Raw genomic sequence first — 72,089 nt, forward strand, 5'->3', positions numbered from 1 at the left:
CAGTAGCACAGAAATAAAAAGAGCAACAATGAATAAATGGGACCTCTTGTAACGGACAAGCTTCTGTAAAGTAAAGGACACTGTCATTAAGACAGAAAGGCAACCTACTGAATGGGAGAAGATCTTCACCAACCCCGCATCAGACAAAGGTCTGATCTCCAAAATATATAAAGAACTCAAGAAACTAGACATTAAAATTCTGAATAACCCAATTAAAAATAGTGTAATGAACTGAACAGAGAATCCTCAATAGAAGACGTTCAAATGGGCAAAAGATACTTAAGGTCATGTTCAACTTCCTTAGCAATAAGGGAAATGCAAGTCAAAACAACTTTTAGATACCATCTTACACCTGTAAGAATGGCTAAAATCAAAAACATCAATGATAATCTATGCTGGAGAGGATGTGAATTAAGGGGAACACTCATCCATTGCTGTTGGGAATGCAAACTTGTGCAACCACTTTGAAAATCAGTGTGGCAGATTCTCAGGAGAGTTGGAGTCAACTTACCTCGGGATCCAGCAATTCCACTATTGCAAATATACCCAAGAGATGCCCAATCATACTACAAAAGCATTTGTTCAACTGTGTTCATAGTAGCACTATTTATAATAGCCAGAACCTGGAAACAACCTAGGTGCCCCTCAATAGAAGAATGGATAAAGAAGGTGTGGCACATATACACATTAGAGTTCTACTCAGCTGTAATAAACAATGACATCTTGAAGTATGCTTGCAAATGGATGGAAATAGAAAACACTTTACTGAGTGAGATAACCGAGACCCAAAAAGATAAATATGGTATGTACTCACTCATAAGTTGATTCTAGCCATAAACCAAAGACATTGAGCCCATAATTTGTGATCCTATAGAAGCTAAATAAGAAGATGAACCCAAAGAAAAACATGTATTTTACCTCCTGGATATTGGAAGTAGACAGGATCACCGGGCAAAAGTTTGGAACACTGGGGTGGGAGTGGGGTGGGAGGAAGGGGACATGGGGAGAGAGAAGGGAGAAGGGGAGGACTGGGGAGAACTTGCGGGAATGGGATGGTTGATATGGAAGAAGGGTGGATATGGGAGCAGGAAAGAAGATATCTTAATTAAGAGAGCAATTTTAGAGTTGATAAGAGACTTGGCTCTAGAGGGGTTCCCAGGTATCCAAGAAGATGTTTCCAGCTAGGTCCTTGGACAGCAGAGGAGAGGGTGCCTGAACTGGCCTTCTCCCATAGCCACTCTGATAAATATCTTGCATATAATCACAGAACCTTCATCTGGTGATGGATGGAGATAGAGACAGAGACCCTCATTGGAGCACAGGAGTGAGCTCCCAAGGTCCAGGTGAAGAGCAGAAGGAGGGAGAACATGAGCAAGAAAGTCAGGACTGCGAGGGATGCATCCATCAACTGATATAATGGGAGCTCACCAAGGCCAGCTGGACTGGGACTGAACGAACATGTGATCAGACCGGACTCTCTGAATGTGCCTGACAATGAGGGCTGACTTAGAAACCAACGATAATGGCACTGGGTTTGATGCTACTGCATTTACTTGCTTTTTGGGAGCCTACTCTGTTTGGATGCATACCTTAGTAGACCTGGATAAAGGGGGGAGGACCTTGGACTTTCCACTAGACAGGGCACCCTGACTTCTCTTAGGACTGAAGAGGGAGGGGGAGGGAACGTGAGGGGAGTGGGAGGGAAATGGGAGGAGGTAGAAATTTTTAATAAATAAATAAATAATTTAAAAAGAAGAATTCTCAGGGGACCAATCATGAGGATGCCTTCCTGGAAAGATAAATGTCAGTGTCGGAAGAAGGCAGCAGCCCTAATGGCTTTGCCCCAGGAATTCTCTCAGCCTACTTGTTCCTTCGAATATGCTGAGAGAACATTGAGAGAAACATAGTACAGAGTCTTAAATGGGAAATGGAAAAAGGATTGATGTCATACAACAAAGGTCCCATGTCTTATTAATTTTCCTGAGTAACTAGACAGCTTGATCTGAAAAGAGGAACAATGTTTTTCCATGATGTATCCACGAGCCAGAAACAGCTTGGCCTCCTGGAATTCTTAATATAAATTCTGTTTTTTCTCAACACTGCTATACAGGCATTGCTGGAAACAGCTTATTTAGCTTTGGTCACTGACACAAATGATCTTACCTTTGACAATGGATCTAAGTATCAAGGTAAATTTTCTGGTTTTCTTTGAGGTCACAGCTCTTCTTATTTGCTTAAAATGTGACTTAGAAATACTCTTTCCTCAGACCTTGCCAAGTGAAGCATGATACAGCAATGTATATTTAAAAACAGTTTTCTGAAAACCATTTACTAGGTAAGTCAATTACAACACTGTTATTGATCATACACATACTGAACTGTACCGAAGGGGAAAAGCAGACATCCTCACATGTGCACTCTCTGCCTGTTACAAAGGTTCAGAGAGAATGCTTTGGAGAGCAACTATCAGAACCGTCTTAAGACCCTTAATGCTCCGCAAGCGTGGCTTCCATGTCCTGCATACTTTTGGTAAGAGTGTGACAGGGAAGCTAGTCATGAAAAACATTTTTAAAAAAATCAACTAAAGCAGATTACAAATGATTTCCATTCACAGAAGAATTCAAAACATCTTCTTCATCTGTTAAAAAAAAACAAGGTCAACTTCAAGGGGCCACTGCATTCTAGCAAACAGTTAGAAATGGCCTTTAACAATCATTTGTAACGTTGACCTCTTTATCACGAGGATTTGGAAAACTGACTTAAAGTCATAGAAGCAGGTGGTTAAATACAAAATGTGTAAATGTTAACCCTTCATAAATATAAGACATTGACAAAAGCAGAGAATACTGGGCACAGAAATAAAATTTTTTCAGAATTTAAAAAAAAAAAAAAAACCTATTGCTTAAGGTAACAGAGCTAAACATTTTCCTGCCTTGGATGGATTCTGATAATCAAGTCCCTAAAGACTGGGTGTCTCTTGGCACATTTCCTTATCAATTGTACAATCACCTGTTCCACCACTAGCGTGTGAGCCTCCTCCCTCTCTCCAATGCCACCTCCATTAACATAGTGGTGCAACTAACATGTTCTTTTCAGGGAAAATGTTCCAATTTCCCAACACAGCTCTCTTCAGTGTTACTGCAAATAGCTTGATGTTTTTTAAACTTGTTTAACTTGGTTTTGAGCACTAATAAATCTCAACATTGTAAGCTGCATGGAATAAAAACAAAACATTTTAAACCTTCACCATAGTAAGCAGATTAAAAAACATTTGAAATATACAAGGAATATCAGGATTTAGTACTTCCCCCTATGCTTTGAACAATGTAATTTCCAACATTATTACTGCATGAAGTTCAAAGTAGACCTTAAAGACAGAAACCTTCTGTAATAAAGAAAAAATGCAAAGATACAAATTGAAGTGTAAAGTCTTTTGCAAGAATAGGTGTTTGGACACTGGTGAGGAAAAAGATTTTCATTCTTCATTGTACACCTGACACCTATACCAGCAACCTTATCTTTAACATCTGCAACACTAGTAATATATAATAGTCATGTACTTGGTAAAATGAAAAAGCAACTCCCACTAAAAATACTTGTATTCATCCTACAGAACCCAAGAGATAGGAGTGCTATGCGAAAGGGTCCACATGCATGTCAAAACATGTGCGTTCTACTGAAGGCTAGGAATGGGAAGATTGATTTCCAGTGTCTCAAAAGAGCTTCAACATCTGCATTCATAACCAGCATCTTGCTTGAGTTACCTCTGGCTTCAGTACTTTGCAAACAAGTAATATGTTTGAGGAGTTCAGGGAGGCACCTATTGTCAGTAACTTCATGTTTAGAATAAGTTGCAGCTGTTTTTGAGCTATAGAAAATGAACACCCCTAAAATGGAACATTTTTACCAAGAGGAAAATGGATTTGTTTTTAGTTAATCAGGACTATCCTGCAGATCTGAAAACCATAGAAATGTGACAGGGAGGCTCACAAATATAAAGGAATCCTGACTTTTACCTGGATAATTCTTTTAAAAAGATAAAAAATGTATTACATAAGTGCCATAAATAGTGAAATCTGCTTATATTAAAAAAATAGGTGAAGCTTTGTTTGGACATTATTTCCTTGCAAGAACAGTACATATCCTTTGTAAACAACTGCCAAATTTACAACTTCATTCCCTTGACACTTAGGTAGGAATGATAGCCAGAGGAAAACATGTAAGAATGAACTTTCAAATAATCAGTACTGCTAAGGTGGTATCAGTGAGGGTAAGCAGATTTGGGTAAAGCAGTTTCTAGAATCCCGGGCTAGTCTGGGTAGTTAATTCATTTGATGAAAGGCCAGGGATGTGCCTGCTCAATCCAGCTTCTCTTCTGGCCTGGCAGCTTTGTCCTGGGAACCAACAAGGCTAATCTTAACCCCAATCAGTCTTAAAAGAAAAACCAGGCAAGCATCCTGGGGTTATCACATTCTAGTCTTACCACTAAAAATGAACAATAAAGTGCGTGTTCATAGATGTGAGCTGGCCATCTCATCTTCGCATATGGGCAACACAACTACAATTTGAATTTCATATAAACCAACATGCCTCACTTTCAATAAAAGATAATATCTTAGTTTATGAATATGTCTTTTAAATGTGGCATGTTGGATTTGCTAGGTACAGCAATGAAATATCGACAAGCATGCACTATTACCATAGATGATAAATCTCGAAAACAAGCAAATCCGAGACTTTTCCAAAAGCACACCCATCTGTACCAAGTGAAATCCCTACTTTAAAATTGGTTTAGAAGTCTCTTTCCTCCACCTTCTGTTTTTGAGAAGCAGATTGTAAAAACATCAATTTAACTTGTGCTAGGTGGTAGCAGTTTGTTTTTTAAACCAAAAACAGCTCTGCCAAATTTGTTGATCTTCTGCTTCATCAATTCAAGTTGAATACTGGGTCAAGCTGCTGTGGTTGTCACTGTAGGAAACTGTCATCATGAAAATGTTCCATTCTCCAGAACAGTGTTCTTACCCTCTATGACTTCCTGCCTAAATCCAGGTTAAAATCCTTAATTTCCATTGGGTTTTAGCGCAGTTTGATTCTACATGGTCCTTTCTTTCCATGTCACAGTAGCTCTTCTCAAATATATTTAATAGAGATATGTTCTGCTCTCATAACCCACACACTTACAAAAGCAGCTTGGCACTTTGTTTGGTGTGTTTGTTTTACTATGCCAGTTCACAAAAAGCAGTTCTCATTTCTAAGCATGGTACTTTACAATTTTGTGTGTGTTAATACTACAGTGCGTTGGAAAAGTACTGAGCCTCTACAAATTAGCTTTACCTTTTGAAACAAATGAATGTGATTTTTTTCACTCACACAAGCATAGGCTTTTTAATATTTCCACAAGATAAATATCTCAATGAAACTCTATGTTCACTCGATTGTGTGCCACGGTGATGGCCTTAGGACAGTTAATACACTTAGAAGATCTTAACTGTTTAGTGTTATTTACACTGGTATATCCATCATCCCCTAATCCTGAAGGTGAACAAATAATACTCAGAAAATGTGTCAGAATTTGTGTCAATAACTAGAAATGGTATAGTTTTAATTAATCACTTACTAAACACATAATGGAATTTAGTCTTGAGTGGAAATTTTCTTCATGCCCCTCTTATGGCCTGGGAAACCTAAAAAGAGCTCAACATGATAAAGGAGACCCTGCTAAGGCAGACCTTATGGTAAGAAAGGGAAAATGACAAGTGTACGTGGGTAATTATCAGTAATAGGTTAGCAATAGTAATAGGTTATCTGGTACTGAAATCAAACACTGAAGTCCTAAAACGTCACATCTGAAATATTCTTTCTATCCTGAAAGAGAAACTAGAAAAAAAAGACACGATTCCCTCAGAAAGCAATGACTCGATTCAGGTTGTGACTTTATATTTAAGCACCGTGAGATAAAGGAAGCGATTTCCATTTGCCAGTCACTATTCCAGCAACACAGCTTCGAGAGTTCTGCTCTGTTCTCATTACACAACCCTTTGTCTGTTCCAGGAAGACAAGACGACCCTGCGACAAATGGGACAGGTGTTATTCTCCCATAACCAGCGGTCGATGCAGTGGACGTGGTACTCATGGGAGCAAGGTAGCGCACGAAGTTTGTCGCCTTCTGTATATTCAGTAATGCAAATAGTACATGTCTTCGATGCATCATTTTCACCAAAACTTCTTGTTGGCAAGTTATTAATCTGTACATTGGTGGGTCCTCTAGTTAGGTGGTTGTCATTATAGGGATAAAGTCGGGTTGCTTCAACACCTCCTTCAAACATCTGTGAGATACTTTCTGAATATTCATCAATGGGACTGGAGCCAGGGTTGTAGCTGGAGACGAAAGCAGAGTTATTACCACCAGAGCTCCCTCTTCCACTCCACAGAAGCTCATCAAAAGCTGTTGTTCTCTGCCTTGATGGAGGTGGGTCATCTTTCTATCTGTTGTTTCATTGGTTAAGTAATAAAGAAACTGCCTTGGCCCCTTTAATAGGCCAAACCTTAGGTGGGTGGAGTAAACAGAAGAGAATGCTGGGAGAAAGAAGCCGAGTGAGGGAGTCGCCATGATTCGCCCACTCCAGACAGACGCAGGTTAAGATCTTTCCTGGTAAGCCAGCTCGTGGTGCTACACAGAATATTAGAAATGGGTTAGATCAATATGTAAGAGCTAGCCAATAAGAGGCCGGAACTAATGGGCCAGGCAGTGTTTAAAAGAATACAGTTTCCGTGTAATTATTTCGGGGTATAAGCAAGCCATGTGGGCGGCCAAGTGCTGGGGACGCAGCCCCGCCGCTCTTATTACAACAGAGTGGCGCCCAGCTTGATAATGAACTCCACATAAAACCTGAGAGGGCTTAAAAAGAAGAGAGAATTTAAGACAGCTTTTTGCTGTTTGTGGGTTGCCTGCGGCAAAGAAATTGTCCTGACTCAGCAACAGGAAAAAACTGGCTGTTTTAAAATGCCGGCTTTCTGGGCTGTGCCGCCATTGCGATCTCTGTCTGGCTCCTGCGGGAGACAGAGCTTTTGAATGGAGCATTTGGAGTAAAGTGCTACGATTTGTTTGATGGCAACTAGACTCACTGTGTGCCTAAAAGGAAGTCATTTTGTGCTGCGGCTCAGAGGCACAAGCAGCTCCACCATGCTACTGGTGCAATGTACAAGGATCAGAGGCACGAGCGGCTCCGCCATGTTGGACTGGGCGGGGCAAGCAAGCAGTACCTGTTTTTGACCTAGGAATGTCACAGCTTAGATTCTTAAGTGCTTAGCGATTTAAAAGCACAAAACAAAGTGCTCCTGGATAGTAAAAAAATTAGATTCACAATAGAACTGATTCAGACACTGTTGGATGAATGTACGTAGGCTTGAGAGAGAGAAAAATATATATATGAAGAATAAAGTTAATGCCCTTAAAAAGGGGGGATAAAGTCTTTATAGAGACAGAGTACAGATAGTTATAGATGAAAAGAAATAAAGAAAAATAAGCCACGTAAAAATGGAAAATTCACAGAGAGTCTGGATTCTTTGTATTATTGTGTTTTCTTTAAAATTTTTGACTGTAAAGGAGCTAAGTGCAGAGAGACATTTCATTATATGGGCTGCCAAGCTAAACCAGAATGGATATAAGGGTATTATGATTTCAGAATATGGGTCTAAGGATATGATGCTTTGGAGAGGGTCTTCTTTTGTTTTCACAGAGGATGAGACTCTGTGGATTGTGTCTATCCCAATATGGTATGATAGACCACGCCCTCCTGAAAGGTTGCTGTGAACACCTTCAGAAAATTACTTCACTCAACTGCCGACTGAGATGACCCTGACACACAGGTTACACCGTGAAAGATCTGAATACAGCGCCCCCATTCAGCAGGAAGCAGTTTGGAGAGAAAAACTGCGCCCATGTTCCCAAATATGGTTTATAAATGTTCTTTTACATTTAAAGGGGGATATGATATAGATATAATTTGCATTGGTATGGATTTTAAGGTCAATTTTGTTATATGCATATGTATTTCTGATCTTGATTAAGGTATTGTGATTGTGTAGTTCATTTAAAAATGTAATGTATAATTAGGAAATATAGGTTGTTAATGGATAATCATCAATAATAATAAAGCTTGTAGTTATGTTAGTTAGATTTTCTAGATATATAGAGATATATTTCAATTAGATAGGTATTCTTCATATCTTTCAAAGACTGCAGAATATGGCATTTAATGTTTTAATAACTTAGGGCTTTTCATGACAATGAGACACATCTACTCCTGGCAGCACCAATCTACTTCAAGAGGATGATGGGCATCGAAGAGGCTCCTTATGGAGTTTGATAGCCATTTGGGCAAGAAACTGCTCTTGCATGGACTGTTGCATAAACTGGACACAGAGAACCCGCAGAAAAAGGACTGCTGAACTTGCCTAAAGGTGAGATGGTCTTTCGGGGTTCCTGACTCATGAAAGAGTCTGCGAGACATTCTGCAGGACACAGCAAAAAGTGACTGAACTGTCTTTGAAATTTCCTGTTTCATGGAAAAGTCTGCTGGATACTATAGGCCTGAAGGCTGAAGATGGATGCCCCAACAATACAAAAGAACTTTGGGTGACTGTCCAGGCAGCGAGATGTCTCTGTCATTTCTAGAGTTTTGGATCTCTTGTTTACTTAGGTAATATTATATCCTTCTGGAGTCTTTGATGGAGTTGAAGAATGGATAGATAGTTATAGTTTTCCTTGGTTATGATAAAAGATAAAATAGATATAAATATTGTAACTGTAATTCTTGCTTGATAACTGTTATATGTAATTTTACTATGTCAAAGTGAACGCCTTTCTTTTTTGTTTAAACAGAAAAAGGGGAAATGATGGAGGTGGGTCATCTTTCTATCTGTTGTTTCATTGGTTAAGTAATAAAGAAACTGCCTTGGCCCCTTTAATAGGCCAACCCTTAGGTGGGTGGAGTAAACAGAACAGAATGCTGGGAGAAAGAAGCCGAGTGAGGGAGTCGCCATGATTCGCCCACTCCAGACAGACGCAGGTTAAGATCTTTCCTGGTAAGCCAGCTCATGGTACTACACAGAATATTAGAAATGGGTTAGATCAATATGTAGGAGCTAGCCAATAAGAGGCCGGAACTAATGGGCCAGGCAGTGTTTAAAAGAATACAGTTTCCGTGTAATTATTTCGGGGTATAAGCTAGCCATGCGGGCGGCCGGGTGCCGGGGACACAGCCCGCCGCTCTTATTACAACACTGCCTTAACCTGGATTGAATCGGAACAGATGTAGTTTGCCTTGATCCGGTATTGAAGATTGTAAGAGTGGAAAACCTGTGAGTACTCACATGGGTTCTCCCAGCTGCACGTTCAGAAAGTGTAAAGGTGCCTCTAAAACCTCCAGGTTCACTTTCATAAGTGACCATGCTGTTTGGGATCTGAGACCTTGACCGAGTTCTGCTAGCTATGCTAGCTCTCTGCCAGTCTTCTGCCATCAGAACTCTTCTGACTTGAAGGTCTCTGGTTGGAGGTCTTTGACCAGATCCTGCCGCTTCACCATTGGTATCTGTGTCTGAAGAGCTTGTCCCTTGAACGGCAGAATTTCTTGACCCAGAAGCCACAAAACGACCTCTACCTAGCAACTCAGGTCCAGTCATCTGGTGTCTCAAAGTCCCATGGTGAGGGGTTCTAGAACTTGCCTCGATCTCGTTTACCAAAGGCTGCTCAAAAGTCTGAGATGAGATGCTATGATGAGATCTTCATGGAATTTCATTTGCTGGGTGCAGAGAAGACCTACTTCTTTCAGCTCTGGCTCTGGTTCTTCGCTGGTGTTCTGGTATCGGGCTTCTTGCCCTCCTCCGACCTCTGGTGGATGGCACATCTGTTAATGCTTCAGCAGAACTGTGTTCTGACCTAGGTGTTCTGGCAGATGATGTCTCAGATGCTGAATTTTCCATTTGCCTGTGGATGCTGCGATCCATGTTTTCTGCACTAAGACGTGTAGCAGGTGGTTCGTTTTCATTCTCTGAGGTTTGCCTTCCATTATTACGGTTAACATTTGTCTCTAAACTGAATCTGAAATCACCACTGTTTGAATTAGTGTGGCTCACTGCCCTCCCAGACTGATTTCCTCTCTGACCACTTCTTATTGTATTGTCAGTCTGTCTGACAGAGTTAGGCCAATCTATTATTGAGTCACCATTGGACACATCATCTGAAGAGTCTCCACATCTATTTTCTTCTGAGCTCTGCGGCGGTGACGGCCCCTCTTTAATTTGCTGTAGTCCTCTGAGCAGCTCCTCCTCAGTACTTTGACCTGGGGTGCCTAGCAAATTGTTGTCTCTCATAAGTCAATAGTCTTCTCCACTCAGATTATTTACAAATCAATAGAAAGCTTCTTCCTGGTCCAAGCGATCCATTTGCCTTCTGTGCTGTGCTGCAGATTGGTCATTTCCTTGATCGCTAGAATCTGAGTTTTCCATCTTGATGAACAAGCGGAGGATTATCTGTCTGTTCTGACATAGTACTGAAATCCAACCAACTGGACCTTCAGTTTTCTTCACTAGGCTTCGGTGGTCCGGCCAGGAGGGGACTGACTGGGTTCTGCCGCCTCCGCTACCCGCGAGGCCCCCTAAGCTCTGCTGCGTGCCTGCCTCCTGCTCTCTAGCCAGCCTCAGAATGCCTGGGAGAGACCCGCCTCTAGCCCAGTGCCACCCCATTCTGAGATGTAGCTCCAGCAACCATTATCTTCTCCATTGTTACCTAGCAGTGACAGAAATCCACTCAAGGCCAATTTTCTTTACGTCACCCCAAATTATCTATTGAATGTATTTCAGGTCCCCTTTCTCAGCTATTCCACATGACTCAGGAAGTCCTACTTAGAAAGCAGATGATTCAGCCAAAGCGTACCAGGTGGGCCTGGGGAAGAGTGACTGGTATTCCTACTCATAGGACAAACCCACTGTTCTTGCAAGGCTGGCATCACCCTGGGGAATTTAGTGGGATAGTGACTGCTTCATGATAGGTTGGCATCACACAGGATGTTCATTGTGCCCTTCCCCAATCACAGTGGCTAGGTGCCATCATGAGAAGGAAACAAGGGGTCGACCTTCACTGCTCTGATGTCATGAGAACAAGGATTAAGTCAGGGAGCCTGAAGACACCCTGCTACAGCCCTCGAGTGGGAGATAGCTGTAGGCACTATTACAGAGAACGGGAAAGCAGATACGGACATGCTGATCCTTTCAGGTTGGCATCTGATTAGGGTGCTAAGGGGAATGGTGGTTTCTAGCGCAGCCGTCCATGTAAGTGTAAGGAACTGTTACTGTCACCTGAGGTCGGCAGGAAGTTTGACTTCTAGAGGTACCTTTCTGCCATGCACTTCACTACCAGCAAGATGGAAAACAGAAACTCAGACCCATTGGAACGCTTGATTTCCACAGCCCCCTTCCTCCCACAGAGCGTTCACTGAGGGGTGACTTATGGAAACACGGAGCCTGAGCCTCCTGCTCAGATCTCAGTCCTCTCTTTGCTTCCCTTCCCCTCTCTTCAAAGTGTTCAGGGGCCTCTCATCAATTTGGTAAGTAGGCAGAGCCTGAAACATAAACTCTGGAGAAGGTGGAACATGGGAGCACCTGCATAGCCCTAAGGCTTGGAAAGCAGAGTGTGTGTAGTAGAGGCTGTTGCTATACAAAGAAGAGATGCTCCCAAAGAGGATGGACATTTTGAAGGCCTGACCCTTGGCTAGTCCAGGATCAGCAGTTTCATAAATGGTAGACAAGGCAAGAGAACTTTATTTAAACACACCACTCTTTGCTCCTAGCAGACTCCAATGTTGGGAGACCCAGAAAGACATCACACACAAATGTGAGTTAAAAATTACTTAATCAAAGAAATTAGTATGATGTGTTGAGATTTCCTATGAAATTCCTGATGAATTTAGAGTTTCCGTTTCTCACTTTTGAGTTTGTCGACTCTTGATGTTCTTAATAGCAGTGAACTTGTCTGTGTGAAAGTCAATAAAGTTCTCTTGTGCAGTCTGCAGGGATGAGCTTTTGTGCACTTGGCTATACCAAGTTAAAACACAAGCCTTTTCAAAGACACAGGATGTCTGTTGCTGTTCAAACTCCCTCTTGAGATGGGAGGACTTTATTGCAAATGGATTTTCATCACCTGCATTTTCTTCCAGATTTCAACATGTAATGCACCCCCAACTCCAGCAAATGGGGACCTGGCCCTAGGCACAGAGGAATCCTGACAATTTCACCTGGCACCCTGCATGGTCACCACAAGGGGCAGAATGTGTTGCACCCGTGAAGCTCCTTCAAGGCATCCATTTCTTTTATTTATTTATTTATTTATTTATTTATTTATTTATTTTTATTGAAAAAAATTTTCCGCCTCCTCCCGCCTCCCATTTTCCTCCCCCTCCTCCCGCCCCTTTCCCCCTCCCCCCATTCCTCTTCTCCCTCTCCAGTCCGAAGAGCAAGGCATCCATTTCTTAAGAGCACAAAGAATCTATTAATGTACGAGGTAAGTTTTTCAATCCCTTTTCTCTCCCCTTACCTTTTTGTCAGACATGGTACAGTATCATTAATCCCAGGGCATCTGCATGCTTGTAGCTAGCATCTGCAGCTAGCTCCTGAGGCTCTTTCCCCAAAACGCAGCTCTTTTCTGCTGTATGGCCTCCAGAGCAAGCAGACTTCTATTAGATAAGTTTCTGGCAAACCTCTGTCCCTAGAGAGACTGTCTGGGTTAGGTCGCGGAACCATACCAAAAATATGACCTAAAATAAAATGTTTTAAAATCGATTAGATGTGTGCCTAATGAAGATAAAATAGGTAATTTAGTAGCTGTCGCAAATGCATTCATTTTCATCTCTTGTGACTTCAGTAGGAACTATCCTCAGAGTTGGTCAGCCAACAAGAAATGCACATCTCTAAGCAGTTTGAGATAGTTCTGCCTGGAAACCGGCTTTAGTGACCAAGCCCATCGGAAAAACAAAAAGGTCCTGCTGTGCAGCCTGTAAGATGATTTGTTACAGCACAAGCTTAAATCCAGTGCCCTGAAAGCAGGCAGGTTTGACTTGGGTAGCTGCGCCCCCCCACCTTTGGGTGGGGCAAGACCACAGCAAATGAATTCGCAGTCCCTGCCTCCCCTTTTCTGCCTGGTAAATTTTCAAGCCATTTTTTCTCCTTACGTTTTTTTGGCAAACACGAGGCAATATTTTTGATTCTAGAATCTCCGTCCTCCTAGGGAAGCAACTAGCTCCGGACGCTCTTTCCCAGGAGGCAGCTCTTTGCCGCGATAGCGACAGAAGATGGCTGCCGTGGCGAGCTAGCAAGCTCTGGATTCCGCAAGCTCCTGGCGAACTTCACTTCTAAGAAGACCTCCCAGGTCAGCCAGCATCTTGAATTTTGGGGTGCTCACTGATGTTTAGGATTTGGGAAGTTTGCCTAGGGTCTCCAAGTAACAGATAACCCTCACCGCCCCCTCCTCCATGTGCCAGATGACCTGGTTTGAGGGACAGAGACTTACTAAAATTTTTGGAAAATTGGAAGGTTCACACTCTCTGTTACTGGTTCTCAGTTCAAACAGTTGTTTGTGCTGAGTGAAGGGTAAATCTGCTGAGCCACGAATCTGTCCATTTCCCAGGCTCATGAAAATTTGATTTATGATTAAGTCCTAAAACGAAAGATTTTAAAATTTATTAGATGTGAGCCTATTGAAGATAAAGCCGGCATTGGGGTACACTGCCGCACATGCTCACCTGGCTTTTCGCTTATCCTTCATCTGTTGTTCATTCGATAGGAATTAGCTCCGGAGAAGCTCAGTATCCAATGGAGGCACATCTCCAACCACTTTGATGTAACTCTGTGAGTACACCTGCTTACTAACGTATGGTACTTTGGCTAGTATTCCTTAAATAATTGCTTTCATTACTGGTGATTCACTAAGAAACAGGAAACCAAACAACAAACAGTAAATGATTTTACCTCTTCAAAATGATTTTAAAAACAACGAATGAGAGGTGTCTTTCAAAAAAAAAATCTGGAGCCATTTCTAGAGCTGGAAACAAAAGCATTTATGAACGACTTCATCAAAATATGCCTGTGCATTTTCCCTGTGGCTATTTCTTTTGAAAAATCTCCTAACAACAGTATTGGCATGGGTAATACTGAAATTCTTTTACATTGGGAAAGCTGTTAGTTAGTTAATAACCCCAGACATAGGAATCTTCAACTATGGGCATTATTATTTGAAAAAGGATGACATGGGATCCATTTTATTGCATTTCTTTATGTTTAATTTACGTTTTCTGTTTGTCACTTTTGATTTTGTTAGTTTTTGCTGTTGTTAATAGCAGGGAACTTCTCTGAAAGCAAATAAAGTTCATTTATTTTATTTTATTATATTTTTTTATTGAAAAAATTTCAAAAGAGTTGGCAAGAATCTTGACTCTAGAGGGGTTCCAGGGGTCCAGAGAGATGTCCCCAGCAAGGTCCTTGGGCAGTTGAGGAGAGAGAGCCTGAAATGGCCCAATCCTATAGCCATACTAATGAATATCTTGCATATCACCATAGAACCTTCATCTAGCGATGGATGGAGATAGAGACCCACATTGGAGCACTGGACTGAGCTCCCAAGGTCCAAATGAGGAGCAGAAGGAGGGAGAACATGAGCAAGGAAGTCCAGACTGCGAGGGGGGCTCCCACTCACTGAGACAGTGGGGCTGATCTATTGGGAGCTCACCAAGGCCAGCTTGACTGAGACTGAAAAAGCATGGGATAAAACCGGACTCTCTGAACATGGTGGACAATGAAGGCTGCTGAGAAGCCAAGGACAATGGCACTGGGTTCTGATCCTACTGCATGTACTGTTTTTGAGGGAGTCTAGCCTGTTTGGATGCTCACCTTCCTAGACCTGGATGGAGGGGGAAGGACCTTGGACTTCCCACAGGGCAGGGAACCCTGACTGCTCTTCAGAATGGAGAGGGAAGGGGAGGGCAGTGGGGCATGGGGAGTGGGGGGAGGAGGAAGGAAAAGGAAGGCGAGGAGGAGGCTGAAATTTTTAATAAAAAAAAAAACAAAAAAAATTTCCTCCTCGTCCCTGCCTCCCATTTCCCTCCCCCTCCCCCCACTCCTCTCCCCTTCCCTTCATTTTCTCCCCCTCCCCTCACTCTTCTCCCCTTCCCTCTCCAGGGAGTGGCCTGGCGTATGCCTCACTTCTTCTTCCTCCCAGCATTCTGTTCTGTTTACTCCACCCACCTATGTTCTAACCTATCAGGCCAAGCAATTTCTTTATTAATTAACCAACGACCTTCCTCCATCATTTCCCCTTTTTTTGTTTAAACAAAAAAGGAAGGCTTTAACCTTAACATAGCAAAATTACATATAACAAAGCAGTTATAAAGCAAGAATTACAGTTACAATATTTACATCTACTTTATCTTTTATCATAACTAAGGAAAACTATATATATATATATATATATATATATATATATATATTCTTTAACTCCATCAAAGACTCCAGAAGGATATAATATTACTTAAGAAAATGAGAAGTAAGCAACTTACAAAACTCTAGAAATCACAGAGACATCTCGCTGCCTGGACAGTCACCCAAAGTTCCTCTGTACCGTTGGGGCATCCATCTTCAGCCTACAGGCCCATAGTTTACAGCAGACATTTCCATGAAGCAGGAAATTTCAAAGGCAGTCACTATCTGCTTGTCCTGCAGAATGTCTTGCAGATGCTTTCATGAATCAGGAACCCTGAAAGATCATCTCACCTTTAGGCAAGTTAACCAGTCCTCTTTCTGCAGGTTCTTTGTGTCCAGTTTATGCAACAGTCCAGACAAGAGCAGTTTTCTTATCCAAATGGCTAACCAACTCCATAAGGATCCTCTTTGATACCCATCTTTTTCTTGAAGTAAATTGGTGCTGCCAGGAGCAGAGTGTCTCATTGTCATGAAAAGTCCTAAGTTATTAAAACATTGAATGTCATATTCTGTAGTCTTTGAAAGATATGAAGAATGTCTATCTAATTGAAATATATCTCTATATATCTAGAAAATCTAACTAACATAACTACAAGCTTGACTATAATTGATGATTATCTAGTAACAACCTATATACATTACATTTTTAAATGAACTATACAATCACAGTACCTTAATTAATCTCAGAAGTACATATACATATAAGAAAATTGACCTTAAATTAGTATCAGTAAACCAAGATTCATATCAATCCAAATTATTCATATCTATATCATCTCCCCCTTTAAATGTAAAAGAACATTTATAAACAATATTTGGGAACATGGGCACAGTTATTTCTCTTCAAACTGCTTCCTGTTGTATGGGGGCACTGTTAATCAGGTCTTTCATGGTATAACCTGTGTGCTAGATTCATCTCAGTTGGCAGTTGAGTGAAGTGATTTTTTGAAGGTGTTCACAGCAACCCTTCAGGAGGGTGTGGTCCATCATTACATATTGGGATAGAAGCAATCCATAGGGTCTCATCCTCTGTGAAAACAAAAGAGGAAACTCCTTTCCAAAGCGTCATGTCCTTAGATCTAAATTTTAAAGTCAAGGAATTTTCAAAATGTCTATATTGGATTAGTTCAGCAGCATTTATAAACAAATATCTTTTAGCAGCTGTTGCTCTTTCCTCAGCATTCAAACAATTCAAAGAGAGCATAATAGCGTACAGTATCAAGATTCTCTGTGTATTTTCCATCATTGTGTGGCTTTATTTTAACCTCTATTTCATTTATTTTTACTTTTTGAGACAGGTTCTCTGTATATCTTCGTCCTGGAATAACTCTGTAGACCAGGCTGTCCTTGAACTCTCAGAGATCCGTCTGTCTCTGCCTCCCAGGCATTGGGATTAAAGGTGTATGCTACCACACCTTGAACTCTCAGAGATCTGTCTGTCTCTGCCTCCTAGGCATTGGGATTAAAGGCGTGTGCTACCACACCCAACTACTCTCTTTCTTCCTTTTTTCTACTTTAAGAACTTTAACTTTTAGCCTGCATATATTTTTAACACACAGTAAACCATTTAGAAATTTTCTTTGTCTTTGAATCTCTCTTTATTGTATATCTCTCTTTTTCTGACCACATGAGTCTTTAATTTACCAAGCAATATCAGTAGGACTAAAGCCGTGGCTTTGACCGCTGGATCCAGCCCATTCCTTAGCTTTCCAGCCTCATGGCTGAGGTACCAGCTGTAGCCATTTTTACTGCCACAACTCTATGGCGTTTCAAGGTCCCTGCCAGCAAGCAAGCTTCAGCAATGTGCTTGCAAGCCACATGAACCGCCTGCCTGAAAGAGTCAGAGTTTGCCCTGGCAGGACAGCCCAGAAAGTCGGCATTTGAAAACAGCACAGCTTTTTTCCTGCTATGGCTGAAAACCAAAAAGCATGCATTCATCTTTTCATCAACATCATTTAAGTGTTTCTTGGCAGGACCTTTTAAAGAGCTGCAGGGTTTTGCAGTTAAAGCTGAGTCAGGAAGCCTCTCTCAGATGAGAGTGCTTGCTTCCTTCTAGCAAACAGAGTAGACAAGAGAAATTACTGCTACCAAGAAAACATGCTGTACTCTATTCTTTCCCAAGCTTTCTCAGGCTTTCTGTGGATGCAGTTGTCCACACGTTGGTGCCATTCTGTTGTGGGAGCTGTGGGCCTGCTTTCCTGCCACCGGCTCCTGGCCCCTTGTCTAGCTTATGCCCCGAAATAATTAAAAAACACTGCTTGGCCCATTAGTTCTAGCCTCTTAATGGCTAATTCTCACATCTTGCCTAACCCATCTTTAGTAATCTGTGTAGCACAAGTCTTTCCGGGAAAGATTCACCATGTCTGAACTGGCGGCTTGCTTCATTGCGTCTGCCCTGGAGAGGAGAGGCCTGGCGATTGCCTCCCTTCCTCTTCCTCCCAGCATTCTGTTCTGTTTACTCCACCCACCTATGTTCTAACCTATCAGGACAAACAGTTTCTTTATTAATTAACCAATGACCTTCCTCCATCAATGCATAGTGACACACATGTTGCCACACACTCACACACACAAACTTGACTATATTTTATAAAACATAACTTTAAGTAGAAGACTAGTAAGAGTTATATAATATCAAGCCTTAATCATCAAAACAGCCAAAAATGTAGGACTTCATCATCTAAACATTTTGAAGACACCATTAAAGTGAACATCATAGAGCTGGAGAGATGATGACTCAGAGCACATAGTGTTCTTACAGAGAACTTGAGTTCATTTTCCAGCACCTGCATTGGGTGGCTCACAACCACCTATAACTCCATCTACAATGGGGTCTGATTCCTTTGCCTTCCAGAGGCACCTTACACCCATATGCATGTACCCACATACATATGTGCACAATTAAAATGTAATACAAAAACTTTTTAAAAATGAAATCAGTGAATTCTTAATTTGGAGTCCTTTCTACTCTTGGGAGTTCTTCCTCACTTTATTTTAAAAATCTGTTTTCTGTTCTTAAAAATAAAGACAATTTGTAACTTGTTCAGTCACCCACCCTGGAACAAAGGAAGTGCAGTGTAAGAGGCAAATGCATTTCTCATCCCCTTGATACAGGAAGGAAAGCTCAGGAGACTTCTACTCAAAGATTAAGAATGACCACAGGGGGAAAAAAACATGACCCAGATGATGAAGATGAAGATGATGAAGCCTAGATGGTTCTAGAAGTGGAAATGTGTTCTCTGCACCTATCATCCAGCCACCCCTCAAGTCTGCCATTGACCAGGGATTTTCCTAGAACTTGTTTTCTTAAGGTTCTGTGTATATGTCCAAGTCAGAATGTTTCTTCTGGGCAATGAAAGGGCCTTGGCTCATCCCAGAAGCCATTGTTGATGGTTTTGTTGCAGAGATTTTGGATCTCTCTCCAAAATAGAATGAAGTTCCTTCAGGATTCCTGTATGGTCTTTGTGCATCGAGAGGGTACCATGTCCCAGTAGTGAACTATCTCAGTCCAGAGGAATTGAAGACTCCACAGGCCACATTCACTGACTCAGTCTGTCATACCAGAAGTGATCTAGATAGTGAGATGCCATCTTGGGGTCTGGTAGCAAGTGATTGGCTTTTTACCCTCATTAGGGTAGAGAAAATGGCCCTAAAACCTGGCTACCTTGGCATTCTTGTTACAATACAACCATCAAGTAGAATTGCTTTGTAGATTCTGCCAACACTTCCCTGTACTTTTCTAGGGAAGACTGGACTGCTTGGGAGGGATTCTGGTTCAAGAAAGACACAGAAAGGACTCTTCCAGGCTTCTGAGGTTTGGTAGACCTATGGAGACCCTGGGTAGAGATTACTCAGGCAGTCTTGGGCAATCTAAGTTCCTAGGTAAGACCAGGTGGCAGTGTGGCTGGTGATTGCAATAAAGGGGACACAGAACATTGTCTGATGGTTGTTGTATCTAGATTTACCCACATGGAATTTGGTGTGACCTAAAACTGTGTTACCAAACCATGGTCATTTATACTGGCTCCAGAATAAACTATCTCTTATTTTCTTTAAGATGAAAGCTACATTTTTAACTTTGGCAAAAGTCTACCATGACCTGGGTTCTGGGGATTGAATTTAGGTATTCAGGATTGCATAGCAAACACTTTTACTCATTGATCCACCTTGTCAGTCTAAGAAAGGGAGTTCTGTAAGTGGCAAAATGAAAGGTTCATTCTCCAGAAAGCGATCCTAGAAGAAAGTATCCTTTAGCTTTCAGTGGACTCTCTTTTCTTTTTCTTTTCTGTTTTTTATTTTATTTTATTTTTTAACATTTTTTTATTGAAAAAAAATTTTCCGCTTCCTCCCCGCCTCCCATTTCCCTCCCTCTCCTCCAGCCCCTCTCCCCCTCCCCCCACTCCTCTTCTCCTCCCTCTCCAGTCCCAAGAGCCGTCAGCTGAGTAGTGGTGGTGCATGTCTTTAATCCCAGCATTCAGGAGGCAGAGGCAGGTGGATCTCTGTGAGGTCATCCTGGTCTACCGGAAGAATTCTGGGACAGTTGAGGCTACACAGGGAAATCTTGTCTCAAAAACCAAAATAAATAAATAAAAATAAAAACAGCAGGAATCTATCACAATTCCTTAAAACCATCTTGACCTTACTCCTTAAAAAAATTTGGCCCAGAATTATTGGTGAAAATCCTTGAGAATTCTACTCTCTTCCTTGGCTCCCTCCTTTCTAGTGTTCAATATCTCTAGAAAATAAGCCATATCTGATCACAGTAAATTATTTGTATTTATATTGACATCCTGGAAATTTAATATTAACAGAGAAAATCATACCTATAATCTAACTGAATTTACACCATGACCATAAATGACAGATGACACTCCTACTGGCTTATGATGCCAGCACACTTCAGTGAGATTCATCTTTCATCCTGAAAAGCATCCATTCAAGCTGTGGTCCTCACTTTCATCCTGAAAAACATCCGTTGAAGCTGTGGTCTTCACTTTCATCCTGAAAAGCATCCGTTGAAGCTGTGGTCCTCAATTTCATCCTGAAAAGCATCCGTTCCAGCTGTGGTCCTCACTTTCATCCTGAAAAGCATCTGTTCCAGCTGTGGTCCTCACTTTCTCAAACCACCAGCATTACTCCTGTATTTTCAAAGTCATTTAAATTATTTTTCAAAAACTGAAGAAAATCATGAAAGAGAAGCTATTATCTCTAGGTACCAATTATTTCATCTCCATGTTTATTTACCTATTGTTTGTGCTGTTGAATAAAAACCAAGTATGACGTGGGTAACAGAAAACTTCATTCAGACAGACTTTTGTGGTAATGGAGTGGAGATCATTGTGGTAGAGAGAATGCTCTGACCACTGAATCTGTAGGCATCTGAAGAGTCAGACTGAGTGGAATTTTCTTTCATAAAAGCTAGAAAGAGCTAGACTGTGTAGAAAGAGGCATGTGCCATGCAGCATGAGTAAAAAGATGCACTATTCTCTCAAAACAAGAAAAAAGCAAACAGCTTAAAATAGGACTATGATGAAATTGGTATGGTGTGATGGTGGGAGGCCTCCAGTGGGTCCTTTTGCTAGCTGAGTCTTAAGAGAGGTAATATTTATTTATTTATTTATTTATTTATTTATTATAGATTTCTGCCTCCTCCCCGCCACTTCCTCCCATTTCCCTCTCCCTCCCCCAGTAAACTCCCCCTCTCTCAGCAGCCCGAAGAGCAGTCAGGGTTCCCTGCCTTGTGGGAAGTCCAAGGATCTCCCACCTCCTTCCAGGTCTAGTAAGGTGAGCATCCAAACTGCCTAGGCTCCCACAAAGCCAGTATGTGCAGTAGGATCAAAAACCCATTGCCATTATTCTTGAGTTCTCAGTAGTCCTCATTGTCCACTATGTTCAGCGAGACCAGTTTTATCCCATGCTTTTTTTTTTAGACCCAGTCCAGCTGGCCTTGGTGAGTTCCCGATAGACCATCCCCATTGTCTCAGTATGTGGGTGCACCCCTCACGGTCCTGAGTTCCTTGCTTGTGCTCTCTCTCTCCTTCTGCTCCTCATTTGGGCCTTGGGATTTCAGTCCGGTGCTCCAATGTGGGTCTCTGTCTCTGTCTCTTTCCTCGCCTGATGAAGGTTAATATCCAGGAGGATAGCTATATGTTTTTCTTTGGGTTCACCTTCTTATTTAGTTTCTTATGAGAGGTAATTAAGCAGCAGTTGTTTGCTGATTCAGGGTTAGGATGGGCTCAATATAAAGTACCAGAGCAGAGACTCTAGTATGAAAAGAAAAACAAGTTTGACCAAAACAATTGGTAAATGTTCTCATGAAGTAATGTATATAACAGTTAAGCAAAGTTTTCGTAAGGGAATCTGGAGGATCTTTTAACCTATGCTAAGTAAACAATGGAGCATCTTAAGCCTTGTCTAAGTCACATAAGGAAAGTTTATCTCTACAGTAAGCTGCCTGCTAAAATACAGCATCATTGAGCATTTTATAAACATCTTTTTCCAGGAGCAAAGCAATCAGTTAAGGATTAACACTATGGTATGTGTTTGAAAGGTTTGAAGAATGCCTATCCACCTGAAATATATCTCTGTACATCTAGAACAGCAAAAATCTAACTAACATGACTACAAGCTTGACTATTATAGATGACTATCTATTAACCTATATTTTATAATTATATATTACATTTTTAATGAGTTGCATAAACACAATACCTTAATCAAGAGCGGAAATATATATAAAACAAAATTAAACTTAAATTTGTATTAATAAACCAAGATCCATACCAATGCAAAGTATTCATCTCTATATCATATTCCCCTTTAAATGTAAACAAACATTTATAAACAATATTTGGGAATATGGGCATAGTTCTTTCCAAACTGCTTCCTGCTTTTTGTTGGGCAAAATAATTTTTGGGGGGTGTTCACAGTAACCCTTCAGGGGGTCTTGGTCCATCAAACCACATTAGCCTGGAATGAATCCATATCCTCCGTAGAAACAAAAGAACCTTTTCTCCAAAGCAACAAATTCTTAGACTCAAATTTTGAAGACAAGATACCTTTAAAGTATATATGATGGTTACTTAGCTCCTTCACAATCAAAAAAATTCAAAGAAAACACAATAATTTACATAATCTAGACTCTCTGGGTGTATTCCATTTTTGTGTGGCTTATTTTTCTTCTTCTATTACTTTTTCTTCAAGTTTAATATTTATTTCATTATCTTTACTCCTTTAATCTATGAATATCTGTACTCTTCTCATTAAAGACTTTGTTTTATTTTTAAAAGCCATTTAAACTGCTTTTTACAACTCTCTATACTCATTTTCTTCTCTCTCCCAGGCCTATATACATTTATCCAAAACTCTGTGACCCATTTAGAGGTCTTTTTCATCTGAATTTGCCTTTATTGTGTATCTGTAATCATCTTTTGAGCAGGAACACTTTTTTAAATGCTAAGTGGGTGTGGCTAAGATCAACTCTGCAGTCCTGCCTGCTTGCTCTGTGCAGTCCAATGTGGCAGAGACATATTTGCTGTCTCTGAGAGCCATGCATTTTGCCCCATTTTCAGGCACACAGAGGGTCCATGTTACCACTAAGCAAGTTGTAATGCTCTGCTCACAAACCCCATTTAAATACTCGGCCTTCTGAAAGAGAGAGAGAGAAAGAATTGTAATCTATATGTCATTTTGCTTGCTGTTGTAATCTAACGTGTAGTAAACATCTTCAGCCTAAATTTGTGCAAAAGAGAAATATCTCAATTCCTCCAATAGAGTTCACAATCTCAACAACTATGACAACTTGCCAGTATAACTACCTAATTACTAACATGTAGAAGTTATCTCCAATGCATCCTTTTTTAACACTTAAACTATAAACTCATAGCATCTACACCTTAAGGATGCATGCCTGCCTCTCTGCAACTCTTCTGCTAAAAAACATTTTGTCAGTAGTCCATGGAAAGATCCTTTTACCCCCAAAACTTTTAGATTTCTTTCTCTAGAATGTTTTAGTAGGTTTTTTTTGTTGGACTGATAATGACATGAAGATTTATTATTAATTATAAAAACTTGACCTTAGCTTAGGCTTGTTCCTAACTAGTTCTTATAACTTAAATTAATCTATACTTTTTAATCTGTGTTCTTTCACAAGGCTTATTACCTATACTGTCCATCCTATTTCCTCCACATCTGGCTGTTAACTCAGCCTTTGTTTTCCCAGAGTTCTCTATCTGAAAGTCCCACCTATACTCTCCTACCTAGCTACTGACTGTTCAGCATTTTATTACACCAAACACAGCAATGCATCTTCACACAGTGTACAAATTTCTTAACAACAGCATATATAGATTAGATAAATGTAAAAATTGTGTAATTACTTAACTATGACTTGAATTAATCTGTAAATTCAAGGCTGACCTATATTTAACTTTTCAGTTATAACCCAACTCATTCATCTACCTTTAATTATGTTCTAATTATACTTATTGATCAATAATACTCAGCTCCTATTTGTGACTGGAGTTACTCTAATACAGTGAAAAACAATATTAAGGCTTACATGTTGTTAGAGAAGACAGCACATAGAATTAGTACATAAGCCATCAGTTACATTAGACAAGACTATTCTATAAAGAGAAAGCAAAACAGAATAGATCAATAGGGAGTCTTGGTATAAGGTGGTCATTCCAAGAACACACTACACTGATATCAGGGATTTTGTCTGGTTTAGTCAATGTGGGATCCCATTCCTAACCCTAACCCTAGCAGACTTACAGGGAGTTCTTAAACATTTTTGTGCTTAGTAAGAACTTGTTGGAGAAACAAAATGCACATAGTCATTTTAGATTATTAGAGTACACTCAAAATGATTTTAAAGTTTTATTATTTCACCTTTATACAAACTTTAAATGCAGATGAGAAGCTCTGAAAACACCATACTGATATTATGTTTGTTTTTCCTGAATGCTTTTATTTTCATCATCATATTTGACTACCTAATTTGACTTTCCTAAGAGAAAAGTGAAATAACTTAGTGGCATTTATAATAGAAGTCTGAAATATTGTATACACATTTTTATTAATACACGAGTAGAAATACTTTTTAACTAAATAATTGATTCTATAATGGATTTTTTTGTTTCTTAGCTACATTTTGGTGTTCTTTCTTGACGAGAATGTTCAGTAGATAAATAGGAAATGTCAGAGTAAACATTTTAAACACATAGTCCATTTTAATTTATTTTGATTTATAATATGAAGTAAATCCATCTTTAACATGGACAAAGTCATTATTTGACTGTAATGGGCTTCATGTGTTCAAGTGTTAAATTTCTGAGAGTAAAGCTGTGACTACATAATGATAAATGAAGTAAATTATATTGTCATTTATTATTGACTCATTGACTCATCACATAAAAGCAATCAATTTAACTAGTTATCATTAAAATCTAATAAATCTCTAATTGGACAATTTAATAAAACAATTAGAATTGTAATTCATATGAACTTCTCTCTTAAAGCCAGATTTAATTTCTGAGTATTATGATAATGGTATCCTTGGCAGCACAGTAAGTAGTTTTGCTGTTTCTCATAGCAACAGTGTGAATCAGCTCTATTGTGATCATGGTTGAATTCAACAAGCCTTCACCTTATCACACACTCAAAGCGAGTTCCGCTATTCCAATTTCAATATGCACAAATCCATTTTCTTCAGCAAGTACACCCAACTCAAAATTGCACAAGTGGGTATGCCTTTAGCTGACATTGTTTGCAAAGTCATAAGGCAAAATTTCTTAAAAGATGGATGAATCCCAGTGAAAATGCCCAAGATAGGAGACTAGTCACACAAAGATTCATGAAAATGTTGACTAAGTCTATATCATCTTTTTAAGACAGAATATGAACAACTAAAATGTATTTGCAGCTTAGAAACTGATTAGGCAAAGCCTAGAATCCACACATCTGGGGAATCGTTTGTGGTTTCTATATTCCAGTGCATTGACAGTCACGTCCCCTGCCTTGTTTCTCTTAGTTCATTCCTGCTGTTCCTTCATATTTCTTCTAGAATACAAATCTCAGTTGGACTAGACTCACCAATTTCTCCCAGTGTTGTATAAACTCTTCCTATTGAGGCTTCGCCTTACTGAGCTTATAAGTCTCCTGTTTCCAGACAGTAAAGTACACTGCTGGAAATTACTAAAGTTAAATACCACAGCTAACTTTGAAAGCTAATGTCTAATTAGTGTGTTTTCAGACATGGCATGTGAGCTTCCCCAGAGTTTGACAAAAATAGTCAGTGCTGTATTGATTAGGAAAATAGATGCACTTATTACCTATTCTCCTTCCATTTTCTTTCCTTTTTCTTGGTGGGGGGGCGGTTTGGGGTTTTTTGTTTTGTTTTGGTTTTGGTTTTGTTTTTTTGTTTGTTTTTTTTGAAAAGAGTTTCTCTGTCGCTTTGGAGCCTGTCCTGGAACTAGCTCTTGTAGACCAGGTGGCCTCGAACTCACAGAGATCTGCCTCCCTCTGCCTCCGGAGTGCTGGGATTAAAGGCGTGCACCACCACCGTCCGGCTTTCTCCTTGTGTTTTCTAAAATTAATCCCTACAGAGTATGACTAGAAGACATGATAGTAAGTATAAGTTCTGGTCTTATTCACCAAAAAATGTGAAAACTTTATATACCTTTTCAGTAGTGGATTAGTCAGGTTCTCCAGAGGAACAGAATTTAATACATGTGTGTGTGTGCGTGCGCACGCGCCTGGGCACGGGTGTTATTAGAATGGCTTATAGGCTGTGATTCAACCAGCCCAGCAATGGCTGTCTACCAACAGAAGGTCTAAGAATCCAGGTAGTCAGGCTGGCTGGTTCAGCTGGCCTTCAGTGTATGGCAGAGTCCTGAAGATGGAAGCTCTAAAGCCCATGAAGGTATGGACTTGCCATTGAGACAAGAACCAACAGGCAAAGATAAAGCTTCATTCTTCCACTCTTCCACATCCTTTATACAGTCAACAGTCAACAGAAGGTGTGTCCCAGATTCAAGGTGAGTCTTCCCACATCAAAACATCTGGATTAAAGTTGTATCTTCCTACCTCAGATCCAGATTAGAACTGGGTCTTCCCACTGTAAATGACTGGGAGATCATGGCCCACAGAATCAATCCCTAGGGACACACAGAGACTGAAATGACAATCTTGGAGCCTATATGGGTCTGACCTAGGTCTTCTACATATATGTTACAGTTATGCAGTTCTGATGGGAAAGTAACAGTGGGAGCGTATGGGAGGGCAGTTTCTATTCTTTTGCCTGCTCTTGGGACCCTATCCTCCTACTGGATTGCCTCATCTGGCCTTGATATGAGGGTTTGTACCTAGTCTTATTGTAACATGCTATGCCATGCTTGGTTGATATCTCTAGGATACCTGTTCTTTTCTGAAGGGCAACAGATGAGGAGTGAATCTGGGGGAGAGGGGAGTGGGAGTGGGGCTAGAAAAAGTGGAGGGATGGGAAATCCCAGTGTGGATGTACAAAGAAGAATAAATACAAAGAAAAACAGAAACACACACACACATATTCTTCCCACAGGTGTGCCCAGTCATTAGGGTTTTAGTTAATTCCAGATGTAGTCAAATTGATAACCAAGAAGAGCCTCAAATTCTCAAAGCTTATATATCCTTAAAACAAAAATCTTGGCCTTAAACATTTACTCTATGACTAGTAGGTATACAAGTATACCATTGTATAGAGAATAAAATTCGAACGAACTAGAGGATAGTACGAAGGCATTCAATTCCAGCCTTGTCTTCTGTTTCTTCTTGCAGGCAGCTTTACTCCATGCAGGTGGCTAGACCTCTTCTTCCTCCCTTCTCCTAGAACCTGTCGTTTGGCAATGCTCATGTTAGTTGAAAAGTACATACATTGTTAATGATGTTTTGCTCCAGGTCATGTTTTTCCACTGATGCTTCTGTAATACAAATTAGATACGTCCTTCCCTTTCATATGCCGAAACAGAACATCAGAATAATCATCCTCTAATTAGATAAAAACATAAGGAAGCAGGAGTATTATTTCTGCTTCAATTTCTGATTAGCTATAAATACAGACCATGCGCGCTGGATTCTGTGGATGAATGCCTCCTACACATCACTCCTAAAGTGACCTTTGCTTCTTTGCATGGTGCTTGTCGCTCTGAAGGTAAGCTGCGTTGACTCCAGCAGCAACAAAGGGAATAATGCTTGTAATTTCAGCAACGCCTGTCAAAGGAACAAAGGGATAAATGCTGACTCTCCTTGTTGCAAGTAATTAACGGCAAAACCAAGATTTACTAGGAGGATACTAGGTCCTTTCCGGAACCCACAGGGAGAGCTGATGTGAGGCCTTAAAGTCAGGTAGAAACGAGACTTTTCAGGGAGTTCCTGTACACATAATTCTATGCCTTTCTCCAAAAAGATTGATTACCATTGCCCCCAAAACCCCTTCTCTCCATCTCCACTGCAGTTTTTCTTTGTACTTTCTTTTTTTTTTTTTCTTTTTTTTTTTTTTTTTTTGGTTTTTCGAGACAGGGTTTCTCTGGAACTAGCTCTTGTAGACCAGGCTGGTCTCGAACTCACAGAGATCCGCCTGCCTCTGCCTCCCAAGTGTTGGGATTAAAGGCATGCGTCACCTTCTTTGTACTTTCTAAACGCTCATAGTTCATATTTCTTTGACTAATTGCTGATTTCTCAAAAATGCCTACACAACCATAGAAATTAATATACCCTTAGGATAAGTGTGCATTCCAGAAGAAAAGCAAGTAAGACCACAGGTTCAGGTGCACTTGATACAGAGGCTGGCGGAGTAGCTCACTGGTAGAACACCTGCCTAACATGCTCAAGTCCCTGGGTTAGGTCTCAAGAATGACAAGAAAACAAAGAAACAAAAATGAGCCTTTCTGGTTCCCAGTCAAATGCACATATGCAAATAAGCCTGCAGTACTTGGCAGAGAAGCTCTGTGGAGTCTGCAAACCTTTTAACATGTCACCTTCTAACACTCCTATGTTAGAGAGTACATTATATTGCAGCCCTTCTAGCCTCCTTGGAGTTCAGGAGCCTGTAGAGGATGCAAAGTTAAAAGGCCCAACCTTCTAATCACATAGTTGGCCCCTTGGCAATCACTACCCACCCTGAAGGCGTTTAGGGGATAGCCAGGAGTCAAATTTCTCATGCAAAATAAAGAATACAGATTTTAGAATGCTATCAAGAACTAGGGACAGGTAATGTTTTGTTTGCTTTAATTTTTCAATACTAACATAATTGCTGATAGAGTTCAGATTGCAGCAGAAAATATAAGATAAAGTTATCTTAAGATGCCCCAAGAAGATAAGGAGATGAGACCATGGCTCCAACAACATCTGCATGTCTGACTGATACCTTCTGTTTAGTCTGAGATCCTAAACTTACAATTCATCCACATGGTACCAGGTTTCTGAACTAAAGAACTATAGTATAAAATATTTTTCCTTTATGCTACTAAATATTTGACTAAATATTGGTGAAGCAAGCGAAAACTGATATAGATGGCAAAAAAGAGACACAGAACAAGGATGCAATCTTCTTCAATGTAACATGCATTTGAATGGAAATTAGTGTCATTTTTTGAGATAAAAGGGAGGTCAAACATCAGAAAGCAAAAGGCAAGAGTCACAGTCAATCTTGGGCTCTTCAGTTTGAGTTCTTTTGTAAATTCAAGCTTAAAATAAAGTTATATTCTATGTAGGTCTGAAGCCTAAAGGTTAAGCCAGGGATAAAACATACAAATTTATTACCATATCGTTGTTAATTAGAGCCCAGTAGGTATATACTACTGCCTACAGGCAGAGTATAAACCGACGGGAGGCAAATTTCCTGAGGCTTATTTATCTTAGACTTCCAGGTACAATCTTAAACAAGCTATAAAAAATAAACCTACATACTTGCTTTGCTCTCTCCCACCTGCTTTAATAAAGCTGTTTGGATTCTGAAATCCTTTGTCTTTCTCACAGCACTTCAGGGAGTAAAGTGGAGCCAGCATATTCCAAGATCCTGACATTTTGCTAGCCTGTCTCCTGAAGCATTAGAGACCATCTAAACAGGACCTTCACTGACAAATTTCCCAGATTGCTCACTCTAGACTGGAGTAATGGAGCCTACCTTCTCCCTGCCCGTTCCTACTCTCTGGCTCGACTAATTTTGCGTCTAATGATCGATCATTAAAATATCCCACTTCTACATTTTTAATGTTGGCATTTTTCAGGTCCCTACTTAAAAGATAAAGAAACAACTTTAGCTCAGATTTTTTAAAAAAGGAAAAAGTATGTGACTAGATTCAGCAAATATTTATTTCTATTAGTTATATATGTCTCAGGAACAACAAATTGCTAGATGAGTCCCCAGTTCCCTGTACTTCAAATTGAAATCCACTGAGGTTTGGAGACACCTAGGTGTCTTATAAAATGAAGGAAAATCAAATGTCAGTGTAGAAGGAAAAGGGGACAACCCAGTGCCAGGAACAGCTGAGACAGTGGCATCAAATCACATAGAGAACAATAAATACTGTTATGTTGGTCTTTTCTATATTCATCCTTGGGCTGACTACTTACTTCTATGTCTTTTTGACACAAGCTAGAGCTCTCTGAAAGGAAGAAACCTCAGTTAAGAAAATGCCTCCATAAAAAGTGACTGTAAGGCCGGGCGGTGGTGGCGCACGCCTTTAATCCCAGCACTTGAGAGGCAGAGGCAGGCGGATCTTTGTGAGTTCGAGACCAGCCTGGTCTACAAGAGCTAGTTCCAGGACAGGTTCCAAAACCACAGAGAAACCCTGTAAGGCATTTTCTTAATTAGGGATTGATGGGGGAGGGCCCAGCACATTGTGGGTGGTGCCTTTCCTGGGCTGGTGGTCCTAGGTTCTGTAAGAAAGCAGGCTGAGCAACCCAAGAGGAGCAAGCCTGTAAGCAGAACCCCCCATCCCCCCCCCCCCCCACACACACACACAGTCTCTGTATCAGCTCCTGCCTCCTCGTTCAAACTCCTGTCTAAGTTCCTGGCCTGACTTCCTTCAGTGATGGATCTTTACCTGGAAATGTAAGCTGAAATCAACCCCTTCATTCCAAGTTGCTTTGGCCATCGTGTTTCATCATGGCCTTTCATCACAGCAATAGTAACTCTAACTAGGACAATTTTCATATCATTCTCACAAAAAATACTTTATTTTAAATATTACTGTGGTGGCTATTATTGGTTGTCAACTTGGCTGCATCTGGAACTAAAACCCCAAAATGGAGGGCAGAACTGTGAGAATTTTTTTTTTACTTAATTTGAAGTAAGAAGGTATATTTCTAAACTGGATCTTTGAGTTAGAAAGACATAGGTCTTTAATCCAGATGTTTCTAGCTGGAAAGAGACACCTTTATTCTAGGCCATATTTTCTACTGGAAGCCTATATCAGGATATGGAAGAAGGATGCTTTTACTCTTTGCCAACTTGCCCTGGCCTTGCTAGCAAGTCCAATTCTTCACTGGCCTTACAGCCTGCTTCCTTGGGATTGCAGTGCATACTGAAGACCAGTAGACAAACCCAGCCTTAGTAACTTGGGAACTTGCTGGGGCCCAGTTCGACAAAAATACCTCTTGCCAGGGTAGGGGCATGGGGATCAGAAATATTAATAAAGAATATGAAGATGCATTTAAAATTAATGAAACAGAAAAAACATAGAATAGTACCTGGGAGAGAGTTCCAGAGAATACTGAAATTGCATTTAATTTTCCACATTCTTTTATACCCCAATACAAAAGGGGGAAGAAGGCAACAAAAGACTGCTTTAACATAATACAAAGGACAACTTAAACAGTTAATTGTTTTTAACCCTTTGAGACATCAAATCATTAGCATTCTGTTGTTTAGGCAGTGAAGTCACTCTAGACCAAGTATCCTGAAGACAGCCATTCCCCAGGTAACCTTGTATTGCAAAAGAAGGAGCAGAAGTAAGCTTGCCTGTTCTGACCATCTGTCAGGATGGAATGGACCTCCCTGTATGAGCCATCCTAATGTGAAAAGAACCAAGTAACCACATCCTGATGTGTAGCTACACTGGTTGTCAACAGTTTTGAGCAATCTCCAAACTCTCTGACCATTAGACAAGGTGGAAATAGGCTTATTTTTGGGTCTCCACAGAAACTGAGCAACTACTGAATTCTTGGACTTTCCATTTACAGCCAGCCATTGTTGGATAAGCTGGACCACAAGCTGTGAATTATTCTAATAAATCTCTCATATATATTACATTCTAATACATCTCTCATATATATGTATGTGTATACACACACACACACACACATATATATATATTCATATGTTCATATATATGAATGAGAGAGAGAGATTCATTCTGTAAGTTCAGTTACTCTGGAGAACCCTGAGCAATACAAATACTAACTGTATTTTTCAGATAAGGAGACTAGACAAACACAAATTGTCTGAATAACGTCAGTAAAATCAAGAACTAGATTTGGCCTCTTTTATGGAAGAATCAAGATACAAGCTCTTCTCACTGTAGCACTTCACCTCCAAGCCAACATTCAGGAAAAAGAGGAAGCGGCTCTTACGCCCAGGATTTTTTAGGTAAATGCAAAACCTGTTGACATCTTTCTATTCCAGTGACCATTTGATTCTAGGACATCTGCTTTTCCATCTTTGACAATTTCTCTTTACAGTCGGCTTCATGGCTTCAAGTACATCCTAGCTTATCCAAAGCAAGAAAACAATGAATGTTTACTCTTCTCAAATTTAATATTTTTACTTCTTTGACAACTTTATCATTACGTATCTTGTTCTTAGTCTTTTACCCCCTTGGTGTTGTTGTTGTGTTTTTTAGAAGGTCTGACTGTGTAACCCTGGCTGGCCTAGAACTACTATGAAACCAGGTTGCCATTGCACTCACAGGGATCTGTCTGCTTCTGTCTCACAAGTGCTGGGATTAAAGGTGTGTGCCACCACACCAGGCTTAACAACAACATATCATGATCACATTCATTCGCAAATCCCCGAACCTTCCAATATATGCTCTTCCTATCTTCATATCTTTTTCTTATATATTATTTTTTTGATTATTTTTCATTGAGCTATATATTTTTCTCCTCTCCCTTCTCTTCCTCCCCTCACCGTTTCTACCCTCTCCCATGATCCGCTCCATCCCCCACACACCCAATTTACTCAGAAGATCTTGCCTTTTTCTACTTCTCATATAGATTAGATTCACATATGACACTCTTAGTTTTATATTTGTTGTCTAGATTCTCTGGGAATGTGAATTTTAGGTTGGTTTTTCTTTGTTTTATGTCTAAAACCACTTGTGAATAAGTACATATTATATTTGTCTTTCTGGGTCTGGGTTGCCTCACTCAATAATGTGTTTTCTAGATCCATCCATTTGCCTGAAATTTTTAAGATGTCATTATTTTTTTCTGCTCTACAGTGTTCCATTATATAAATGTACCACATTTTCTTTACCCATTCTTCAGTTGAGGGGCATTTAGGTTGTTTCCAGGTTCTGGCTATGACAAATAGTGTTGCTATGAACATAGTTGAGCACATGTTCTTGTAGTATGATTGAGCATCCACCGAAAAGTAGTATTTCTGGGTCTTGAGGTAGGTTGTTTCCTAATTCTCTGAGAAATTGCCATACTGATTTCCAAAGTGGCTGAACCAGTTTGCACTCCTACCAGCAATGGAGGGGTGTTCCCTTTACCCCACATTCTCTCCAGCATATATATTTTTTCAAAATCAGCTGTCTGATTAGAATTTCTGCTGCTGTGAAGAGACACTATGACCACAAGTCTTATTAGGAAAACATTTGATTGGGGCTGGCTCACAGTTTCAGAGGTTTAGTCCATGGCAAGAAGCATGGCAGCGTGCAGGCAGACATGATTGGTTTTGAACTCACAGAGCTCTGCCCCTGCCTCCCAAGTGTTGGAGGAGCTGAAAGTTTTACATCTTGATCCAGAGGCAGCAGAAGGAGACTATTGATATGGGAATGTCTATATCTATCTGTTGCTTTCATTGGTTAATTAATAAAGAAACTGTCTTGGCCCTGATAGGACAGAAAATTAGGTAGGTGGAGTAAACAGAACAGAATGCTGGGAGAAAGAGGCTGAGTCAGGTAGTCGCCATGATTCTCCCACTCCAGACAGACGCAGGTTAAGATCTTTCCTGGTAAGCCAGCTCGTGGTGCTACACAGAATATTAGAAATGAGTTAGATCAATATGTAAGAGCTAGCCAATTAGAGGCTGGAACTAATGGGCCAGGCAGTATTCAAAAGAATACAGTTTCCATGTAATTATTTCGGGTAAAGCTAGCCGGGCGGCGGGAAGCAGCCCCGCCACTCATATTACAACAGACTATGTACCACACTGGGCATAGGCTGAACATATGAGACCTCAAAACCCACCCCCACAGTGACATACTTGTTCCAACAGGGCCACACCTACTTCAACAAGGTCACATACCTCCTATTAGTGCCACTTTCTATGGTCCAAGCATTCAAACACATGAATCTAGGAGGCCATACCTATTCAAACCACCATACCTACTGAGTCCAACTAGTGCTACACATGAGCGTGGACAGTTTTCCACTGGCCACATCCCCAAAGAAAAATAACCCTTCTCTCCTAGCAGCCGTGAATTACCAATAGCTCTCAGGTAGGAATGGGATTCTCATTATTTGCTCCACCATCCCTGACTTGAGTTATTGGCTGGCTTGAACTTTTCTTCCTCCTCCTCTTCATCTTCTTCCTCTCCTCCCCCATCCTTTCTCCTCCTCTTCTTCTTCCTCTCTTCCTCATTTTTTTCTTGTTCTTCATGAGACAGAATCTCACAGTGTAGACCAAGCTGACCTCAGAGATCTGCCTACCTCTGCCTCCAGAAACACTGAGATTAGGGTGTATCCATACCCTGCTGCCTGACTTAATCTTGTGCACCTAACTTTAGTTGCTGTAAGTCCATGAGTGCAATGAATGACCCTACCATGGTCCTGAAGACAACACTCTACAGCACTCTTTCCCATTCCTCTCTTCTCCTTTCCCCATGATGTTTCATAAGCCATAACAGAGAGTTGATGTTGCTGTTCTTCTTAGGGTTGAGCACACGCCAGTTCCTATTCTCAGCACTGTGGTCACTGCATTGTCTTCTGTTCACTGCAGCAAAAGAAGCTTCTCTGACCAAGAATGAAAGCAGCACTAATCTATAGGTACACACATAAATATTCAAAAGGCAGTTCAACCACATGGCTGTTTAGTGAAACCCTCCCAGGGATGGGGAGTATGACCTACCCGTGAATGTTCAATTCTATTTATTTATTTAATTCTTTTTTAATTAAAATTTCCGCCTCCTCCCCGTTTCCCATTTCCCTCCCCCTCCTCCCACACATTGCCCCCTCCCCCCACTCCCCTCCCTCTCTTCCCACTCCTCTTCCCCTCTCCCCACTCCATTCCCCCTCCCTCTTGATACTGAAGAGCAGTCCAAATTCCCTGCCCTGCGGGAAGTCCAAGGTCCTCCCACTTCTATCTAGGTCCAGGAAGGTGAGCATCCAAACAAGCTAGGCTCCCACAAGGCCAGTTCATGTATTAGGATCAAAACCTAGTACCATTGTCCTTGGCTTCTCATCAGCCTTCATTGTCCGCCATGTTCAGAGAGTCCGGTTTCATCCCATGCTTATTCAGTCCCAGTCCAGCTGGCCTTGGTGAGTTCCCAATAGATCAGTTCCACTGTCACAGTGGGTGGGTGCACCCCTCGTGGTCAATTTTATTATATGCATTGAAACTCAAGTAGTCAATGTCATTTTATCCTCAGAAGTGTAAAAAAAAAATCCAATCACAAATTTACATATGAAAATAACAAGAAAATAAAAAAGATAATATTAGAGCTTTCAAATGGCAGGTTAAAATTAGGGCACCGTGCTCAGTCAGCACACGGCAGTGCTGTTGCAGTTTAGATGGGCTGTATGTAAAGGATAAGACTTTGTGGAAATCAACCAGAGCAGACAAATTCTGTGCGCATTGCTTTGATCGCACCTCACTGATTGGTTCCTCTGAAAACAAAGCTCTTCCAAGTGTTTCAGCCCAAGAAAGTGTACACAACCGTCTGTGGCAATGCTGATATCATCGCCTCCCAGGAGCGGAACCATGCCCCGAAGAACGTGACTTTTCAGGAGTGCTCATGATAGACACATGACTCAATAAAGAAATCGGGAAGAATCTGAAAAGAGATCAACTTTATAAATACAAAACCAAAGTTATTGCTGTGTTGATCTATGTCTTTCATTTTCTTTTGACAGCTATGCCAAGCGATGAAAGCCCAGAGTCCACCATGAATAATTCGCAAACAACACACAGGTTTATTTGGAGATCTTAAAAATCCTTGGCTCCAGGTTGACATTTCATACGTTCCAGAAGAAGAAATGATCCTTCATTTTCTAGTGCAGTGGACTGATTTAACCTCCCCATGGCAGAGGCACAATGCAGGCACTCTCACTGGTACACAGGCACAGACTGCCACCCACGCAACACTGGAACATCAAACACCATTATTTCAAGCAATAAAATTCCAATTCCAATTTGTGAGCAATTAGCAATAACGTTTGATGACTCACTGGATAGGAGATAAGATTTATGTAACTTCATGAAGAGAAAAATCATCATCCAAAGTAAATATGTCATTTGTAATATATTGCTTTTACTTAGGCATGTTTCTCTGACAAAGATTTGCATGGTGTTTGCTTAAGTTAACAAATAAAACTCCATCAGAAATGAGAGTTGTGTCTGAGAGATCCTGCATACCGTACACTCTAGAAATAAGTGGCTATCCAAGTCACTCGGGCCTTTCATCCTTTGGGGTTCCTCCTTTCTTTGAAAATAAAGTGATTTAATCCTTTTTTGCCCTTGTTGCTATGGTTTGGATATGATTCATCTTCTAACATGTTCGTGTGCTAGAAACTTAATCTCCAGCGTAGAGGCATTCAGAGATGGTGGGAGTAAGAGAGGCAAGTGGGAAATCTCTAGGGATGCTTCCCCTTGAAAGATTAAGGTGGAGACCCTGGTTGATTCTCATAAAGAAAAGGGCTCACCTTTCTCCTTGCTTGGGCTTCTACTTTTGAAAGAAGATACTTAAGCTTCCTTGGCCATATTTATGGCTAGAACTAAACTCAAGTTATTATTGCATATTTGGTCCTGGCTAGCAATTCAAGCATAAACTACTTCTTCCTTTTTCTCCTGTCCAGTAACTCTATAAAATTACCTTGTCCTTTCATTCCCATTAGAATGCCTTGGGGGTTGGGGGGGGGAGAGACTCTTTAGTCTGTAATGTGCTTCTTGGTCAAAGGCAATGGGAGGATATTTCAGTCTGTTTGATGCACCCATATTCAAGTCTGGGACAGTGTGTGGGGGTGGGGGTGTTTTGTTAGTGTTGTTCTCTGCAAGGAATTCTTCTGCTTACAAAAGGAATTTGTTTACACGTGTACCCTCCATGTCTGAAACCAAATGAAATGAAACTCATCTTCATGCTTTGGGATGCCCTAGAGATGACCAACGAATCAGACCACTGTGTAAAAGATGCTCCCATGGAGCCTTGGAAACAGCAGCATGGACCTGCATCAACTATCCCTCATAGAGCATAGCTCCTCTTGGGAAATTTGGATTTCTGATAAAGGCTACCACTGAAAGGAGGCCCAGGGTTGCTGTATCAGAGGGCCCTTCATATGGAAACACCAGTGGGGATGGGGTTGATGCATCTTTCTGAGGATTTCATTTGCTTTGCAGACTTCCTTTCCCACACCATTCGTGAGAGGACAGAAAAAGACTCGAATAACTTTCTCAGTAAATAAAACTGATATGTATAGTTGTTACTCCTGTGTCATTTAATCTCAAACTCAGATCTGGGGAACTGAGAGCTGTCATTTCACTGAAAGTCTTAGGAAACACAAATGGGTGCCCACCGACTGTGGGAGAGAAATGGAGTGTTAAGTCTCTCCTCTCTGTGCGTCTCATGTTGTAGAAAAAATCACACCTGCCTCTAGTGTTTCTAGCAATACTTATAGTGCTGCTTAAAACAGCGTTCTGCTTCTCCATCCACGCTGGTGCACTGACAGCACGGGGAGCTGAGGATTGCCACAGGCCATGGCACGGGAAGCTGCAGATTGTCACGGTCATGGCACAGGGAACTGCGGATTGCCACGGCCATGCATTGCTTATTATTTATCATTAAACAAAAAGTGATTGAAAAGTAAAATTTGCTTGCAACATTGTGGAACAAAATTGATGTAGTATGCCAGGCTCTTCCAAGTTTTATAACTGCTAACTGTAACGGGTAGAAAGCCGTTAGATTTATGAATTAGTAGACAGAATTAATTGGTCACACTCAAAAATTAACTTATATTTTGGAAGATGAGAATGGATATCAGGTAAGTAAAAACAGTAAAACAAGACATCACTTTAGACGAACCTGTCTAATGTCAAAACAACCTCACTTTTGTCGGGTGCCTTCTAGGCGAGGCTGTTCCTGGCCGCCCTTCCAGACGCTAACTCAGAAAGCATAGGCTCCCTCTTCCATTTTCTTCCTCCTTGGTACTTGTCACTGACTAATCTACTATGCACTTTGGAACCTTTTTTATTGCCCAACTTCCCTGACATGCTCTCCATGAAGACAGGGGTCCTCTGGTGAGTCCTGTCTCCTGCTCCTGCCTTCAGTAAACATCTGTGTGATGGATGGATGGATCTTTGAAAGCCAAACTTCTAAAGAATTCCTTTCATTTTTCCTTACTTACAGTGAAGAAAGCTGTCTTTCTCTGCAGGAAGGAAAGTTGCTTCTCCCTGTCCTAGGCTGGTTCCTCATTCCTCTCCATCACACTTGTCTGCAGCCCATCCAATGAACACAATCTTGGTACCCAGGAAAACATGTCGCACAAGGCCTAAGGGCATAGATCTGTTCTGTCTCCATCCCTTCGGAACTACTGTATCTGAGCCTGTAATCTCATTTGTGAAGTATGGATACAAATGACACTATTCACCAGCATGTACAAGGAGCTTTATAAACTCCCAAGCCCTACGCAAACACAACTAAATAGGCCAATGTCTATAAGAAAGAACTACAATAGTTCTTTTTCTGAAAAGCAGTATTTATCTCTCAGTTTCTCTCTCTGTGTCTCTGTCTCTCTCTCACCATGAATCCCTTCTTCCATAATGGGTAAACTGTCTGTCTGTGGCTTAAAGCCATGACACCACCGTCCTTTTCCGCGTTCTGTGCTGCAGCTGATTACAGACATCTGATGTCCAGACTGGAGCCACTGAGCCATTTGAAAAGGTAATGTTGTATTTAAGTGTCCAGCTGCCAGAGAAACATCTAACAGAGCAAACAAACCACATGTTGGTAAACAGCGTCAGAAGTGGAATGAGAAATGACATTAGAAAGGCTTTAGGAAGATCCTTCCTAATTTTGCTGTGGATTCTGAAATTACAAAATGAGATATTGATTTCTTTCCTCTCCATCATTCCTCTTCACAAACATTATTAATGAAGTCTACCTTAGGGGGAAAAAGCCCTCAAGATCTATATCTATCTTCAATACCTTCATAAAAATTCAATTTTGCAGGGCTTGCTCTCTGATTGGTGGGCATAGAGCGGAGGCGCTGTGAAGTCAGACTTCTACTGAGTGGTGGTTCTGGGGAAATGGGAGTCCCTGAATCCTTCCTTAAAAGAATATAGCAATCGGAGTGATGCTCGGGAAGCCTTTCCATAAAGGATCAAGATAACCGCTTGAGGCGTTACAGGCCACCCTGTCTATCTGCACAATTCGTCCTTGACACTGTAGGGCAAACACGGCTGTGTACAGCTGTTCTGACACACGTTTATTTACAAACAGGCAGTGGACTGGCTACAGTTACCAACCCTTTCCCTAGCAATCCCAAGTTGATGAATTTCAGTCATCCAGTGCCAAAATACTGAAAGGAATAGATTCCAGAAAAAATAGGCCGCCGCACTATACAAACTTACCCTGAGGCTTCTTAATTTGTTCTGCCGTTACAATCAACATGTAATACCAAATATTACCTCATTCTCATTCTTTAGTAAGGATCTAATTTAACAAGTAAGAAAGGAGGATTATGACCATCCAGAACAGTATACGTGTGGTTGGGGTATGGATTTTGAAGCCGTATCTCCAGCCTTTGAGTTATGTTATGTCATTTACTACAAATGTGAGCTGGGGCTAAGAGCTTCTTCTTGCCTTCCTTTGTATGTCACATGGGAACTGCACCTGCTCACCAGTTCTTTATGGAGATTAGATTAGACACAAGTGAAGACACATGTCTAAAAATTATTAGTCAGTGAGCTGTTGTTACTGTTACTCCTTCTGGACCCAGAAAAAGCAATGCCTGCCCCTCCACTTAACCCAATGGCCGAAGAATAAATAAATTCCATAGTTAGCTGATAACACCTGTCTCTATACTGCTTCAGGCAATGGCTGACTGTGACTTATCTGAGACTGTAGTGAGACAAATGCATCTCCTTTCTCTGGTTTCACTTCCAGCTCAGAAATTTTGCTTTTTCTTCTCTAATTTCTGAAAACAATGGATAGTTGGGTATGAGTTTAAAAAAAAATCTTATGTTTTAAAATACTTTTTTCTTAGTTATTTTTATTATTTCTAGAGTATTATTTTTTACTTAGACTTTTAATTTTAATTTCATAAATACCACTACTTGAAATACTGCACATTCTTGAATACATCTCCTGGTCCTAAGAGGGAGAAGAGTCCTGTGAATGTATCTTCCCCCCAACCCTGTTCTCTCAAATGCTGGCTGATGCTATCTTATCTTCCAATAAGTCCTGACGTGTGGAATTTTCTTGATAAGATTATCTGAAGCAAGAAGACCCACCCTAAATCATAGCAGCTTCCTCTGGGGGTAACCCAGGTAGATGAAATTCAAAGAAGGAGATTTAGCTCTTTGCCTGGTTGCCCTCATTCTTGCTGACAAGTTCATCTATCCTGTTGTGGTATTGTTTTGCTGGTATTAGAACCAGCTTCTCCAGAGTTCCAGCATAGACTGAAGATTAGCAGCTCTCCAGGAATCCTGCAGGATTCTATCACCAGGCTGGGACTGCTGAGACATCCAACTTCGTAAAATGAACAAGTGCCAGTTTCTCAACCTTATTGCTATGACATAGTCATTCTTGGGAGCAGTAAACTAGTGCCGGGCCAACTAGTGCACTGAGGGTTGTTGGGCATATTCTTTGCACATGCATATGTGTGTGGTGTGGTCTATGTGTATGCTTGTTCACGTGTGGGTACAGGTGCATATGCACATGCTTGTGCATTGTACATGCAGATTCACAGTTACGTTCAGGTGTCTTTCTCTAGCGCTATCCACTATACTGATGAAGACAGAGCCGACCAGTTGAATGTAAAGCTTGCTGATTAGCTAGTGTAGATCCCTTACTCCTCATCTGCCGCTTGCTAGGGTTATAGTCACATCACCATACCCACGCAGTTTTCACAAAAGTTCTAAGGGTCCAAGCTCTGGTGCCCAATCTCAAATGAGAGGCAAGTGCTCTATCCAGTGAGCCATCTTCCAGGCCCCTACTTTGAGTTTTAAAGGCACCAATCAACAATTCCTTCACACAGACAACAGAATGTAACTTTGGCTGCTTATGAGAATCATAATCATATGGGGCTTTTAAACATTCTAATCCACAGTCATGAGCCACAGAACAATTACAACAAGATCTCTGGAGGTAGAACTTATACATCAGAATATTTGAAAACTCTCGGGTATTTTCATTGTGCTTCTCAGTTCTTTCTCCTGTGTATAATAGATGGTGGATAAAATTAAATATAAAAGCAAGCTGAGTTTTGCCTATGAGGCCCAAACCATTTTCTGTTTCTTTGTGCACAAACTGAATCTTCCACCATAGAGAAATCAGCTAGACAATTGCAGGCCTGTGCGGGGGCAGAGTTGGTCCAGTTGATGTCTGATGTTTGGCCAGCCAGCTGTCAGGTCATGTGAGGAGAGAAGAAAAATCTATGCCAGCACACACGGCTTCCACAATTTCGTCCATCAACTCTGTATCTAATAGAAGGTAAAAGAGATGGGGGGAGGGGGAGATGTCATCAACGATCAGAAATCCATTTGCTTCTGTTCCCCAAGAGAAGTAAACATAACTTCAAATTCAAATTGAATTAGAATTAAGTGATTATTCTTCCCCCCAAAGCCAGCTAAGCTAAAAATGAGTTTCCTGAAATTTGCCATTTTAATGCCTAGTGGCTTCCCACTTCCCTGTCCACTTAAAATTCTCCAACACAAGGCCGGGCAGTGGTGGTGCACCCCTTTAATCCCAGCACTTGGGAGGCAGAGGCAGGCCGATCTCTGTGAGTTCGAGACCAGCCTGGTCTACAGAGCTAGTTCCAGGAAAGGCTCCAAAGCTACAGAGAAACCCTATCTCAAAAAAAAAAAAAAAATACTTCCTGCATAACATGGAACTTTGTATGCATTTTTCTAGCCTCTCTGCTAAACTTTAAAGTCTATTAGGAAAGTCAGATCTGACAAGAAAACAGATGAATGGTTGAACGGTAGTCAAGCAGATTAAAGATATGAATGTGATCTGGCACTCTTTGCCCAGGCTGGCTTCCTCTGGCTCTGCTAGTTACACAAGTGTTGGAAGAATATGTTTTAGCATTCCTACTGTTCTGGTGAGATCCCTAGCAGAACATAAAAGTGGAAGACGTTTATTTTAGCCCATGTCTTCAGAGGACTCAGTATTTATCTCGGGCTCTGTTGATGCTGAGCTTGTGGTGAGAAGGGCATCTTGGTGGGGAGGATGCGGATGAGCAGACTGAAGACATCTGATTGATAACCAGGAAGCAGAGAAAGTGGGAGGAAGATGTGGAAGGACGAGGGAGAGGAAGCCTTTCTCATTCTACCTCTGTGGTCTCCAGTCTAGGGATGGTGCTAAGCACAACAAACCTTCACAGAGAAGTAATATATTTCCCAGGATCATTTTCCCTAAGTTACTAGATATTGTGTAAACTCTCTCAGTGAGATACATAAAATGTGGGAAGCTCAGAGGGATAAAAACTGTTTTCTTGTTCTTGCCAACTTCAGAAGATATTAGCATATGGCATGACATGAAGGCTGAATCCAGGAGTTACCCTCTGATTTTCCTTGTTTTTCTGATGATTTTATAAGCTCCTAATTTTAATTAAAATCCTTTCTGCTTGAAATACCTACAAATATATCTGTTTCTTACACTTAATATACTTAATAGTCAAAACTGGTTGTCAAGAAACTCTCCCAGATAAAGTTGACCTTTGATTGAAGAGATCCCTGGAAAAAAATCAGGGCTTTCCTCATACAAGCTGAGCAAGAAAGTGATAGGCAGGGAAAATAAAAGCTAAACAGATAAATGAGAGTTCAATGTGCTTTGAAAATAAGAAAGATAACACAATTGGAGAAGAAAAAAGAGAGAGAATTGGTGTATAACTCTGGAAATATAAACAGAAGCATGGTTACCTCTGGCTCCATAGGGCAGGGCAAGACACTCACGTGTAATCTAAAGAGGGGAAGTCAGTAGAATATTGTAGCAAAGGAGTGGCATCCTTAGCCTGGGCAGACCGCAGACTATGGGAAGCAGTTATAAAAGCAGTTGGATTTTGATGGTATACCAGAAATGGGGGCTACTGAGTGGATGCTAGACATATTCTAAAGGTAGTGTCAATAGAAATGTCGAGACACTGCAAGAATACCAAAATAAGATCTGGATGAACATATCTCATTACCCAAACAGCAACCCTTTGCAAATGAATAAGAACTCTATTAACATTCAAGCAAAGAAAATAAACATAATTTAGGACTGTCATAAGCAAACTAAACTTATGGAGCCCCATAAATTGGAGGAAGAGAAAAAAAACTCAAGACTGAATAGTCTTATTTTTCTTGAAACAGTGGGAGGATGAAGTAGTCATCTTGATAGGTGATGAAGTGAGAAATTCAGGTAGGGATGGTGTGAGTCACAAATTCCACCAGGGCTGACCTCATGGATATGTGACCCACAGAGGTTCATAGTACTTGTGTATCTAAACGTTCTTTTAAATGGACTGAAGCAAAAAAAAAAAAAAAAAAGAAAGAAAGAAAAAGAAAGTCAGAGGAGGAGTAAGAGACGGCTGGTGGTGTAAACTATAATTGTAACTATCTGGTAATCAGTGTAGCACAAAGCAGGGGGTTGACTATGAATCTCAGAAGGGTGAGCAGGTGAGTCCTGTGGGACAATGGTTTTACCCTGTAAAGATACGTTTCTTGTACTTGCAGGAAAATTGAGGGATAGAGGAAAGATTCAGTCTGCAGTCGTCACCCAGACTTAGAGGAAGCAAGATGAGAATGCCTCACTGATGAAAGGTACCAAGCCATGTGGCTAACACAGACAAAAATAATGGATTAATATATGATATAAGAATTAGTTAATAAGAAGCCTGAGCTAATAGGCCCACTGGTTTATAATTAATGTAAGTCTCTGTGTGTTTCGTTAGGGCTGAACAGCTGCAGGATCAGGCGGGACAGAAACCTCAGTCAACAGATGAGCCTCTTGTTATTTGAATTCAGAAATGGTCTTTGGTACTAGGACTCAATTGAGGCTATAGGTGGTAGCCAATTGCCCTCCTTACTGAAATAAGCAAGAAGAATGATCAGAAGAGTAGAAAGTACTTAACAAAAAGTCCAAAGAAGAGACCATTATTGAAAGTTTCTCTGTTACTCTACATAAACACACAAACACACAGAGACTCACATATACACATACCCATGCCTACTAGAGAAAAGGCAATGGAGATGTATTGAAATTCCTATGGGCATAAGACTTCAACGATTCCTACTTAATTTCTTTAGCATAAATGCAGACATGAGCTTCAATTCTGATCTGAGGGATAATTTAGTAATTGCCTAAAATGTTGCTTAAATTTATCACAATATAGTTGCATTTTAATTTTACAGTTTGTTCAATTTTTACCAGTGCTGCTTCTTTACACTTAAAGATTTTTATTGTTTTTATTGAGCTACACATTTTTCTCCACCCCATTCCTTCTTTGCCCCTCTCCATCTACTCACTCCCATGGTCCCCATGCTCCCAATTTACTCAGGAGATCCTGTCTTTTTCTACTTTCCATGTAGATTAGATCCGTGTATGTCTCTCTTAGGACATCCATATATGTCTTCATTGTTGTCCAGCTTTTCTGAAATTGTGAATTACAGTTCTTTTTTCTTTCATTTATGTCTAAAAGCCACTTATGAGTGAGTACAATGATATTTGTCTTTCTGGGTCTGGGTTACCTCACTCAATATGATGTTTTCTAGGTCCATCCATTTGCCCACAAATTACAAAATGTCATTATTTTTTTTTCTACTGTGCAGTGCTCCATTGTATAAATGTACCACATTCTCCTTATCTATTCTTCAGTGGACAGGCATTTAGGTTGTTTCCGGGGTCTGGCTATATATATTTTGAAATCAGTCCTCTGTCCAACGTGGGGTTGGTGAAGATCTTTTCCCATTCAGTAAACTGCCATTTTGTCTTCTTCACCATGTCCTTTGCTTTACATAAGCTTATCAGTTTCAGGTGGTCCCATTTGTTAATTGTTTCTCTCAGTGTTTTTGCTACTGGGGTGATGGGTAGGAAGTGGTCTCCTGTGCCAATATGTTCAAGTGTATTTCCGACTTTCTCGTCTAAGAGGTTCAGTTTTATCGGCTTTGTGTTGAGGTCTTTGATCCATCTGTACTCGAATTTTGTGCATAGTAATAGACACGTACCTATTTTCATTCTTCTACATGTTGATATCCAGTTATACCAGCACTATTTGTTGAATGTGCTTTTTTTCCATTCGATATTTTTTGCTTCTTTGTCAAAACTCAGGCGTTTGTAGGTGTGTGGATTAATATCTGGGTCTTTGATTCAGTTCCATTGGTCCTCCTGTCTGTTTTTATGTCAATATCAGGCTGTTTTCAGTACTGTAGCTCTGTAGTAGAGTTTGAAGTCAGGGATTGTGATGCCTCCAGAAGTTCCTTTATTGTACAGAATTGTTTTCGCTATCCTGGGTTTTTTGCTTTTCCATATGAAGTTGAATACTGTTGTTCTTTTGAGGTCTGTGAAGAATTTTGTTGGAATTTTAATGGGCATTGCATTGAATCTGTAGATTGCTTTTGGTAAGATTGCCATTTTTACTATGTTAATTCTGCCTACCCAAGAGCATGGGAGATCTTTCCATTTTCTAGTGTCTTCTTCAATTTCTTTCTTCAAAGATTTAAAGTTCTTGTCATATAAGTCTTCCACGTGTTGGATAGAGTTACTATGAGATATTTTGTACTATTTATGGCTATTGTTTGTGGGTGATGTTTCTCTGATTTCTTTCTCAGCCCATTTATCATCTGTGTAAAGGAGGGTTACTGATCTTTTTTATTTAATCTTGTATCCTGCTCTATTAATCAAAGTGTTTATGAGTTGTAGAAGTTCCTTGGTAGATTTTGAGGATCGCTTATTTAAACTATCATATCATCAGCAAATAGTGAGAGTTTGATTTCTTATTTTCTAATTTGTATCCCCTTGATCTCCTTTTGTTGTTTCATTGTTCTAGCTAAGACGTCAAGAACTATATTGAGTAGATATGGAGATATAACCTTGTCTTGTTACTGATTTTAGTGGGATCACTGGGAGTTGTTCACTATTTAGTTTGATGTGGGCTGTTTGCTTGCTGTATATTGCCTTTCTTATGTTTAGATATGCTCCTTATATCCCTGCTCTCTCTAAGACCTTTATTATGAATGAGATGGTCATGTGGTTTTGATTTTTCATTTTGCTTATATGGTGAATTACATTGACAGATTTTCATATGTTGAACCATCTTTGCATCTCTGGGATGAAGCCTACTTGGTCATGGTGGATGATTTTTCTGATGTGTTCTTGGATTTAATTTGCCAGTATTTTATTGAGTATTTTTGCATCAATGTTCATGAGTGAGACTGGTCTGTAATTCTCTTTCTTAAGAATGTATTTATGTGATTTGGGTATCAGGGTAATTGTAGCCTCATAAAAAGAGTTTGACAATGTTCCTTCTGTTACTACTGTGTGTAACAATTTGAGGAATATTGGTATTAGTTCTTCTTTGAACATCTTGTAGAATTTGAAGCTGAAACCATCTGGTCCTGGGCTTTCTTTTGGTTGGGAGACTTTTGATGACTATTTCTATTTCCTTAGCAGTTATAGGTTCATTTAATTTGCTTATCTGGTCTTGATTTAATTCTGGTAAGTTATATTTATCCAGAAAGTTGTTCATTTCCTTTAAGTTTTCCAATTTTGTGGATTACAGGATTTTGAAATATGACCTGATGATTCTATGTATTTCCTCCACATCTGTTGTTATGTCCCCCTTTTCATTTCTGATTTTGTTAATTTGGATATTCTCTCTCTGCCTTTTGGTTAGTTTGGATGAAGATTTGTCTATTTTGTTTATTTTCTCAAAGAATCAACCCTTTTTCTCATTAATTCTTTGTATTTTTTTTGTTGTTGTTGTTTCTAGTTTGTTGATTTCAGCTCTCAAATTGATCATTTCCCGCCATCTAATTCTACTGGGTGAGTTTGATTCTTTTTGTTCTAAATTTTCAAATGTTCTGTTAATTCACCAGTGTGGGATTTTTCTAGCTTTTTTATTTAGGCATTTAGTCTTAATTTCTTCCTTTATTTCTTTCATGACCCATTGATCCTTCAGGGGAGCACTGTTTAATTTTCATGTGTTTGTGGACTTTCTGGAATTAGGGTTGCTGTTGACTTCTACTTTTAGACCATGGTGATCCGATAGATACATGGGGTTATTTCAATTTTTTGTTTGTTTTGTTATCTAGTATGTGGCCAGTTTTTGAAAAAGTTCCATGAGGTGCTGAGAAGAAAGTATATTCTCTTATGTTTGGATGGAATGTTCTATAGACATCTGTTAAGTCTATTTGAGTCATAACATCTGATAGTTCCCTTATTTCTCTGTTAATTTTCTGACGGACAGACCTGTCCAGTAAGTTGTTGAAGTCTCCCACTATTAGCGTGTGGGGTTTAATCTGTAATTTAAGCTTTAGAAATGTTTCTTTTACATATGAAGATACCATTTTATTTGGAGCATAGATGTTCAGTATTGAGATTTCCTCTTGGTGGATTTTTCCTGTGACTAATATGAAATGTCCTTCTTTGTCTCTTTTGATTGATTTTAATTTGAAGTCTATTTAGTTAGATATTAGGATAGCTACACCAGCTTGTTTCTTAGGTCCATTTGATTGGAAAATTATTTCCCAACACTTTCCTCTGAGGCGATGTCTGTCTTTGAGGTTGAGGTGTGTTTCTTGTATGCAGCAGAAAGATGGATTCTGTTGTTGTATCCAATCTGTTAGCCTGTGTCATTTTATAGTTGAGTTGAGTCCATTTATAGTAAGGATATTAATGACCACTGACTGTTATCTCCTTTTACTTTAGTTTTTGTTGGTGGTGATGTTATTGTGTGTGTTTTTCCTTTCTTTGGGATTTACTACTGTGAGATCATCTATTTTCTGTTTTTTGTGGATATAGCCAACTTCCGTGGGTTCGGGTTTTCCTTCTAGTACTTTGTGTAGGGATGGGTTTGTGGTTAGGTATTGGTTAAATCTGGTTTTGTCATGGAATATCTTGTTTTGCCCATCTATGTTGATTTGAAAGTTTTGCTGGGTATAGTAGTCTGTTCTCTTAATGTCTATATAATGGTAGATCAGGACCTTCTGCCTTTCATCATTTCCAATGAGAACTCAGATATAATTCTGATAGATCTGCCTTTATATGTTACTTGGTCTTTTTCCTTTGCAGTTCTTAATATTCCTTATTTTGTAATAATTTAGTGTTTTGATAATTATGTGGTGAGGGGATTTTTTTATCTAGTCTATTGGTGTTTGGTAAGCTTCTTGTATCTTCATAGCCATATCTTTCTTATTTGGGGAAAGTTTTCTTCTATTATTTTGTTAAACATATTTTGTGTGCTTGAGTTGGACTTCTCTGTCTTCTATCCCTATTATTCTTTGATTTGGTCTTTCCATGCTGTCCCGTATTTCCTGAATATTTTGTTTTAAACTTTTGTTAGATTTAATGTTTTCTTTGACTGATGAGTATATTTCTTCTATTGTATCTTCAGCGCTTGAGATTCTCTCTTCCATCTCTTGTATTCTGCTGTTTATGCTTGCACTTGTGATTTTCTCATGATTTCTGTTTCTATAATTCCCTCAGCTTGTGTTTTCTTTATTGTCTCTATTTTAGTTTTCAAGTCTTGAATATATTCTTTCTTATGTTTGATTGCTGTTCCTTTGTTTTCTTTAAGGGATTTGTTGATTTCTTTCAATTTTTGTTTGTGTTTTCCTCCATGTTTGAGGAAATTTTTCATTTCCTCTTTATGGGTCTCAGACATTCGCCTAAAGTTATTTTTTAGGTCACTTTCTTATGCTTCATCTCTATTTGGTTGTTCACATCTTGCTGTTGAGTACCACTAGTTTATATTGGTGTCATGTTGCTATTTGTGGTGTTGAGTGTGTTCTTACCTTGTTTACCCATCTTTTCCTCTGATTGGTGTAGTTGGGGCTCTCTGTGTCTCTCGTGATCAGTCTTCCATGTGCCAATGGATCCAAGGCTCTGATGGTTGTTCCTCATGATGCAGTCAGAGTCGTGGTTCCAGTCATCCCAGAGTTCATTAGGTATTCCTGGAGATCGCTCAGCATTCCTGGGAGTCGCTCTGCAGTCCCAGGGGTCATTTGGTCCTGGTCTCACAGAGGTTGCTTGCTTGGGGTTGCTCCTGCTGACACTTACAGTTTTTATTCTTTCCCAGGTGAGTGGCTTTCATCTTTATTTTTTTAAAGTGACATTTTGACATTATTATTGCAAAAAAGTATGATCATTAATATTTTAAAGATATGGAGGTGTAGTATTGTGGTATTACACAATAGCCATCCTAGGCTACTCAGGAAAACCTCAGGCCAATGAGAGACCCTATCTTAGAAAATAAGGCAGGCATTGCTGCCTGAGGAACTACACTTGAGGTTGTCCTCTGGCCTCAATTCACTCTCATGCACACATGTGAATGTGTTCCTAGATATACATATGTCACCACAAAAATACACGACACACACACACGGTGCAGAAGCAGCAATTCACAGTTGATAAATGTGTCAACTTAATGTGTGTGATAGATCTGTCAGTGGAACACTTGCTAAGTAGTTGAACCAGAAATACCATTCCTAATTAGCTAAAACCAAGCAGCAGTTGAATTTCAAGTGGGCCCAGTAGGATACAACATAACCCCCAAACTCAGTGGGTCCCAGAAGCCTGAATTTAAGGTGAAATTTGGGTGCTGTTTTCCTAAGACTCACTGCATGTACTGAGCCAACCAAATGATACCAGTGCTTTGTCTCCTGAGAGCCAGCCTTGTCTCGCCTCCCAGGTGTACCTCATCATCTGAATGTTGAGTGTCTTGTTTTCTACGAATGACCCATGATATTACATACCTCGAGTAGATTACCACATAAAAAGGGAGGAGAGAAACATTTTCTTAAAAATAATAATTTCTCAAGTAATGTGGTATCCGTGCCTGCAGTCAGCCGGGCGTGTAGACGCTCTGCCCTGGTCAGTCCTTAGTAGTCATAGACAGCCAATGGGGAACAATTGACTTGATATCTTTTATTTCTCTTAAAAAGGAGGCGATTGGAAGGTTAAACTAAATGCACTCCAAATTCCAACCAACTATGAAAACTCTGTAATCTATGAAAGCTGTCTTTTGAATACTTTAATATGCTGGGAAAACTTTTGTACTTTGAGGGCCATAAAAGGGCCATAAAATGAAGCTAATGCCATAAAAAGAAAAAGATGGAGATGGGGCAATATTTAGTGATGTCTTCTCTGTCGGGCAGAATCCCCTAACATCACATCTGTTTTCCCTAATTGCCTCACTCTGGCGCTTTGTGATTCTTACTCTAGAAATACACAATGCCCTTTGAATCCTTAGACCATTCTTCAGCCTTCCCAATGTCACCTAAATGGGGGCAGATTTAAGGCACAAAAGGAAGAACAAAGGGCAAGCTGATGTCAACTAAGATTTTATACTCTCTCCTTCTTCAGTTGCTGTAACCACAAGTCTCAGTTTATTGTCCTGTTGCTACAAGAGAATACTCTGATAAAATACTTAAAAGAGAAAGGGTTTATTTGGTTCCAAGTTCACATAAGTTCATCATAGCAGCAGCAACTTTGGCAGCCTGTCCTAGGGCATCCACAGCCGAGAAGAAGAGGGCATGTACTGTCTGCACTCATATATGGCCTGGCAACCACTGCCCAGGAAATGGTGCCACACACAGTGGGCAGGTGGGTCTTCCTACTAAACAAGAATATACCCCACAGACTTGCTGGCAGGACAACCTACTCTTGACAACCCCAGGTGATTCTAGATTGGGACAATGACAATTACCACCAGTCACCATGACTCTACCCCTTGTCTACTTGACACACAGACATCACCTTAAGCAATCACCTCTTGTCTCCCAGCTCTCACATTTGTCTCACGCAGTAAAACACTGTGTAACTCTTAAAGTTGTCACAGTCTTCCAAAATCCGCACACTAAAATCCAAAATTTCATTAACTATGACCTCATGTAAAGAAAAACAACAACAAAAAAAAAAAACAAAAAAAAAAAACAAAACAGAGCACACACTTCCAGCCATATAATGGCACAATTTAAACTTTCTTATTCCAACGAGGAAAAAGCAGGGAACAGGTAGAAACAATCACACCAAAGTAAAACTAAGCAGGGTGAGCGTGAATCCTGAGGTCTACGTCCAGGGTGTGGGGCCTTTAATGCTATCAACTGGTTTTGAGAAAGCTTGGGCAGCCCCCTTCCTCTAGCCATGCTGCCTATAGCAACAACCTCTCTTTCGAGTTAGGTCCATTCCTTATAGACAGGACTTCATGGCAGATGTCACAGGGGCCTTGCACCTCCCATATCCTGGGCTCTCCCCTAACGGCTAAAGTTTCACGTTCACAGCCTCACAAAACAGCTCACAAAAAGCTCTCTGTCGTGACTCCAGTCCTGACACACAGAGACTCCAGTCCTGACACACAGAGAATCCAGTCCTGACACACAGAGAATCCAGTCCTGACACACAGAGACTCCAGTCCTGACACACAGAGACTCCAGTCCTGACACACAGAGACTCCAGTCCTGACACACAGAGACTCCAGTCCTGACACACACACAGTGACTCCAGTCCTGACACACACACAGAGACTCCAGTCCTGACACACAGAGACTCCAGTCCTGACACACAGAGACTCCAGTCCTGACACACAGAGACTCCAGTCCTGACACACAGAGAATCCAGTCCTGACACACAGACTCCAGTCCTGACACACAGAGACTCCAGTCCTGACACACACACAGTGACTCCAGTCCTGACACACAGAGACTCCAGTCCTGACACACACACACAGAGACTCCAGTCCTGACACACACACACAGAGACTCCAGTCCTGACACACACACAGAGACTCCAGTCCTGACACACAGAGAATCCAGTCCTGACACACAGACTCCAGTCCTGACACACACACAGAGACTCCAGTCCTGACACACAGAGAATCCAGTCCTGACACACAGAGAATCCAGTCCTGACACACAGAGACTCCAGTCCTGACACACAGAGACTCCAGTCCTGACACACAGAGAATCCAGTCCTGACACACAGAGAATCCAGTCCTGACACACAGAGAATCCAGTCCTGACACACAGACTCCAGTCCTGACACACAGAGACTCCAGTCCTGACACACACACAGTGACTCCAGTCCTGACACACAGAGACTCCAGTCCTGACACACAGAGACTCCAGTCCTGACACACAGGGACTCCAGTCCTGACACACAGAGACTCCAGTCCTGACACACAGGGACTCCAGTCCTGACACACAGAGACTCCAGTCCTGACACACAGGGACTCCAGTCCTGACACACAGAGAATCCAGTCCTGACACACAGAGACTCCAGTCCTGACACACAGAGAATCCAGTCCTGACACACAGAGAATCCAGTCCTGACACACAGAGAATCCAGTCCTGACCCACAGTGCTGGGATTTAGTTCCTCTCCATAACTCTGTCATCTTGCATCTTTTCTGTCTTCAAAACCAGTGCCACATGGCTGCTGTTGAGAGGTCTACCAGGGGGAGATGTAGCCGAGCCCTAGCAATCGCAGCTGTAAATGACTTCTGTGTGCCGCCTGGGTACTGCTTCCTCATTGCCCTGGTGACGAGCATCAGGTTCCTCTTACTGACATTAATATCTTTGTTACTGCTGCCTTGTTTTCTGTACTCTTCTCGTCCAAAGCTTTATAATCTTAGTTACACACCTGTGTGTGTGTGTGTAACAAATCAGTCCATTATTATTCAATTCAAATTCACCCACGCTCTCAGGACATGTGAAGAATGAAGCACCATTTCTGTACCAATCTCATCTGAATGGTCCCAGGCTAGTTACTGACAGAGCAAGGTTTGGTTATTCACGCTCCTCTCTGAATCCTTTCTTCTTAATGCCCACTAGGACATCTAACCTATTGATCTCTGCTTGCATCATGCACTGACTTTTCTGCCCTAAAGTTCCAAACTATTTCTCATTCCTCCCACAAAGCAATTCTGAAAACCTAATGTGCAGATTAGTCAGGGTTGTTACAGCAATGACCCCATTTCTGATGCCAATTGCTATCTTAAGTTAGCTTCCTGTTGCTGCAATAAAGGCCTTAGCATAGGCAATTTAGAGAAATAAAGGATTTATTAAGTTTATAATTCAGTTCATCATTGAAAGGAAGTCCAGGCAGCAAGAACTGAAAAGAACTAGTCACATCACACACTGCATCTGCAGTAAAGAGCACAGGACTAAGCGCATGCAAGTGCTTGGCTCACCCTCTCCAGCCTTACACAAGCCACGATATCCTCTCAAGGAAATGGAGCAGTGCACAGTGGGCAGGTCTTCCCCATAATCAAGATCATCCTTCCAAAACATGCCTACGGTCCTGCTTAGTTAGACAGTCCCTCAAGGAGACTCCCTTCCCATGTGATTCTAAACCAAGTCAACCTGACAATTAAAACTACCATCACACCACAGTCTACCATGTCCTAGCAAATTTTAGACACCATTGAATGTATTTTTTATAAAAGTAAGTTAATTAACTGAAAAGAATGGAAGATTACTTCTTGTTTTCCCCCACCATCTGGAAACGTCCCTTCATCTCCTTCAATATGATTTGTCTACATCTTGCATAAGCTAGGAAGGTACTGTTCGTTTGGATCCAGTTCTGCGTTTAACCCCTTCAGAGAGGGAGTTATGTTTCCTTTTTACAGGAACTACCTTCCAATGACTTACTTAATGTCACAACACAGACTCTAGCAGTCCCCAGGTAAAACCTGCCCTTCTAAATGAACCTCGAGCCTGCCACTTGAGTGTATATCTTAGACAGGTTCTGGATTTAATGCTTTTACTGGTAGCATTTAAACCCTATCTTTTAAATTAATGAATGTTTATATCATTAGAGTGGATGAGAGAAGATTGAGTTCATAGTTCTTACTGCAATGTTGTGTTATAACTCTAACCCAAGGGAACAGACATGGGAACGACTCAACCCAGATTTCCTGTGACTGCTTTTCTTCTACTCTTCAGCATCAGAAGCAAAAGCCAATGTCAAGATGCTGGCTCTCTTTCTTAAGAGCCTAGTGGTGCTGCTACGCCACACAGCTCTATATCTCTCTGCTGCTGCGGCTGCAAGAGTGTAGCCTGCACGTGGTCCTGAGCTCCGCGAGTCTGAAATGACTAGGATAGTTTCTCAAGCATAACCTAGTGATACCCATGTTCAGAAGAGGCACATGTGATGGCTAGTGTTCTCAGTTTGACAGGATCTGGAATCTTCTAGGAGACCAGCCTCCTAGCATGCTTGTGAAGCATTACCTAGGTTAGCCTCTGAACATGACTGTGAGGAATTTTCTCAATTAACTTCAGGGAAAGGACTCACCTACAGTGGGCAGTATCACTTCCTAGGCTGAGGTCCTAGACTATAAGAAGAAGAGAAAATGAGCTGAGCACAAGCAAACATTTGTTGTAGGAGGCCACTTGTTTGTTTTCCCTGCTGCTCAGACTCCCGAAATAATCACTCATAAACTATATTAATTAAATCACTGTTTGGCCTATTAACTCTAACTTGTTATTGGATAGCTTTTACATCTTAATTTAACCCATTTCTATTATTTTGTATTTTACCACGAGGCTTCTGGCTTACCAGCAAAGTTTCAGGAATGTCTGTCTTTGGCAGTGGCTCCAAGGCTTCTCCTTGACTCCACCTTCTTCCTCCCAGCAGTCAGTTTAGTTTTCCCCACCTAGCTAAGTTCTCTGCCTAGCTATAGGTCCAAAGCAGTTTTTTTTATTCATTAATGTTAATCACAGCATACAGAGGGGAATCCCACTTGAAGCATTCATCATGTCTGCTTCTTGACTGTAGATGCAATATGAGCAACTGTATGAAGGCCTTGCTGCAAGGATTCCCCCACCATAATGGACTGTATTCTAGAACTGGGGACCAAAGTAAACCTTTTCTCCCACAGTGCTTTTGTCAGTATATTCTCCACAGCGAGAGGAGAAGTCTCTAAGAATCTGTATTATGCACTCTTGTCAAGCTACATGTCCAAACGTCTGTCTGGGAGCTGATCAGTCTATGAAGCAAGCCACTGGCCCTGTAAGAATGCCTCCTCCCTCACAGTGTCAGCAGTGTTAGGGTGCAGGTTCTGTAGAAATCTCCTTTCTCTAATCTAACCGCACTTGGTGTCTGATGTGATGAGGGGAACTTCTGCATCAACTGATACACTCAGAGAAAGTCAGTTTCCTATGGTCATAGTACTAACCACTGAAGCTTCACACAAGGGCAACTAGTTATGAAAATTAAGTCTGAAACCATTTACCCCCCTATAAAGTTCTAGAGCAGTAGCTGTCCAAACATTCTGCAGTTTTTTGCCACCAATATTTTCTTTAATTTCACTTACTTTTTCTTTTTTAAATTGGTTCTATTAAGCTATATATTTTTCTCTGTTCCCTCCCTTTTTCCCCACTCCCCTTCTACCTTCTCCCATGGTTCCCATGCTCCCAATTTACTCAGGAGATCTTGTCTTTTTCTACTTCCCATGTAGATTAGATCCATGTATGTTTCTCTTAGGGCACTCATTGTCTGGGTTCTCTGGGATTGTGATTTGTGGACTGGTTTTCTTTGCTTTATGTCTAAAAACCACTTACAAGTGAGTACATAAGATATTTATCTTTCTGGGTCTGGGTTACCTCATTTAATGTGATGTTTTCTAGATCCATCCATTTGCCCATAAGTTTCAAGATGTCATTATTTTTTCTGCTGTATAGTATTCCATTGAAAAATGTACCACATTTTGCTTATTCGTTCTTCAGTTGAGGGGCATTTAGGTTGTTTCCAGGTTCTGGCTATGAAAAACAACTCTGCTATGAACATAGTTGAGCACATGTCCTTGTGGTATGACTGAGCATCCTTGGATGCATACACAAAAGTGATATTGCTGGGTCTTGAGAAAGGTTGTTTCTTAATTTTCTGAGACATCGCCATACTGATATCCGAAGGGCCTGTACCAATTTGCACTCTGACCATCAATGAAGAAGTGTTCCTTTTAGAACATAATCTTTCCAAAATAAGTTGTCATCAGTGTTTTTGATCTTTGCCATTCTTACAGCTGTAAGATGGAACCTCAGAGCTGTTTTGATTTGCATTTCTCTGATGGCTAAGGATGTTGAGCATTTCCTGAAGTGTCTGTCAGCCATTTTAGATTCCTCTGTTAAGAGTTCTCTGTTTAGGTCTGTACTCCATTTTTTAAATTGGTTTATTTGTTCTTTTGATGGTCAATTTATTGAGTTTTTTGTTTATGTTGGAGATCAGTCTTCTGTCTGATGTGGGGTTGGTGAAGATTTTTTCCCATTCTGTCCTTTGCTTTACATAAGCTTTTTAGTTTTAGGAGATCCCTTTTATTGTTTCTCTCAGTGTCTGTGCTACTGGGGTTATATTTAGGAAATGGTCTCCTGTGCCAATGCATTCGAGTATATTTCTTACTTTCTCTTCTATAAGGTTCATTGTGGTTGGCTTTATGTTGTCTTTGATCCATTGGACTTGAGTTTTGTGCATGGTGATAGACATGGATTTATTTTCAATCATCTACATTTTGATATCCAATTATGCCAGCACCATTTGTTGAATATGCTTTCTTTTTTTCCATTTGATACTTTTGCTTCTTTGTCAAAAATCAGGTGTTCATAGGTGTGTGGATTAATATCCGGGTCTTCAATTGGTTCCATTGGTCCTCCTGTCTGCTTTTATGTCAGTATCGGGTGGTTTTCAATACTGTAGCTCTGTAGTAGAGTTTAAAGTCAGGGATTGTGATGCCTCCAGGAGTTCCTTTATTATACAGGATTGTTTTGGTTATCCTGGGTTTTTTGCTTTTCCTTATAAATGGAGTGCTGTTCCTTTGAGGTCTGTGAAAAATTTTGCTGGGATTTTGATGTAGATTATTTTTGGTAAGATTGTCATTTTTACTATGTTAATTCTACCTATGCAAGAGCATGGTAGATCTTTCCATTTTCTGGTGTCTTCTTCAATTTCTGTCTTCAAAGATTTAAAGTTCTTGCCTTACAGGTCTTCCATTTGTTGGGTTAGAGTTACTCTGAGATATTTTATGCTATTTATGGCTATTGTGAAGGGTGATGTTTCTCTGATTTCTTTCTCAGCCCATTTATCATCTGTTTAAAGGAGGGCTACTGATTTTTTATTTTAATCTTGTATACTGCCACATTACTGAAAGTGTTTAAGAGTCATAGAAGTTACTTGGTAGAATTTTGGAGGATGCTTATATAAACTGTTATATTATCTGCAAATAGTGAGAGGTTGACTTCTTCTTTTCCAATTTACATCCTCTTGATCTCCTTTTGTTATCTTATTGCTCTACCTAGGACCTCAAGTGTGGTGAGGAGCGGCAGGCCGCTTCCCTGCCACCCCAGCTCCCGGCCACCAGCTAGTTTATGCCCCGAAATAATTACACGGAAACTGTATTCTTTTAAACACTGCCTGGCCCATTAGTTCCAGCCTCTTATTGGCTAGCTCTTACATATTGATTTAACCCATTTCTAATATTTTGTGTAGCACCACAAGCTGGCTTACCAGGAAAGATCTTAACCTGCGTTTGTCTGGAGTGGGAGAATAATGGCGACTCACTGACTCGGCTTCTTTCTCCCAGCATTCTGTTCTGTTTACTTCACTCACCTCAGGGTTGGCCTATCAAATGGGCCTAGGCAGTTTCTTTATTCATTAACCCATGAAAGCAACAGATTAGAAAGAAATCACTCCCACATCACTCAAAAACTATATTGAATAGAAATGGAGAGAGTGGAAAACTTTGCTTGTTCTGATTTCAGTGAGATCACTGTGAGTTTCTCTCCATTTAGTTTGATGTTGGCAGTTGGCTTGCTGTATATTGCCTTTATTATGTTTAGGTATGTTCCTTTTATCCCTGTTCTCTCCAAGACCTTTATCATGAAGGGATATTACATTTTGTCAAAGGCTCTTTCAGTATCTAATGAGATGATCATGTGGTTTTTATTTTTCAGTTTGCTTATATGGTGAATTGCATTGACAGATTTTCATATACTGAACCATCCCTGCATCTCTGGGATGAAGCCTACTTGATCATGGTGGATGGTTGTGGATGGTTTTTCTGATGTGGCCTTGGATTCAGTTTGCCAGTATTTTATTGAGTATTTTTGCATCAATGTTCATGAGTGAGATTGGTCTGTACTTTTCTTCCTTAGTAATGTCTTTATGTGATTTGGGTATCAGAATAATTTTAGCCTCATAAAAAGATTTTGGCGCCGGGCGGTGGTGGCGCACGCCTTTAATCCCAGCACTTGGGAGGCAGAGGCAGGTGGATCTCTGTGAGTTTGAGACCAGCCTGGTCTACAGAGCTAGTTCCAGGACAGGCTCCAAACCCACAGAGAAACCCTGTCTCGAAAAATCAAAAAAAAAAAAAAAAAGATTTTGGCAACGTTCCTTCTGTTTCTATTTTGTGGAATACTTTTAGAAGTATTGGTATTATTTCTTTGTTGAAAATATTGTGGAATTCTGAGCTTAAACCATCTGGTCCTGAGCTTTTTTTGGATGGGAGACTTTTGATGACAGTTTCTATTTCTTTAGCAGTTACAGGTTTATTTAATTTACTTATCTGGTCTTGATTTAATTTTGGTAAGTGATATTTATCAAGAAAGTTGTTAATTTCTTTAAGTTTTCCAATTTTGTGGAATACGGGTTTTCGAAATGATCTAATAATTGTCTGGATTTCCTCCGTGTCTGTTACTATGTCCCTGTTTTCATTTCTGATTTGTTAATTTCGATATTCTCTCTATGCCTTTTAGGTAGTTTGGATAACGGTTTATATATTTTGTTGTTTTTCTCAAAGAACCAACTCTTTGTCTCATTGATTCTTTGTATTGTTTTCTTTGTTTCTATTTTGTTGATTTCTGCTCTCAATTTGATTATTTCCTGCCGTCTAGTTCTCCTTGGTGAGTTTGCTTCTTTTTGTTCTAGAATTTTCAAATATTCTGTTAATGTACTATTGTAGGATTTTTCCAGCTTCTTTATTTAGGCATTTAGTGCTTTCCTCTTAACACTACTTTTATTGTGTTCCATAAATTTGGGTATACTGCGCGGGCATGTTCATTGAATTTTAGGAAATCTTTAATTTCTCCCTTTATTTCTGCCTTGACTCATTGATGATTCAAGTAAGCATTGTTTAATTTCCATATATTTGTGGGCTTTCTGGGATTAGTGTTGCTGTTGAATCCTAATTCTAAGCCATGGTGATCCGATAAGATACATGGAATTATTCCAATTTTTTTTTATCTGTTGAGGTTTATTTTGTTACCTAGTATGTTGTCAGTTTTTGAGAAGGTTCCATGAGGTGCTGAGAAGAAGGTATGTTCTTTTATGTTTGAATGAAATGTTCTATAGATGTCTGTTAAGTCCATTTGAGCCACAACTTCTGTTAGTTCCTTTGTTTCTTTGTTAATTTCTGTCTGGTTGTCCTGTCCAGTGGTGAGAGTAGAATGTTGAAGTCTCCCACTACTAGTGTGTGAAGTTTAATGTGTGATTTAAGCTTCAGAAATGTTTCTTTTACATATGAGGGTGCCCTTGTATTCAGGGCATAGATGTTCAGTATTGAGATTTCCTCTTGGTGGATTTTTTCCTATGACTAATATGAAATGTCCTTCTTTGTCTCTTTTAATTGATTTTAGTTTGAAGTCTATTTTGTTAGATATCAGGATAGCTACACCAGCTTGTTTCTTAGGTCCATTTGATTGGAAAATTATTTCCCAACCCTTTCCTCTGAGGTGATGTCTGTCTTTGAGGTTAAGGTTTGTTTCTTGTATGTAGCAGAGGAATGGATTCTGTTTTTGTATCCAATCTGTTAGCCTGTGTCATTTTATAGTTGAGTTGAGTTCATTTATATTAAGGGATATTAATGACCAGTGATTGCTATCTCCTGTTATTTTAGTTTTCGTTGTTGGTGATGTTATTGTGTGTGTTTTCCCCTTCTTTGGGATTTGCTGTGTGAGATCACCTATTTTCTGTGTTTTTGTGGATATAGCCAGCTGTTGTGGATTAGGATTTTCCTTCTAGTACTTTAAGTCACCAACCCTTGATTTATAAAGGTGTCACATGTGACCACCTTCATCCTGTGCGTCACCTTCTCCCCAGACTTCCCTTTGTATGTTTCCATTTCTACATACAAATTTTATATTTTTTAAAAAATTTAAAGACAGTGCCCAAGTTGCTTTAAGACCTATCTAGTGATGTCAGTTTAGATTGATATGCCTCTAAAAAAATTATTTCCAAATGTGGTCACATTCTATGTACTGTGGGTTAAGAGATCATCAGTATTTAGAAAGGGGCATGATGGACAGGATTCCAAACGAGCAGGGAGGATGAATGGCAGCCTGTCCCTAGAGAAGATGAGACTGTTTATTTTCACCATCATTTTCAAATGTGTGCATCTATGGCAAAGAAGCTTGTACTGGATTAGTGTTACTGAGGGGCATAATAAATTCCCACCCCACTTGAGGCAGGTACTGTGTAACAACAAAGAACAGAATCTACCTCTGTGAAACAGTCCTGGCTATCCTGGAACTCGGTGTGTAGACCAGGCTGGTCTCAAACTCACAGAGATCCATCTGCCTCTGCCTCCCAAGCACTGAGATTAAAATAGCTTTGATTTCTTCCCTTTCTGTGGAAACCTTTTGATGGCGCTTCAAATGGGAAAGCCTCAAGCTAAGAATCAAGATGCTCTGCACTCCAGCCTCTTTTTGAACTTTTATAATCTTGTTTCTTATTATTCCTGCTATAGCCCATTCCTTGAATAAATACGAATAAATGTTCATTCACACTAGATATGTCACTAATGACAGAACAAAGATACAATTGTACCCAAGTCCAAGTTGGTGAAGCAGTGAGTTCATTGGGGTTACTTACAGGGTCATGAGTGATTTGTCCCCCAATCATGAAGATTTAATCAGTCTGCAACATCATCAGTGGAGACACAATTTTTTATGGTCCTTCACTTCTCATCTTTGTCCTTATAACATTCATGTAGTCTACATGTTTTATTTGAATCACGCTTCTATAATTAATGGTGCACTAGTGAAGTGAATTATAATAGTTTTTGTAGTTATCAGTGTGTGGCATCTTCATTGATTTTAAATTTTCATTTAAATTCAAATTAGATTTTTTTGGTTTAGGACCTCCCCAGTGAAAGACCCCAACCCTAGTCTCCAACTTAAGATGTTTTTATGATCAACTAGGCCAGGGCAAAACAGGATGTCTGTGGGCAGCAGAAGCAGTCTTGAGACCAGTTGCACCTGCCAAAAAGGAAAAACACCCAGTCCTTTATGTAATCTATCAAAACCTGAGGGGGCAGAAACTAGCTGAAACTGGCTTGATCTAGACTTGTTTTTGTCCTGGTGTTGACCCACCCCATATGTTAATTTGGATTGACAATGATGTTGCTGTTGCTATGCTTCCCGTTATATAACCCCAAGACCCTATAAATACTTGCTGAAAAATACACAGGGGTGGGGGGGTTCAGTCTCATGAGAAATGAGAATACTGAGTCACCCATAGACACCTTTGACAATAAAAATCCTCTTGCTGTTTGCATCCATTGGCGTGGTTTACTGAGTCTGGGGGATCCTTCCCTGAATCCTAGAAATTAGGGTCTTTCACCCAGATGTCTAAAACAATGTTTAACACAATAGCTGGAGAAGTGTTCTAGGGACAGGAATTTCAGCTTCAAATCAAGAAGGTACTCTCCTTCTTTCTTGTGAAAAAACAGCTAATATACTTAATTTATAAAGAGTACATGAAAAACTGATGACTCTGAGAAACGACATAAGTAAGGAAGGTTTTAAAACAATATATTTCTACTTCTACTCTAAAATAACACTAGGTGAGCCTGAAGATGCATAACTCAGATGTTAAGAGCACTGACTGCTCTTCCAGAGGACCCAGGATCAATTCCTAGCACCCACATGGCAGTTCACAACCATCTGTAACTCTAGTTCCAGAGTATCTGATGCTTTCTTCTGGCCTCCTCAGGCATTGCACACATGGTACAGAGACTACATGCAGGTAAAACATTCAGACACATAAAAATAAATAAATAAACCAAATTAAGAAAAAATAACATAGCTTGCTAAAGAAGAAACAATATTCAACAAAATTCTAAGGTTGTTTATCATGTTTTCACAAGCAATGGTAAACTGATATGTCAAAAATAGGACATATTCTAGTTGGGTCTGCTTGAACTATTTTACTACATATTCCATTATCTGTTGGGGGGGGGGCTTGAGTACCAACTTTAATCCCCCCTCAGCGTTCAAACTTGAATGTCTATGGTTAAAGACCAGGATAAATCCAGACCCCCTAGCAGGAAGAGTAGAGCCAAAAATCTAGGTTTACGGGTTCAGTGACTTTGTTTCAGGAACTGGCTGATCACAAGTTAGATTATAATCTTGAGAACAATCTTGAGAAATGGGGAGTTACTCCCTTGTGATTATCACTGGTATTTTTGGAATCTTCCAATTACCCCCTTCCTACCCCCTTTGGGTAGTGGTTTCTTCTTCCCTTAAATACCCCTTCTCCCAGCTACTCAGGGTGGAACTCCTCTACCCCTGCATGGGATATGAGTCTTGGCCCCAGCGTACTGGTTCCTGTCAATAAACCTCATGTGATTACAGCAAGGATGGTCTCTTGTGAGTTTTGGGGGGGGGTCATGTTATCCCAAGACTTGAGTGAGAATCTCCCAACTCCAGGGGTCTTTCATTGGCAGGTGAGGATCTTGAGAGTAAAAGTTTAACTCAAGTACATTACCCCTGCATCTTCTTTATTTTTTGTGCAAGGGGAAAAAGTGAAGTGAAAGATCATGGAAAAGAATAGTAAGGGGAAGAAGGAAGGAGAGTAAGGGGAAGAAGCAGAAAAGAAGTAGCAAAGAGAAGACGAAGAGTAAGAGTAAGGGCTGATCTCCACAAGGTTTCTAGTTTTTACAGACATAGTTAGAAAATTTTATAGGTAAAGACAATGATAATAAGCATATCAAAATCCAAAAAAAGGGCAGGTAGAACCTGACTAAGCAATACTCCAGAAAAGGTGACCCAGCCAAGGAAAAGGCCAGCATTCAAGGGGAAATACCTGACATTCCAAACCATTAGATAAAGTTACTAAACATCCCTGAATCATGGATTACCTACTCTCCTCATCTAATCTCTTTTGTGATGACCAGCTTTGAGAACACCCAGATTTGTTTGTTAGCAAAGGTGGGGCATGTTGCCTTCCTGCTCAGTGCCTATCTTCTATAGAAATTTCTATGTGGTCTGTTAGCAGGTAATTTTGTGGGATTGACTATATGTAAATTTTACCATTAGAACAAAGAGTAAATGCCATCGCTCCAAGGCCTCATGGTGTGGGGAAATGGAGCAAGTTCACTGCTCCACTACCTGTGTAGAAGTCACACTGCTGGGGTGTTTTGGGAATGAATCCCACTTTGAAGGGAAGAATCACGGCTTTACAAAGTTTCCACAGAAAATGACAGTAACTTTTCCAAAAGACAAGTGTTCCCGCAGCTTTGCAAAACAAGTTGCTCAATGTGGACATGAACATACATATGTCCCACATTTCTGCCTATTGGTCGGTCAGCTGTGCATTCACTGTATAGTCTTGTGGGCTCCAACAACTCTCAGTACTATCTTCTGCTCCAGTTAACCATCTAGATAAACAGCATGACCTCTGTTGACTGACCCTGGGATACTTAGGGGACACGTGCTTGTACCTGAGTGATCATTGAATGAAATTTGAAAAGTTCTTCAAGTTTCTGGGGCCTGACTGTGCCCTCTCCATTCTTCTTCCTAGCATGTATGTTGCCCAGGGATGCTGATAAACTTCAGTTTAGTAGGGAAAATTTATAATGCACTTCACCACCTTGGAAAGCAAATTATTGATACCTCTTTTGTATTCATGAGATAATCCCTAGTGCTGACTGCCTGCTACTTACAAATGTAAATGGAATGTGAGGCCAAATGAATGGAAACCTTGGTGATCCAATCAGGAACTAAACAACTGTCAGTCATGCTTGTTCCCCTGAGATGTCAACAGAGCAGGTAAAGCAGGTTGAGGAAGGCTTAAGAGAAACACATCTTCCAATTTCATACAAACACTTAACATATTTCATTTAAACAAAAATCTTTCTCCACTTCCCAAAAAGTTTTTTCTCTTCTCTTTTTGGTATACATCAAATTAGTGCTAACATTTTAACTTTTCAAACAAGTGGAATTTCTTTTTTGATTTTTAAAATCATATTACTATAAAAGGAATTATTATTATCACTTTTTAAAAATACAAAGACCCAAGCTTCAGATGGTTGAGTGATAATAGATGCTGCTAATAATAAATGTTCCAGTGACCTCTGAAGACCCAGAACTAATTTGGACATTTTCCACTGTGACATATAACTTGCTTTACATTTGTTCTAAGAAAGCTGGGGAACTAAAAATGGTTGAGGAAAGAGAGACAATGCCAAGACACTGCTCTGTTCTTTAAACATACTCTTCAAAAGCTCAAGAGATCATCATTAACAAGCTGAAATCTGACAGGTGTAATATTTTTGGAGCAGTTTAAAATAAGAAATAAAAAATACTATAAATTATTTGGGCCTAAGCCAGCAATTTCATTCTGAGAAACTGTAAAATATGCCTCCTTTTTTTTTGTTTAGATTTTATTTATTCACGTGTGTGTGTATGTGTGTGTGTGTGCATGTGTGTGTGTGTACCTGATTGTATATATCTATGGGAAAAGGCATATCTGTAATGGTAAAATGCTGTGGCACAGTTCCCAAGAGGCACAGTGGGCAGTGGGACACAAGGGACAGCAAATCCCAGGCAGGGAGCCTCATGGCTAGTGAGAGACCTTGGTGGGTCATCTGGTCCCACAAGGAGCTTCAGCAGGTGAAAGAGACAAATAGGCACACCATGCAGAGTGAGGTTGGGTACTTATTTAGTAGGTTATAGAGGGGAAAGGGAAATGGGGGAAGGGGAAGGGGAAAGGAGAAAAAGCAGAGAGAGGCAGAGAGAGAGAAAGAGAGAGAGAGAAACAGAGAGAAAGGAAGGTGGAAGAGGAGAGGAGAAGAGAAGCTACCACTTCAGGAAAGAAACAGAAAAGAGGGAAGGAGCTCAGTCAGGAAGTAGAAGGAAGATCCTCTTGCCTTGGCGGATGGGGTAGGGAGTGGGCGAGGCTTCTCTCTTAAAGGGACAAGAGAGACCATTGCATTCCCATCTCTTTTATATAATAAAAAGGTGGGAGTTGGGCACAACAGGTTAAAGGAATTGGGTCCACGGATTCTCAAGACTGCTTCCTGCTTATTCATGGGCATGTTTGGGGAGGGGGAACCTGAAAAGGCTGAGTGCTGGTCACATCCTGGAGTAGCTGGTCTCTTTGCTCCTGTCTGGTGTTTGTGGTATGGAAATTCCTTGTGTCTCTTACACATGTTTAAGGTATTGGCTGAACAGAGAACAAAGTTAAGTTTAGGGGGAAAAAATTAGGACCAGAGAATTGAGAGGAATGTATCTGACCTGTTTAAGTCCTTCAATTTGACTCCGTGGAATTCTTAAGAATTTTTTGGGTTTGTGAAAACATAAGTTTTAGCATATTTATGTCAGAATGACTGTGACAGATGTTTTTGCACAATGTAAAGTATTTTTAAGACTATGAAAGGCAGTGTGAGAGAGAAATTTGATAGTGTGCACTTGTCCTCACACCTTTATAACTTGCAGGTATACACCTTAATAACTTGTATTTGTATTTTTCTGAAATTTGTTTGGTGGGGTTGTTCATTTAAACTTACAAAACCTCTCAGCTGTCAAACTCCATCAGAGATCTTTGAGAAGGATAAAATTTTACTTGAATTATTGATTAAAAAACAACAGATAACTTACTTGGTTGGCACCTACAGCTATTCCTCAGGGTCCTCCATGAGGGTTATATTTGTCTTTTGCTGTTTAGTGCAGGACCTGCCATGTTCCAGAAGATCCTTTGAGCTAAGAAATTTGTAAGAAGATAAGCCTACCTTGACCTGAGCAGCTAGACTGTTGATTACAGTGATTCTGTCCACTGACTGGAGATCTTCAGTTTAGGATGAAAGGTAGTTTTGTCCAGTGGTCAGTACTTGGCATTTGAAATGAGTTATAGATGGACATTGTTCTGTGCCCATTTGTTTTCTGTCTTCTTTGGAGAAGAAGAGTGCTGCTGCTAGGAGCCAACCTGTTTCTTTTTGTTATGAAAATTTTTTAATAATTAAATATTTAAATGCCATATTTAAAGTGGGGTTGTATTAAGAGACTTAAAAGTATATACCAATTTAAAAATGAGACTTTTTGCTTTGTAGTTTGGAATGAGATACAATGGACAGGCAATTATAATATTTAACAGTAAACATAGATGCATTAAGTTACATGTATGCATACACACACACAGTAATCAGGAATTAGGTGAAGTGAATGGTCTTGGTGGACCCTACCAAAGGCATGCCACTGCATGAAACAGACATGTAACAGAGTCAGCAAGAGGAATTTAGAGACAAAACATAAGTAAACTGGGAGATCAGGCAGGGTATACCTCAGTAAAGATGGCAGGACTTGGTCACCTGACCTGGCCATCAGTTAAGATGGTGGTAAGGACACCTGACCTCAGTCAAAATGACAGCAGTCATGTGCCATATGGAAATGTCATGTTTTTTGAACCAAGGGAGTTTTAAATATAATAACAAGAAAGACCTAGAGGCGTGATCTGCCCTGTTACTGTGCTGCAGCACCACAAGCCGCTGTGGGGAGCAAAGGCTGGAATTGTAAGTAGCTACCTTGCAGATCCAACTAATCTTGTCATTTTCTGTGGGACCAGAGGCAGTGTGGCAGGGATAGTTTGAGGAAAGGTGGAGTAAGCAAGACACCAGCAGAGCATTTATGGGTAGATGGCTGATAGTTTGAGGGTTTATATTTCATAGCTGTACATGTGAAAACAGCGACACCACAGGGTCTATAGGAGGGCATCATCTTTCTATATTGTTGATAAAGCCTGACTGACTCCAGTCCGGGTGCCAGAGAAGCTAGAGGCTGCTCTGAGCAGCCACCTCTTCTGAACAGAGACTGGGCAACGGGGGGGGGGGGAGGGGGAGGAGAGACAGTAGTTACCTCTTCAGAAGAGAGACAGAAAGAGAGGAGTTACCAATGTAATGGTAAAATAAAATGTTGCCATTCCCCGAGTGGTGACAGCAGGTAGTGAGCCACAAGGGGCAGCAGGTCCCAGGCAGGGAGCTGCGTGGTGGATGAGAGACCTCAGCAGGTCAGTCGGTCCCATGTGAGCCACGGGGGTGAGATAAAGAGACTGATAGGCACATCGTGCTGAGTGAGGTTGAATATTTATTTAGTGGGTTTCAAAAGGGAAGGGGAAAGGGGAGGGAGAGAGAGAGAAAGAGAGAGAGAGAGAGGGAGGAAGGAAGGGGGTAGAGAGGAGAAACTATCTCTTTAGGAGAGTGATAAAAAAAGAAGGAAGATTTACTTGCCTCAGTGAAGGGGGGGAATGGATGGGGTTCGTCTCTTAAAGGGACAGGACAGACCATTACAATACCCATTTTGATGCATAGATGACAGAAGAGAATATCAGCTGGCTTTTATCATCTCTCTGTTTTTCCTTTGAAGCAGGGTCTCTCCCTGAATTGAGTCTTCTGTTTTCTCAGCTAGGCTGGAAGTCCACAAGCCCCACTAGTCCCCTTTCTCTACCTTCTTAGAGTTGAACTTATAGGGCATTTGTGGAGATGGCTAGCTTATTTCATGGTGCTGGTACCCAAACTTTCTTCATGATTGCACAGAATATCTCCTAACCACTACTACCTCTTTAGTAAAGTAGGTCAATGATTATTTAAAAAAAAAAAAATTAGCTTAACACATCAGCATTGACAAAAGACGAACCATTTGACCTATGAATTCTTGCCTTTGGAGATGCTATATTAGTTAGCTTTAAATATCAACTTGACACAGCCTACACTCACCTAGAGAGAGAGTCTCAGTGAGGGGCATCGACATTGTGTTACTTGGCTTCTGAGCATGTCTGTAGGAGATTGTCTTAATTAAGATAATTGATGTGGCAAGACCTAGTCTACTGTGGAGGACACCATCCCACAGGATGGGATCCTGTATTGAATGAGTAGAAAAATCAAGCTGAGTCGAAAGTAAGCAGGTGAGCATGCATGCGTTCATTTTTCCCTGCTCTTGCTGTGGGGTGTGACGGGACTGGCTGCTTCGGGCTCCTGCTGCCTAGACTCTCTTGCAATAATGGACCCAGAATCATGAGGTAAGATAAGCGTTTCTCTCCTAAGGTGATTTTTATCCTGGCATTTGATGACACCAACAGAAATGAACCTAAAATGGAAGCCTTACCTGGCTTCCATTTCATGGGAATTTCACTTTAAGGATGACTTTTATCCCAGGGGTACTTAAGAACAAAAGCATCAGAAAGAAAAATGGTGAGAGCATGTGAATTTTTCAAAAGTTTGGAAGAACTCCAGGGAGGAAACTGACCCTTATTTCCACTTGGGAAGACTGTACCAGGAGAAAACTAGATACAACCGCCTGGCTCTACTGCCACAGTAGCTTATCAGCTTGCTATCCCAAGGAGTTTTGTTCTTTCAAAATGAAAAGGAGTAATGCCTTAAATGTTTGCCTTTATTTTGTTTAAAGTATCATAACATAAACTCAAATAGTTATCTCATCTGTTTCCTCTAACGGTAGGGAATATTCAAAATGTATATTGATCTTATACATTACAGGTATGTCTATCTGTACACAATGCTTATGAAAATCACCATTCACTTGTAGTATCATTTATCTTATTTATCTCACTTTTTCTTATTCACAAGTTGTTTTATGAAAAATCACATTGCCTCCACAAAATCACTTTGCAGGCATTCTAATTGTATGAGCCGATTTTGTGCCAATTTAACAGCTGCTGAAACCAAAATAAAAAGAAGTTAAATGCTGTGCCCCAAAAGAATAGCAAATTAGTTATGATGTCAGAAATAGCAACCAATCTCAAGACCGTTCATCCAGAGTTCTAGTCCATACTATGAGGTTGAATTAGTTTAACAACAAAAAAAAAGTTCTAGGAAAGAAACACTCTTAGAGGGATTAAACAGCTGACAGAAGACTTGACTTGTGTGGGTCTACAGTTGAAAAAAAAGCTGATTCTCACTCAAGTTGTACTTTAATTGGGAAGCAAAGTTATGCATTTAATACAGAACCATATTAAAGTTATTTAAATATTGTCTTTACCAGGTTTCAATAAAGCTAGTTTTTAACCAAAAGAGCAATCCCAGACTGGGGAGTTGCCAAAGTGTTTGTCATGCAAGCATGAGTTCCATCCCCAGAATCCATGTGAAAACCCAGACATGGTGGCATACGCTTGTTATGCAAGGGAGAGTGGGTGTGGGACAGGGGGACCTAGGGGATCACTAGCCAGACAGCCTCGTTTACTCAGAAGATTCCAGTCCATTGAGAGACCCTGTGCCAAAAAACAAGACTAAGAGCCCCAGGGGGAAAACACCCAAGGCTGTTCTCTGGCCTCTGCATGCATGGGCATACAGGAGTGCCTGACAAACACACACACACACACATGCATGCACGCACACACACACACACACGAGAGAGAGAGAGAGAGAGAGAGAGAGAGAGAGAGAGAGAGAGAGAGAGAGAGAGAGAGATCAATCCTAATCAAAGTGTCAATGAGTGATATCTGTCCTCATGTTATAGAACATGCAAAATACATAAGCTAGTAATATTTCGGATGAGGAAAATGAATCAGTTCATTTATTTAAGTCATACTACTGGAGAATGCTGTACTTGAAACATGAACATCTCTTCAAGTTAAGAAGAGCCCTCAATTACTTATATCATTAGAATCTTACAATCAATAATAACTATTTGCAAATATATGCATAAATCATTCAAGTAATTTGTAAGTAAAAGCAATGCCTAGAATTTGCCATTGTTTATTTAATGTTTAATAGAAGGAAAATATTTTTATATACCTTTTTAAATTTAAATAGGCTCATATAACTTTCCCCATTCCTTTCTTTCTTCCAACCACTTCCACCTATCTTCCATTAAAAAAAAAAGTGAATCCTTGACTCTCGAGCTTTTCTTTTGTTATTACTGTTACATACATATGTTTGTGTGAATGCCCACAAATATATATAAATACAACATGTTGAGTATGGTTTTGTTGGTGGTGAATATAGGGTTTCAAGATTGGCTGCTCTGCACTAGACAACCGTAAGGAAGCTCATCCCTGGGAGAGGCCAATTCTCCTTCTCCAAGTAATTATTAGCTGTCTTTAGTTCTTTGCTTTGCGGTGGATCCCACAAAGTTCTTCCCTTCCATATTAACATTTCCATTGATATTGTCATTGTTCCTGTCCTGTTTGTTTCCAAAAGAGACTGTTGCACAGTAGACTTCTTAGTATTCTTTTACAGTCTTCCCAGCCTCTTTCCTGTGATGTTCCCTGAGCCAGGAGCTGAAATATAAATATATTCACTGGGCCTGGACTTCCACAACCTGTTGGTTTCTACATTGTGCTCAGTTGTGGTTTTCTGCAATGGTTCATTTGCTGTAAAGAAAGGCTTCTGTGATGAAGTGTGGTAGCTACACTTAACCTGTGGGCATAAAAACACGACTTACAATATATTCTGCTAGAAGGAATTATTCTGTTCAAGCAAGGTGGTGGTAGTATCTTCTTTTTGCTAAGATTCATGAATCAACCTTAGAAGCTCTTGGAACCCGGCTAGACTTCCAGTACCAGGAATGATTTCCCAACTGTTGAGGGGGACTTGAGATCATTTAGACAGCCATTGGTTGCCACGGACTGGTGAGCCATTTTTTGCACCTTTACACCTATCTTGCTATGCTGGTAATCTCTGTGGTTTATAGGAGTTGAAGCTGACTATTTAATTGCTTCTCTGCCTCCCTTGTCAGCATGGCTAGGATTGTCTGGAACCATAAGCACTACATCCCAGGAAAGAGACTTTCAGGTCAGATGCAGCTCAAATCACTGTCGTCCTGTTTCCTAAATTAATGGTGTCTCAGCGGCAGAACTCCACCTCAATCCCTGAGAGCTGCATTCATGTCTTTATTCTTTGAGAAGTCACTTGGGCTACCCTGACCAACCTTTCCAAAGGAGGCTTCTCATGTCTGGTATGGTGGTTTTGTTAGTCTGTTCTTATGGGGAGTATTGACCCATATGGCTTAACATGTGTGTGTGTGTGTATATACATATATTTGTATAGATAGATATGTATGTGTGCATCTATACATTTTTGTGTGTAATTGTAGGTAAATTCAAAATGATATGATCTCTTGTGACTTTATAAAACAAACTTTGTCTATTTGTCCCTACTTTTTCTTCCTTTTACCATACTGAATTCCCTTCCCAGAAAAGAAAAATTATCTTGTACTATAATGTAAGACATGAAAAAATTACAGAAGCAAGCATACTTCTAAAGAGATAATTATTATGAAAAAGTGTCTAGCTGGGGCATTTATTTTAACTAGCATTTATACTGCTATACTCTAGACCTAGGCAGTTATAGCCACATGTAATCCTCTAGTCTTGCTTTTTACCTCAGGCACACACTTATTAGTACGCAGATATGATTTGTCCTTGGTGGCAGATGAGAAGCCACTTAGGAATGTTCACATTAACACAGACTATCACTAGGGAAGATGCTCTAACTGAAGACTCAGGTGTC

The 72,089-nt window shown here is 40.4% G+C and overlaps 1 long non-coding RNA gene and 1 pseudogene across 3 annotated transcripts; one reads left to right on the forward strand and one right to left on the reverse strand.

The window, feature by feature from the left end:
* Positions 1-6,026: 6,026 nt before the first annotated feature.
* Positions 6,027-10,509, reverse strand: LOC130863202 (E3 ubiquitin-protein ligase RLIM-like; annotated as a pseudogene).
* A 1,979-nt stretch (positions 10,510-12,488) lies between these two features.
* Positions 12,489-36,722, forward strand: LOC130862511 (uncharacterized). Of its 3 annotated transcripts, none has more exons than XR_009055668.1 (4): positions 12,489-12,559; positions 13,283-13,423; positions 13,838-13,902; positions 35,869-36,722. It is a non-coding gene; the product is annotated as an uncharacterized LOC130862511 (long non-coding RNA). The 3 variants fall into 3 exon arrangements; XR_009055667.1 differs by lacking the exon at positions 12,489-12,559 and adding an exon at positions 13,123-13,196; XR_009055666.1 differs by lacking the exon at positions 12,489-12,559 and having other exon boundaries at positions 13,130-13,423.
* The last annotated feature ends 35,367 nt before the right edge of the window (positions 36,723-72,089 follow it).

Source organism: Chionomys nivalis, chromosome 20 (genome assembly GCF_950005125.1).
Source record: "Chionomys nivalis chromosome 20, mChiNiv1.1, whole genome shotgun sequence".
Taxonomy (NCBI): Eukaryota; Metazoa; Chordata; class Mammalia; order Rodentia; family Cricetidae; genus Chionomys; species Chionomys nivalis.